Raw genomic sequence first — 72,089 nt, 5'->3', positions numbered from 1 at the left:
AATTAATAAAAGAAGTAAGAATGGATTGAGTAGATTTAAAGAATTTGAATGCAAGGCTTTAACCACTAGGCCAAATGTAACACCTCAGAAATTCCTGTCCAATAAAATAAAGACACATGTCATGAGAGACAAATGTGTCAGGAAAATCAGATCAAATAAAAAGATGTATGGTAGGATTTTAAAAGAAAGGGCGTCATGTTATTTAAAAATACATCTGAACGGCCCAAGGGCGACATGTTATTAAAATACCTCTGAACGACCCAAATTTATAAATCCCAAGATCCTCAAATCGTTTGATACACATCTTATATATTAACCGGTTGCTTCTAAATAAATAAAGTTCCATATTTTATATGGAATTTGGATTGTTAGGATTGTTACTACTAAAATACTGAATAGAATCCTTGTATAAAGGGAATTGAAAGTAGTTAATTAGTTTGTTTAACCTTTAAGAGAATTCAAGATAAATTCTTGGTATTTCCGTCAAATTAAAGCCTTCACAAGATGCCAAAGTTTCAAGAGCATGCTAGGCATGCAAAGGCTGAGCAAAATGGTCCCTACATTGCAGAATGTCATAAGAATTCGGACTTATAAAGATTGCATGGTCAATGCATGGAAGTTCACAAAATTTTTGGTTCTGGTCATCGGTTACGGACCGTATGGCCCTAGGCTTATGGTCCGTAAGGAGGGTACCTGGGCGATTTCAGCAAAGGTCGGTTATGGACCGTAACTGATCAGCATACGGTCCGCAAGAAGAGCTTACGGACCGCAAGGCCTTAAGCTTACGGTCCGTAAGGCTGTCGCTGGCAGCAAGTTTTGGACAGCTGCCTGTTCAGCCTGTTGCACCGACTTAGAATGGTGGTTTTCGAAACAAGGGTCTTGCTAGGCAGTATTAAGCCATATAGGGACATCTGGGATGATCTTGTAACTATCCTAGACTACCTTGGCATGATCTTGAGCCTCTTGGTTCACTATAAAAGGGACTTGAGCTGTGACTATTTTCCTTGCTCACTCACATTACACTCAAGGCATTCTCTGGAGCATTTCTGGACAGCAAGCAAGTTCTCACTAAGTCCCTAATCCTATTTAGGATCTTTGTAAGTGATCCTAATCATCCTTAATCACTTTTAGCTTAGTTAATTAGCTAAAAGTCAAACCATCGTAATTAAGGTTTGACTTCGAGATTAGTCCATAATTACTCAGTAATATTTCGAATTAAAAATACCTTTAAGAAGGTAATTACGTGGGTAACAAACGCTTAAAAGGATATTTCCAGATTCCCACTCTAACCATGTTAATTGTCGAGTCAAAGTATACTTTAAAAAGTCAACAGAATGTTTAAATCCAACTAAATGCATAATTAGCAATGTAGGATACATGCAACCTGTTTGATCATTAATATAACATGGTAACCAATGTAAGAACATGTCCCAACATGTTCAACTCGGAAATTTTCTGATTAGACCCGGTTTGGAACCGAAAGTCACATAGTTTGACTTTCGTTTTGACTTTCAGTTCTGGCCCGTTTTAGCCTAGAATAGGAATGCCTTAGAGCTTCTTTTGGACCTAGTAACATGTTGGTATAACTTCATGTGATTATACGGCTTAGTTCACTAGTTGTCTAATTATTATGCAAGTTTCCGTTAAATGCCATATGTTGACTATTATGCCCAAATATCCATAAAATGTGATTTTTGAAAATGTAAAAGAGTAAACATCTTAGTTACTGAATTATAAACTTGTACCCAAAATTTGACATCAGTTTAAGGTCTAAAATTTAAGTTATGCTCGTTAGCGTAATTAGAAGCTTTTTAGTAATTAATTAGCGTAATTATCATATAGCCTAACTAAACCAAAATTTTATATCAAAACTTTATACCCACTAATATATAATAATATTTTGGGATTTTTAAAGATTTTTATTTATTTTTAGGCTGAATATAACTTAGAATTCTAAACTTGTTTCGGTAATTGCCGGTTATGCCCTTTTTGGCTATAAAATGAGTTTTATAAATCCTTTTAACCTCAAACCTTTTTCTACTGATTCATTATGATAAATGTATTATTTTGAGCCTTCTGGAATTATAAAAATATCAGCTTTTCTTTTAAAACCCGGAAATGGCTTCAAATCGCCTTTTTAGGCATTTTTACGACATAGTCTATGTCAAAACTAGTTTATATGTATAAGGGCAATACCTACTGATATATTTAGTAGAATTCTATATTATAACAGTAAACTAAAGATTGAAACTTAGACTTCCAGTTTTGACCTTTAGGGCTTATGTGAAATTACCAAAAATGCCCTTTTGGTGCATAAGATGGTTATAATTAATAAAATTCACATATATTTGATACTATACTGGTATAACAAAGTTAACTAAGTATATTTACTGATTTATTCAGATATATAACTCAGAATGTTAGTTTAACTCTTTTATACCCTTTTAAATGACCAAAACGCCCTTATGAGGCGTAATTTGAGTTTAAAATCATTCGGGGCATAATAGGACATATCTTACTGATATCACAACATATTTAGTGCATATAATCTCAGGAAACTTGTATATGAATTTTATGGTTACCCGTTACGCATTTTCGCGTTCGGATCGGCTTATGTAACTAGTTTACACATATTAGCCGAAACGGGTCAAACTGTATCATCTTTGTCTCAAAATCCGGAATGTATTTAGTTTACCCATAAAATACAAGTCTCCAAACTTGTTGGGTCTGAATCACGTTCCATTTCCGGTTTTCGCCTTTCATGCGATTAAACCGTATTTATCCTTTGAAACTAACCGGTCTAAGCTTAGGCTAAATTAAAGACCCGTTAGGATTCTAATAGGTTATTATAAACCTTCGTTCCAGAGTAGGAGACCAGTAAAAGACACTTGCATTTGCCCATTGTGGTTTTATACTTGCTCAGGTAAATACTTTTAACTTATTTTCCCTTATACGGGCTTGGGGTACGGTATATAGAATACCGCTTGGTCGGGCAATTGACCCCAACTCATTAGTAGTTGGGTATTATCAATATGACCCGTTTGAAAACTGGTTTTGTTTGTTTTACGCCTTTGGGAGCTTAATGACCATGTCCCGGATATCCTTGGCATCATTTTACGAAATGGCCACGACCTTGACACGCGGGTGTAGGCGTACACCCGACAATGTGTCCATATTTATTAAGGTATAACCGTTGGTTTCCCGCCGTGGTTTTTATACTATGTGGTGTGTCAATTAACCTTAAACCCGGCACGAACCGGGCGACTGAACGCATAACGAACATGTAATTCTTTTACAAGATTAAACTTGATTAATTATCCCCAAGTTACAAAAAGTTTGGTGCCACGTGCATTTAAATCAAATTTTTCAATATTTTCAAAATGAGTCAGTTAAATTGTATTTACCAGTGTAAACTGACGTATTTTCCCCAAAAAGATTAAGTGCAGGTTCTACACGTAATAGGCTGGTTACTCCTTAGCACCGTTAGAGTCTCGCAAGCTTGGGATGCCATTCATCTGTTGAACAATTTCCCTTTTTATATTGATCCGCCTGTGGATCTATTTCACCTACTATGTGATATTTGGATATTACAATATGTTTGGTTGAAATAAATCTATTTTATTGCTTCCGCTGTGCATTATAATTTGTGTTATTTGACTATGATGATATCAACTACGTCACGTTACTCCCCCACCGGGCCCACCGGTGACACGTGGAAATTAGGGGTGTGACAGGTTGGTATCAGAGCCAACACTGAGTGAATTAAACACTAGCCTTTTGTGTTTAATCTCAGTACATGAATTGCACATTCTTCGAGTTCCGAGTCTAGACATCGAACATAAGACAAACTCTGTTTTGTTTTTGTTCTATTTGGTATTTTATTTTATATATTTTGGTCGTTGTCTTAACCTTAATTGCAGGTCAAAATGCCGCCAAGATTTCTTCGAGGACGAGGCAAAGGCCCAGTCACGGGTCACGATAACGAAGCCGGACCATCGCACCGGTGAACACCCTCTATTACTATGATTACGAGCCCACAAGAGCCGTGGAGACTCTATGTTGAGCCTAGGAGGCGATCAGTCTCTCTCAGTTCTTCGCCCTCATACTTGCATTCTTTCGGGCCCAATTCAGAAAATGAGCCCAATGACCAACCACCTTCATTCATACCTTTACAAAGATCAAATTCCCATCATTCGTATGGCGACCCAACCCAGTCTTCCAGAGCCGGTTCAACCCGGCTAACATCTTTCCAGAACCCATGGGATTCAACCCACTAGGACCTGAGGATCATTTCTCAGGAAACCACGATGATGATATGGATGAAGACACGGACCCCGTGGAGCCAGCGTCAGGAACACCAAACCACCCGATCGAAATCTCCGACGGATCATCCTTTCACGGATCACCTTATCGTGGTCCCGACAGTTATCAGGAGAGATTCAAACAATGGGACTGGTATTTCACACCGTCCGAGCACTCGTCGCCGTACCAGCAGCAGTAGCAGCAACAGCAACAGGATCTCTCTGAGGATTCTCGATTCAGGCAGTCACGCCGCCACCACCACCGCCAGTAGAGCAGCAGCCGCCTCCGGAGCCACCGAGGCAGAGAAGGTCAAACGCACGGATGTCCGTGCGAGGAGGAGTCCGTATCAGTACTCCTCAGCCCTCAAGTGGCAGCCAGTATCCTCCACTCCAGGAAGAAGAAGAACCACAGATGGGAGGTCCATCAAACCCCATTCCTGAGGTCAACTCTGCGCCTATGGCGCCACCAGTGGGTTTTGATAACCCAATCCCTGCCTACGCCGGGTCAGCGGCGTATAACCCCTTTGAGCTGCCGGCACATACCCATTACAACTATGCTGATGTAGACCCATACCAGGAGGCATGGGACTATAATGCTAGTCACCCAGAGGGACCTTATGGTGGTCTTTGGACCACTGGTTACCCAACTTATGGGTATCAGCGTCCGCCACCTCCACAACCTCTGTATCAGCCATCGCAGCCACCGCTGATCCCGCCTGAGCGCCAGCAAGAGGTCCTTGAAAGATTGGACCGTTGTGAACGGGAGATCCGGACTGAGCGCAGTAACACTCGTGGCTTCTTCAAGGGATTATCAGATTTGATCAAAGGAAAGTCCAAGAGAAGGGGGCATTGAAGACTTTGTGTTGTTTATTTATTTTAGATGTAATCAAGTCCCTGCGTGGACTTTTTGCTTCAGTACTCAGCCCCTGCGTGGGCTTGTCATTTTGTATTCTACCCCTGCGTGGGCATGTCTTTTAGTTGACCCCTGCGTGGGTTTGTTTTATTTGCTTTTCGCCCCTGCGTGGGCATGTTGTTTTCATAGAAGTCCCGTTTGGGCAAATGATGTATTTGTTAAGACAATTGATGAGATGTTCTAGTTTAAATTTTCATTTTATTTATGATTGTTGATTATAGGCATAAAACATAAAATAAATGAAAATAATAAAAGATCTGCCATTATATTAAATGGTAAAATCTAAAAAGGGACAGAGACCTAGCCATTTGTCTCTATAAAACAAGGCCAAGATGGTAGTTCTATAATTAGATTAAGATCCATATTAACATCTCAAATTAGGACTATTTTGCGTTAATTGTTAAAGGAATCTTGGAAGTAAACCTAGCCTATACATTGTTGTAGTCATGGCCAAGATGGAAGAACCCACATAATAGATTCCAATTATTGTTAACATCTGCTCGTATGTTAACATTTTTGGCAAACTATGAATCGGTAAAGTCACACAGGCCGTCCTTTAAAAAGGGATTAATTTTAAATTCCCTTAATTATTTAACTGCTTCTTTGAGGCGAAGTGCCTATGGGCAATAATTAAATGTCCTCTGGGACTAAGAACAGTGATAGCTTATGACTCCCTGTAAAGTTATGGTGATGAACTATGATTCAAACCTAAACACCGGATATCGTGAAATCCTAGTTGTTATTAAATTAAATTGTCCTTGTGACTAAGTCTTATGCGCTATTATTAAAATATTTAGGGTAATGATAAAGATCCTAAAATTTTAACAAATTAACCTAAAATGGCAATTTAAAACCTTGGTTAATAAAATATAGAAATACTGTAAAAGCCTCTTAATAAAAACCTTGCCCATTATTTTATATGTAGCATTTAAAGCTACATGGCTGGGTCGGATGAAGCCAATAGTCATCCGGTGGAAAACCGCGATAATGCTAAAATACAATTGACTGGTGCGGAGCTGAAAGCAATTGTTGATGATGCGGTTACAAAGGCCTTAGAACGGCAGTACAGTGAGTACAGTGGGACCCATAGTAGAACCCTATCTACACCACATGCTAAGCCAAAGACTCATTCTGAGGCTCACAGCAAACCACCACCTACCCCACCAAAACCTAAGAAGGATGATGACCAACTTTCTTCAAATGAAAACAGTATTCATCCCAAGAAGATTGTGTTTGATGATGCCCCACGTGTTAAGGGTTGCACGTATAAATACTTTGTGTCTTGTAAACCCCGGGATTTTACTGGGGAGAAAGGGGCAGTGGATTGCATGACTTGGCTAGATGAAATAGAGACAGTGGTGGATATTAGTGGTTGCGCTGAGAAGGATATGGTTAAGTTTGCAACCCAGTCATTTAAAGGTGAAGCCCTAGCATGGTGGAGGGCGTTGATCCAAGCCTCTGGAAAGGTTGCCTTCTACAATATGTCATGGGAGCAATTTGTTGCTCTTATCAAGGATAACTACTGCCCTCAGCATGAGGTTGAAAAGATAGAGTCTGATTTCCTATCGCTAGTTATGAAGAACCTGGACTGCCAGGCATACCTTACCAGTTTCAACACCTTGTCCAGATTGGTTCCATACCTAGTAACCCCGGAACCAAAGAGGATCGCGCGCTTCATTGGGGGGTTTGGCCCCAGAAATCAAGGCTAGCGTGAAAGCCTCTCGGCCTACCACATTTAGATCTGTAGCTGACATATCTCTGTCTCTCACTCTGGATGCAGTGAGACAAAGATCATTAAGAAATGCGGACTCTGAAAAGAGAAAACGTGAGGATGATAGTTCACGTCAGTCAGGCAAGAAACATAGGGGGAACCGTGACCACAAGAAGGGGTCGGAAACCAAGAAAAATGATCAACAGTCGGGCGATAGGCCCAAGTGCAAGGTTTGCAAGAAGCACCATTTCAGGAGGTGCAGGTATGAACAGAAATCCCAGCCTAAGGCGTGTGGGATATGCAAGTCCACTGAGCACAGGACTCTTGAGTGCAAAAAGCTGAAGGATGCAACTTGTTATAGTTGCAATGAAAAAGGGCACATCAAGACTAACTGCCCAAAGCTGGTGAAGAAGACTGAAAATGGAAAGAAGACCAACGCCAGGGTCTTTCAGATGAATGTTCAGGAGGCCATCCAGAACGATAATGTGATAACCGGTACGTTCCTCATTAATGATGTTTTCGCAAGAGTGTTATTTGATTCTGGAGTAGATAAATCCTTTGTGGATAATAAGTTTTGTGAATTGTTAAAATTACCTATTAAAGCCTTAAGTGCGAATTATGAGGTAGAATTAGCCGATGGAACAATGGAAACAGTTTCGACTGTATTAGATGGATGTGTCAAATCCATTAGGAACCACTCTTTTCCTCTGTACTTATTATCCTTTAAGCTAGCCGGTTTCGATATAGTACTGGGTATGGATTGGTTATCGCATAACCAAGCCCAGATCGTGTGCAACAAAAAGCAAGTGGTGATCAAGACCCCATCTGGTGAACCACTTACCATTCAGGGAGATACTCAGCATGGATTGCCTGAGCAAGTGTCTATGCTAAAGGCGTCCAGATGTCTGAAGAAGGGTTGTGTCATTTATATGGCACAGGTGACCATAGGTGAGGAAAGACCCAAGATCGAAGATATTCCGGTCATCTCTGACTACCCTAAAGTTTTCCCAGAAGAACTACCTGGTTTGCCACCAGATAGGCAAGTGGAGTTTAGAATCGAAATCATTCCAGGAGCTGCGCCTGTTGCAAGAGCACCGTATAGGCTGGCGCCAACAGAAATGAAGGAATTAAGAACACAGCTAGATGATCTGCTAGCCAAAGGTTTTATTAGACCTAGCTCGTCTCCATGGGGAGCGCCAATACTATTCGTCAAAAAGAAAGATGGTTCGATGCGTTTATGCATCGATTACCGTGAGCTTAACAAGGTCACTATAAAGAATAGGTATCCTCTACCCAGGATCGACGATCTGTTCGATCAGCTTCAAGGAGCGAGCTACTTTTCCAAGATAGATCTCAGGTCAGGCTATCATCAATTGAAGGTCAAGGAAGAAGATGTGCATAAAACTGCGTTTAGGACTCGTTATGGTCATTACGAGTTCCTAGTGATGCCTTTTGGGCTCACTAACGCACCTGCCGCATTCATGGATCTCATGAATCGCGTCTGCAAGCCCTATCTAGATAAATTTGTCATCATATTTATCGACGACATTCTCATCTACTCGAAGAGCCAAGCTGACCATGAAAAGCATCTCCGATGTATTCTGAAGTTGCTACACCAAGAAAAGCTCTATGCCAAGTTTTCTAAATGCAAGTTTTGGCTTCGAGAAATCCAATTTCTTGGACACATTGTGAGTGAGCGTGGTATCCAAGTGGATCCCGCTAAAGTTGAAGTTGTCATGAATTGGTAGGAACCAAAGACGCCTACGGAGATTCGCAGTTTCCTAGGACTAGCAGGATACTACTGACACTTTATAGAAAATTTCTCAAGAATTGCAGCACCCCTGACTCTTCTCACTCGCAAGAATTGCAAGTTCAATTGGGGGCCTAAGCAGCAAGAGTCATTCGATATTTTGAAACAGAAGTTGAGCAAAGCCCCTGTGTTGACATTGCCAGATGGAATTGAGGAGTTTGTAGTTTATTGTGATGCATCACACACAGGCATGGGTTGTGTGTTAATGCAGAAAGGCAAAGTCATTTCCTATGCTTCACGACAGCTAAAGGTGCACGAGAAGAATTACACCACCCATGACTTGGAGTTGGGTGTCGTTGTATTTGCACTTAAGCTTTCGAGGCATTACCTGTATGGGACTAAATGTGTGATCTATTCTGATCACAAAAGCCTTCAACACCTGTTCAATCAGAAAGATTTGAACATGAGGCAGCGACGCTGGATGGAAACTCTGAACGATTATGATTGTGAAATAAGATACCATCCAGGCAAGGCCAATGTAGTCGCAGATGCCCTGAGCAGAAAAGAAAGAGTGAAGCCAATCAGAATCAATGCCAAGAGCATTGTAATCAAGAATAGTCTGAATGAAAGGTTGTTAGCTGCACAAAAGGAAGCTGTGTCAGAAGCTAATTATCCTAATGAAAAGCTAGGAGTGACTGAAGAACAGTTATCCTATGGCAAAGATGGAATTCTGAGATTAAACGGAAGGATATGGGTTCCTGTTTATGGAGGTCTTCGTGACATTATCCTTCAGGAAACCCACAGTTCCAGTGATGTGTGTCGGTGTGTATATAATTTAGATATATAATTAAGCCCTTTTTACACCTTTAGCCAAGTTTTAAATTTATAAAACACGATATTTACTAACACTAAACACACATATGGGCAAGTGCACCTATCGTGGACGTAGTATAGTGTTGGTAAGATACCGAGGTCGTCCAATGACACAAGAGCTTTTAGTACCGGTTTATCCTCAACGTCTAATCAAATCAAAAAGTTAGAAAAATGTTTTAAAACTAAGAAAATAAAAACTAACTAAATGCTGAAAAATAAAAATAAAATAAAAACAGATAGACAAGATGAATCACTTGGATCCGACTCGTGTATTAGTATAACCTTTGATTATTTTCGCACTTTTGCACTTGTTTAAGAGATTATCTTAGTTATTGTAGTAGGCCCCTCTTTTGAAGGCGACGTTACCCTCAACCCAGTAGTTTGAGTCAGCAAGGATACAATCCTAAAGGGTTGGATTACTGGAAGATAATGAATTAAGTTATTAATGCAAATTGTGGTAGGCCCCGCTTTTGGCGGTGACGTTACCCTCGGCTAAGTAGTCTGAGTCAGCAGGGATACAGTCATAAATAGCCGGGTTATAGTATTAATAGTAGTTAACTTATGAGGGGGTCAAAGAGTTTGGATCCCCGCCATCCAATACCTATGGGCATTGAAGGAGATCCTACTAAATTTGACCCAGGTCCCTTGCAGGACCTCTAAACGCTGAACAAGGGCAAGACCCTTACCAAACCGTTCCCTTAACCCCCGACCAGGTAGCCAACATACCTCCTTATAGACCGTGGAGATATGAATGGTGAAAATCTTTTATTTTATATAGACAGTAAAATAATGCCAAGACACCACGGACAAACGATAAGGAAAGATCACCTTCAACATAAGCAACTAGTTATTAAAGTCATTAATACAAAACCAAATAAAAAGTGCAAAAGATTAAAAATAAAAAGTATTATACTAAACACTTGTCTTCACCAAGTGATGTAAGAGACTTAGGCAAACATGGCCTTGATTGTCAAGAACTCTTACTATCAATCTTGGATCCCGAGACGACTCACACACTCTACGATGGACAATGGATGATGGTGGTGGATGATGGTGTTATGGTGGTGGTGGGTGGTGGATGAAGTGTGAGAGAGGTGGTGTGCCAAGGGATGCGTTGGAATGAAACCAAGCACTCCTATTTATAGGCTGAACAGAAGGCTGGGCACGGCCCCGTGTCCGCTGGACACGCCCCCGTGCCCGTCTGACACTCTCTCTCTTCATTAATTGTAATTCGTAATTACAATTAATGCGCCTGCTGTACTTTCGCCACGCCCCCGTGCTCACTGGACACGGCCCCGTGGTGGGCAATAGAAGCTTCTACAGGTTTGTCTTTTCTGCTGCTTCTTGGGCACGGCCCCGTGCTGGCTGAGCACGGGGCGTGTTCAGGCTTCTGTTTTCTCTTCTTTGCTTGGGAGGATGCCGTTGAGGGTTTGGGCAGTCTACTTTTATTCCTTTTCTTGTATTTATGTTAGAATTAGCTGTCTTTTTGCTTCTTTTGTGAATTTGAGCTCATTTCATCCTGAAAATACAAAAGGAAGACAAAAACACTCTTTTTCCAACATTAGTACTTAAAAAGGGTTAGTTTTATGCCTTATTTGATGTAATTTATATGTTGCATTTTACACACATCATCCAGATATTCCGTTCATCCTGGAGCTGATAAGATGTACCAGGATGTGAAGGCAAATTATTGGTGGATAGGCTTAAAGAAGTCTATAGCTGCCCATGTAGCCAAATGTCTGACATGTGCTCAAGTCAAGGCTGAGCATCAGAAGCCGTCAGGTTTGCTACAACAGCCTGGAATCCCCAAGTGGAAATGGGAAATGCTAACGATGGACTTCATCACCAAGTTGCCTAAAACGCAGAAGGGAAATGACACTATTTGGGTAATAGTTGATAGACTGACTAAGTCAGCACATTTCCTACCCATTAAGGAGACATACAGTTCGGACATGTTGGCCCAGCTGTACGTCGATAAAATCGTATCTCTGCATGGGGTACCAGTGTCTATCATCTCTGATCGGGATACTAGATACACTTCGCATTTTTGGAAAAGTTTCCAACAGTCTCTGGGAACGCAATTGAACTTTAGCACAGCTTACCATCCTCAGACGGATGGGCAAAGTGAGCGTACCATCCAGACTTTGGACGACATGTTGCGTGCATGTGTGATTGACCTAGGAGGTAGCTGGGATAGGCACCTACCTCTGGTCGAATTCTCCTACAACAATAGCTACCATACTAGTATTCAGGCTGCGCCTTTTGAAGCACTATATGGTAGAAAGTGCAGAACGCCCATATGTTGGGCAGAAGTAGGAGATACTCAATTGTCAGGTCCTGATTTAGTCTTTGAGACAACGGATAAAATTGTCCAAATTCGAGACCGCTTGAAAGCTGCCCGAGATAGGCAGAAGAGCTATGCGGATAAAAGACGAAAACCCCTCAAGTTCGAGGTTGATGACAAAGTTCTGCTCAAAGTATCACCCTGGAAAGGGGTGATGCGATTTGGTAAGAAAGGTAAGTTAAGCCCGAGGTATATAGGACCATTCGAGATCATCGAATGTGTTGGGTCAGTGGCTTATAAGTTAAACTTACCTGAAGATCTCAGTGGTATTCACAATGTGTTCCACATCTGCAATCTGAAGAAATGTCTAGCTGACGAATCACTAGTCATACCACACACAGATGTGCATATTGATGAGAGCTTAAAATTCGTGGAAAAACCTGTGTCGATTGAGGATCGACAGGTAAAGAAGCTTCGAAGGAAGTATGTTCCCATTGTCAAGGTCAAATGGGATGGATGTAGAGGTTCCGATTATACGTGGGAGTTAGAGTCCACAATGAAGGAAAAATACCCTCAATTGTTTTAATAAATCTCGAGGTCGAGATTTCTTTTAAGAGGGTGAGGATGTAACACCTCGGAAATTCCTGTCCAATAAAATAAAGACACGTGTCATGAGAGACAAACGTGTCAGGAAAACCGGATCAAATAAAAAGATGTATGGTAGGATTTTAAAAGAAAGGGCGTCATGTTATTTAAAAATACCTCTGAACGGCCCAAGGGCGACATGTTATTAAAATACCTCTGAGCGACCCAAATTTATAAATCCCAAGATCCTCAAATCGTTTGATACACATCTTATATATTAACCGGTTGCTTCTAAATAAATAAAGTTCCATCTTTTATATGGAATTTGGATTGTTAGGATTGTTACTACTAAAATACTGAATGGAATCCTTGTATAAAGGGAATTGAAAGTAGTTAATTAGTTTGTTCAACCTTTAAGAGAATCCAAGATAAATTCTTGGTATTTCCGTCAAATTAAAGCCTTCACAAGATGCCAAAGTTTCAAGAGCATGCTAGGCATGCAAAGGCTGAGCAAAATGGTCCCTACATTGCAGAATGTCATAAGAATTCGGACTTGTAAAGATTGCATGGTCAATGCATGGAAGTTCACAAAATTTTTGGTTCTGGTCATCGGTTACGGACCGTATGGCCCTAGGCTTACGGTCCGTAAGGAGGGTACCTGGGCGATTTCAGCAAAGGTCGGTTACGGACCGTAACTGATCAGCATACGGTCCGCAAGAGGAGCTTACGGACCGCAAGGCCTTAAGCTTACGGTCCGTAAGGCTGTCGCTGGCAGCAAGTTTTGGACAGCTGCCTGTTCAGCCAGTTGCACCGACTTAGAATAGTGGTTTTCGAAACAAGGGTCTTGCTAGGCAGTATTTAGCCACATTGGGACATCTGGGATGATCTTGTAACTATCCTAGACTACCTTGGCATGATCTTGAGCCTCTTGGTTCACTATAAAAGGGACTTGAGTTGTGACTATTTTCCTTGCTCACTCACATTACACTCAAGGCATTCTCTGGAGCATTTCTGGACAGCAAGCAAGTTCTCACTAAGTCCCTAATCCTATTTAGGATCTTTGTAAGTGATCCTAATCATCCTTAATCACTTTTAGCTTAGTTAATTAGCTAAAAGTCAAACCATCATAATTAAGGTTTGACTTCGAGATTAGTCCATAATTACTCAGTAATATCTCGAATTAAAAATACCCTTAAGAAGGTAATTACGTGGGTAACAAACCCTTAAAAGGATATTTCCAGATTCCCACTCTAACCATGTTAATTGTCGAGTCAAAGTATACTTTAAAAAGTCAACAGAATGTTTAAATCCAAATAAATGCATAATAGCAATGTAGGATACATGCAACCTGTTTGATCATTAATATAACATGGTAACCAATGTAAGAACATGTCCCAACATGTTCAACTTGGCAATTTTCTGATTAGACCCGGTTTGGAACCGAAAGTCACATAGTTTGACTTTCGCTTTGACTTTCAGTTCTGACCCGTTTTAGCCTAGAATTGTCACACCCCAACCAATGGCGGAAACATCGGGATGAGACGAAGTGTGAAGATTGCTCGAGACATCATAACGCTATTTGTGACAATAATTTAATAATCCAAATTTCATTTCCATAGTAAATTGTCAACAATACAAGAAATACAAATAACAACATGTTCGAAGAAATACATAACAACATAATAAAAATGATACAACATTTAAACCTAAACGTCTATATGTGTATCTAGGCATCAAGCCTACTTCATTTCATGGTCTCATCATCCTCAACCTGTAACATGTTTAAAATACAATTCAATGCAAAAGCAAAGGCGAGTATACAAGTTTGGTACATACATAGCATAAGATAAAAGTGTGAACAATTCCTCATAGCAAGCATGCGATTCAAGATAAACATTAAATATGGCATGTGTCTAACATATCAAACCAAGAAAACGCAACTTGCTCATGACATAACCAAAGTTTCAGTAGAGGCGGGTCGTTAATCCTATAGCGCTACATATGTCAAGGTTTGGCTCGTACGAAGTTAATGATAAGTTCAACACATAAGAATCACCCAAATTTAAAGTATCAAGTCATCACATATACAAGCATGTTTATAGGAATGTTCATGTGTTTAGACAAAAGTTCATGTGTAAGTTTCAATAGGTAAACATGTTACGCCCCAAAAGTGGTAAAAGTAAAAAGGGGAAAAGTACGAGTATACTCACGGTTTACAAGTCGTGACTTGAAGTTCCGAGAGCAAGTTGGGGGATGGATTAGTTTGGAGCACCTTGTCCTCCTACACAAGGGAACGTAGGTGTGTGAGTTGGCGTATACGGAAGCTTTATAGATTCGGAGTTTTTAAAATATAAAGAAAGTAACATAGGTGAAAATAATCATCTTGTACACATAACTCTTGTTCTTGACACTATTGAAACTCAAAAGAGTTGGTATGATTTCATGGATTCTAAGATCCATTAGAGTCGTAACAAGGGCATGGTCATAGATGATGTAACGTCCACTTAACAAATAACTATTAAGTCATCATCAAGTCTTAGTTACTTAGATGTATACATATAGAATAACTTAGATATTATATAGTTCTACAAGTCTTAAGATTCAAGCATGAGGTAGGAGATTAATGTCTCCATTTAGGTACCTCTTTGTGTCATAGAATACATACATGAGGTAGGAAGAACAAGCTTCCATTTAGGCACCTCTAGTGTTCACCACTACACTTGTTGTTATAAACAACAAGGAGGGTCATGAACATACAAGTATTAAGGTAGTAATTACAACTAATCTATAGAAAAACATCAAGTAATGAGTGGATTCTTATGTAGGATAGCCTAGGCTAAACCAACCATCACACATACATCAAGTTTCACACTTGAACACTACTTGTGGGTAAAACCCTAATTAAAACAGAAAGTTTGTGAGGTTTTAACCTCTGATTTAGATGTCTCAACCATGTTTTTAAGCTTAACCAACCATAAGAGGGGTTGTAAGCATTAGGACATTGGTTTGAGATGTGTTAGACACAAGTTGGATAAGAAATAACATGTTGTTGATTAATAGTAAACAAAACAGAAAGTTTTAGTCCATTTTAGGGCAAATCCAAGCATGATTCTTCCAAGGAAAAACCAAGGATTCAAACCCAAGGACATAACAAAGCAATAGGAAGAAGAACCAAGTGATTTGGTTAAGAAATAAGCAAGTTACACTCACTTTAGTGAAGTTACAAGAATCTGTCCAAAAACTCAGATTTACTGCAGATTGAGAGTGAATTTGTGAAGATTAGAGAGTTGTGAAAGTGTCAAATGGGTTGGAGAAGGTGGGTGTTTATAATGAATGAGTTAGAAGGTGATTGGAGGTGATTAGAGGTGGATTAAAGGTGATTGGGTGGGTTGGATTATTGGGATTTCGTGCAAAAATTGAAAGGAAACACACATTCTGCCGAAACAAGGGGCTCGCGTGACGTCTAGGACCCTCGCGTCACGCGGCGCCCTAGTGCCGGCAAGTTCCAAAATTTTGCATTTCACCCCCTGAAGTTTATGCTTGAGTCTATTAGGTGCATTTTTGATAGATTAGGGACTTGTTTTGATATAAAAGCATAGTATAAGGTGTAGTTAAGCATGATGATCATAACCAAAGTATGTTTAAGCGTATACATGCCATAACCAAGTATCGTTCTCGTTCAAAAGACGTTCAATGCATAAGTTTAGATCAATTACAAGTTTCGCACATAGTTTCCAAGAATAACGATTAAACATTGATTGATTCACGAAGTCGAACGTACGAGCATACATAGAGTGTGTTTAACATAAATGTAACAAAATACAAGCTTCATTAATGATCCAAGTCTCGGTTTGATAATGATTACAAAGAAAGGAACAAATACAAGAATACAAGGTTTCCAAAAATAGAAATACGAACAAAGCTTTCTATAAATGGAAAGTACAAAAGAGCCGGGCGTTACAAGAATAGGAATGCCTTAGAGCTTCTTTTGGACCTAGTAACATGTTGGTATAACCTCCTGTGATTATACGGCTTAGTTCACTAGTTGTCTAATTATTATGCAAGTTTCCGTTAAATGCCATATGTTGACTATTATGCCCAAATATCCATAAAATGTGATTTTTGAAAATGTAAAAGAGTAAACATCTTAGTTACTAAATTATAAACTTGTACCCAAAATTTGACATCAGTTTAAGGTCTAAAATTTAAGTTATGCTCGTTAGCGTAATTAGAAGCTTTTTAGTAATTAATTAGCGTAATTAGCATATAGCCTAACTAAACCCAAATTTATATAAAAACCTTATACCCACTAATATATAATAATATTTTGGGATTTTTAAAGATTTTTATTTATTTTTAGGCTGAATATAACTTAGAATTCTAAACTTGTTTCGGTAATTGTCGGTTATGCCCTTTTTGGCTATAAAATGAGTTTTATAAATCCTTTTAACCTCAAACCTTTTTCTACTGATTCATTATTAAAATGTATTATTTTGAGCCTTCTGGAATTATAAAAATATCAGCTTTTCTTTTAAAACCCGGAAATGGCTTCAAATCGCCTTTTTAGGCATTTTTACGACATTGTCTATGTCAAAACTAGTTTATATGTATAAGGGTCAATACCTACTGATATATTTAGTAGAATTCTATATTATAACAGTAAACTAAAGATTGAAACTCAGACTTCCAGTTTTGACCTTTAGGACTTATGTGAAATTACCAAAAATGCCCTTTTGGTGCATAAGATGGTTATAATTATTAAAATTCACATATATTTGATACTATACTGGTATAACAAAGTTAACTAAGTATATTTACTGATTTATTCAGATATATAACTCAGAATGTTAGTTTAACTCTTTTATACCCTTTTAAATGACCAAAACGCCCTTATGAGGCGTAATTTGAGTTTAAAATCATTCGGGGCATAATAGGACATATCTTACTGATATCACAACATATTTAGTGCATATGATCTCATGAAACTTGTATATGAATTTTATGGTTACCCGTTACGCATTTTCGCGTTCGGATCGGCTTATGTAACTAGTTTACACATATTAGCCAAAACGGCTCAAACTGTATCATCTTTGTCTCAAAATCCGGAATGTTTTTAGTTTACCCATAAAATACAAGTCTCCAAACTTGTTGGGTCTAAATCACGTTCCATTTCCGGTTTTCGCCTTTCATGCGATTAAACCGTATTTATCCTTTGAAACTAACCGATCTAAGCTTAGGCTAAATTAAAGACCCGTTAGGATTCTAATAGGTTATTATAAACCTTCGTTCCAGAGTAGGAGACCAGTAAAAGACACTTGCATTTGCTTATTGTGGTTTTATACTTGCTCAGGTAAATACTTTTAACTTATTTTCCCTTATACGGGCTTGGGGTACGGTATATAGAATACCGCTTGGTCGGGCAATTGACCCCAACTCATTAGTAGTTGGGTATTATCAATATGACCCGTTTGAAAACTGGTTTTGTTTGTTTTACGCCTTTGGGAGCTTAATGACCATGTCCCGGATATCCTTGGCATCATTTTACGAAATGGCCACGACCTTGACACGCGGGTGTAGGCGTACACCCGACAATGTGTCCATATTTATTAAGGTATAACCGTTGGTTTCCCGCCGATGTTTTTATACTATGTGGTGTGTCAATTAACCTTAAACCCGGCACGAACCAGGCGACTGAACGCATAACTAACATGTAATTCTTTTACAAGATTAAACTTGATTAATTATCCCCAAGTTACAAAAAGTTTGGTGCCACGTGCATTTAAATCAAATTTTTCAATATTTTCAAAATGAGTCAGTTAAATTGTATTTACCAGTGTAAACTGACGTATTTTCCCCAAAAAGATTAAGTGCAGGTTCTACACATAATAGGCTGGTTACTCCTTAGCACCGTTAGAGTCTCGCAAGCTTGGGATGCCATTCATCTGTTGAACAATTTTCCTTTTTATATTGATCCGCCTGTGGATCTATTTCAGCTACTATGTGATATTTGGATATTACAATATGTTTGGTTGAAATAAATCTATTTTATTGCTTCCGCTGTGCATTATAATTTGTGTTGTTTGATTATGATGATATCAACTACGTCACGTTACTCCCCCACCGAGCCCACCGGTGACACGTGGAAATTAGGGGTGTGACACCAAATACATTGAATGGAGGGGAATTAAAAGAAATAAAACTGATTAAGATGATAGGGGGGGACTCGAACCTGCCCCATGAAAGTAAAAATGCAAGGCTCTAACCACTAGGTCAAATCACACATTATGTTGTGTTTATGGATATATAAATATATATATATATATATATATATATATATATATATATTTATAGGTTAAAATTTATTTACTAATTTGACTTGATTAGGGGTAATAGTGTCTTTTTCTATGATTTAAATAAAGAAACCACCTCACAAAACACAAACTGCTATCATTAAAACTTCAAAAAAATCTGCAAGATAGTTGTTATAAAATAAACAAAACAAAAGTTGTGTAACAAAGTGATCGAACTTACTTACTTGAGCGAATTGTGAGTCTCTCCTAGCGCCCCCACCAACTCCAATAGATTATATTTTTTTAATATGGGTTTAAATTTTGGGCTTTTTAAATCGAGATATGGGTAAATATATAGGTAAATAGGTTTTTTAGGCTTAATTGTCAAATCATTATAATTTATTATTTTGAAACTTAATTTATTAATTGCTTATAAAATTCATGTAGATCCCACAAAGATCGAGACAATTACTAATTGGAAAGTCCCTAAGTCATCTACTGAATTCCTAGGGTTGGCAGGATACTATCGAAGCTTTATTCAAGACTACTCAAGAATAACCATTCCGTTAACCAAGTTAACGTGTAAGTCGGTTAAGTTTGAATGGGTACCCAAGCAAGAAGAAGCCTTCACAACCTTGAAGCAAAAGTTAACAAATGCACTGATACTTGCGTTACCAAAAGGAACTGAGGATTTTGTAGTCTTTTGTGATGCCTCTAGATTAGGATTAGGATGCGTTTTAATACAACGCGAGAAGGTGATTGCTTACGCATCTAGGCAACTGAAGAAGCACGAAGAAAATTATACAACTCATGATTTAGAGCTAGGAGGGATAATTTTTGCCCTTAAAATTTGGAGACATTATTTGTATGGTAGTAAGTTTACCATCTTTACAGATCATAAAAGCTTAAGATATATTTTTGGGCAAAAAGAATTGAATATGAGGCAAAGACGATGGATAGAAATTTTAAGTGACTACGACTGTGATATTCAATATCACGAGGGTAAAACTAATGTAGTAGCTGATGCTTTAAGTTGTAAGTATCATGAGAAGCCGAAGCGGGTACGTGCTCTCAGATTAAATCTACAGATAAATTTAATGGAACAATTAAAAAAGTATCCAAGAAACAACAATCAAGGATGATGCTGAAGGATTAAAAGGAATAATGAAGGAATTAGAAAAAGGAACCGATAGAATTTGGAGATTCCATAAGAAAAGAATTTGGTTACCTATCCAAGGAAACCTACGAGAAATAATTTTAGAGCAAGCTTATAAGTCTAGGTATACGATACACCCTGGTAGTGACAAGATGTATCAAGATCTGAGGAATAATTTTTGGTGGTAAGAATGAAGAAGGATATAGCTAGTTATGTTTCTAAGTGTCTAACTTGTTCACAACTTAAAGATGAACATCAGAAACCTTCAGGTTTACTTCAACAATTAGAAATGCCAGTATGGAAATGGGAATTAATAACAATAGATTTTGTTACTAAATTACCTAAAATAAGGAAAGGTAACGACACAATCTGGGTGATTGTGGATCGACTAACCAAGTCAGCTCATTTCCTACCCATGAAGGAAACTTTTAGTATAGAAAGATTAGTTAAGTTATATGTAAATAAAATAGTTTCATTACATGGAATTCCATTATCCATTGTGTCTGATAAAGATAGTCGTTTCACTTCTCACTTTTGGAAAAATTTCCAAAAAGCTATGGGAACACAATTAAATTTAAGTACAACTTATCACCCTTAAACAAACATTAGAATACATGCTAAGGTTATGTGTAATAGATTTTGGAGGAAATTGGGACGATCATTTACCATTAATAGAATTCTCCTGTAACAATTGTTATCATACAAGCATTAATATTGCTCCATTTGAAACACTTTATGGACGAAAGTGTCGTATGTTGGGCAGAAATAAGAGAAAAGCAATTATCAGATCCTGAGATTGTGCAAGAAACAACCGACAAGATAATTCAAATTAAGGAAAGATTGGAAACAGCACGAGATCGTCGAAAGAGTTATACCGATAATAGATGTAAGCCATTAGAATTTCAAGTTGGAGACAAAGTACTATTAAAAGTTTCTCCTTGGAAAGGAGTAGTTCGATTCGGTAAAAAAGGAAAGTTAAGCCCGACGTATGTGAGACCATTTAAAGTTATCAAGCGAATTGGATGTTGGGAAAATTAGTGAATGGATATTTAGTTAATTTATAATTGAATGAAATTATAATTACTAATTAACCTCCATATGTGAAACTCTTGAGTAGTAGAGTTTTATGTCACTTGATTAGCTTTTATTAGAGTTTTATGTCTCTAATTAAATCACTAATTAAGTGAAACTTTTATTAGAGTTTTATGTCTCTAATAAAATCACCAAGAAACTCTTCACTATAGATAATTTTTGTAGTAAATGGTAGGGTATGTGACTCATTGGAATGATGAGAAAACTACAAGAGAAAAATAATATGTATGAAGAATTTTTGGAGAAGTGGTGAAGACTTGAACATCCATATGTTGGGAATTATAGAGAGATGAATTTTCTCTACTCGATTCCATCACCTTCGTATCATTATTTTCCACAAGTTCAAACACTATAACTCTATTCAATGTAACCTCGGGCGCGTGGCCATTTCCGGCAGTACAGACTGCTTCGGCTGTTGTACCCTGGGAGACAGACGTGTCGTCTTTAGTAGAGGCGCGAAATCTGTTTTAAGGGAAGCGTGTTGAACACGTGCCTCAACCAAAATCGTCAACGTTTTAGTGTGCTCTTTGTTGCAGTCAAGGAGTATTTTTCAAGACTCAAGATGATGAATACTCGAGTCTAGGATGCTATCAAGTGCGCGTGAAGGACCCACCAGAGATGCGGCTTGAATCAAGATTGGTATATATAATTATATTTTATATTCTTTTTATTTAGTTATTGCAATCGGTATTGTACTATGATATTTCCTACGAATAACGAGAGTCTCGTTATTATATATTTTGTAATTATATTTTATAAATGGTGAACCTAATTCCTACATTGGACCAGTAGCTTATCAGCTACAATCACCCGAAGAAATGGCAGGTGTACATGTCGTATTTCATGTATGTAACCTAAAGAAATGTTTAGCTGATGAATCACTGATAATACATCTTCAAGACATAGAGGTAAATGAGAAACTGAAGTTTGTTGAGAAGCCTCTGCAAATTGAAAATAGAAAGATTAAGAATCTCAAGCACAAAAGGTTAGTTCTGGTAAAAGTGAAGTGAGATTCGAAAAGAGGACTGGAGTACACATGGGAACTAGAGTCAGAAATGAAACGAAAGTATCCTTACTTATTCCAATGAATCTCGAGGACGAGGTTTAAAACAAGGTGGGGAGGATGTAACAACCCTCAAAAAGGCCCCACAACAATTCATAATCGAAACCCCAAACGCGAACTACGAGAACCAGGACGAAAAATCAAAAAGAAAAGGTTTTTGTGGTTGTCGCAGGCCGCGACAGACTCATAAGACCCTTCGCGGGCCACGAGAGACATAAAATGTGCCAGAGACAGGTGTTGTCCACGTATCAAACCTACCCCACTGACTCATGACACCTATGCCCTAGATAGACCTTCTCGCGGGCCGCGAAAGGTCAGCCTTAATGTATCGCGAGGCGCGAGACTCCTTTAAATCAGCTATAATTGAGCATGAAGCAGACATTCCAACCTACTCAATTCTTTTCTTTCTCTCTGAATTGCTGTTATTATACCCGCGTTCTAAACCTCTAGCCGTAATCAGCGTGCTAACTCGAATCATTGGTATGGTACCCTGTCCGATCGATTGAAACCAATCCAACAAATGTTTAAGTGCTGCCTGAATAAGGCTATACTTTGCCATCCCGTTGTGGGTTTTGATCTCGTGATTATCGTTAAAGTTGAATTCAGTTAATACACTAATATGTGTGCATTGTGTGCTTAATTAAGAAACCAAGCATTAAACCAGAAGGCTAGTAATAAAACCCTAAATCTACAATGTGAGTCATTCTCTTTTTATCAAATGCTTTCAAAGCCCTAACCCTAAATCTAGTTGTACTTACAATGATTAAGTTTTTGTATTCTGAAATTACTGCCGGTATGTGGGGTTTTGTATATACTACTTGATAAGCTTTGCTATTGGACAATTGAGGGCCAATAATGATATGACCATAGTCACAGGAACTGCCACCGAGTGACAAATACTGATTGAGTAATTGAAAGATATAAACAAATGCAAAAAACCTTTAATGCTGTAATTATAACAACATGTTTTTGTACAACTGAATGAACTCACCAGTATTTTCCGCTGATCAAATGTTTTTAAAACGCGTTTTAGGTGATTTACTATGAAGAAAAGAAAAAGTGCTATGAAGCACTCAAGCTTAAATAAGTGGCTATGTAAACTTGAATAAAACGTGTTATGTAATCAAGGGTTTATCCCCGTGAAAATCCTTTATGTAAATACGGGTTTTATCCCACAATTTATGAAATGAAAATTCGGTGTTTTGAAAACTCTGATATTTTTCCTGACACCCGGTCCTGATAAGTTTCCCGTTGCGACAGTTTTAATAAACACCGGTACCACTCGAATCTGCTCACGGCTCCCGCCCAGGGTAGGTCGGGGGTTGTGACAGATACTGAGCTCATCCTTAATGCAAGGCTCTAACCACTAGGTCAAATCACATTTTATGTTATGTTTTTCGTATATATATAGGGTGGGGTTATTATAAAAAAAATGTATTATGTAAGAAGCATAAGAAGTGTTTTAGACTATTAGATCAAGATTCTAATGTTTGAGATCAAAAATGTCAAATTTGTAATTTTTTATGACTAATTTGACTTGATTAGGGTAATGGTGACCTTTTCCATGATTTAAGTAAAGAAACCACCTCACAAAACACAAACTGCTATCACTAAAATTCCAAAAAAAAAAATCCTTAAGTTTCCTTTTTCATCGAAGATAATGAATCAAGATTTAAAATTCAGAATGTCTTATAAGATAATTGATCAACCCTTTTCTTCATTGTGTTTTAATGGAGGTTCCAGGAAGTTTGTCTGATTCAAGTCATGGTATTTTAAATCATCTGGAAACATTGTCTTGTAATATAAATCACGGTCTTTAACATTTAGAACGAATGTATTTTACAATTCAAGTCATAGTGTTTTAACATCTGGAATAACAATACAATTATTCCCAGATGTTGTTAAAACATCATGACTTGAATAGCAAATACAGTCATTCCAGATGTTAAAACACCATCACTGTATTACGATTCAAATCGTGGTGTTTTTATGATTCAAGTCATGTTTTAACATCTAGAATAACAATACAATCATTCCCATATGGTGTTAAAATACCATGACTTGAATAGCAAAATACAATCATTCCAGATGTTAAAATACCATAACTATATTATGAGTAAAGTCGTGGTATTTTTGGAATATGTATGGTGTTTTATACCTGCAAACATAACAAAAAAGTTGATATAACTGATTAATTATAAAATGATGCAATGAATTGTTATATGGATATCGAATACGACTTGAATAACCGAAGATATACAAAACGTAAAAAAACAAAATATTTGATTTCCTAAAATTCCTCAGAAACGGTTTTGAGAAAATCTAGTTTCTTAATTTGACTTTTATTTAAAATTACCCTACTACCCTTATTATATAAATTTAAGCAATGCCACATTTCATCACCACATTTCTCACATAAAACACCATTTTTACTGGAACGTTAACATATATATATATATATATATATATACATACACACACACATATTTAAAGAATTTTGGGCACTTTGAAGATTTGGGCCTTCGCTCTACTTGGTCGGCTCAATGGCCAGCCCCGCTGCTTAGGCTGTTGTATCCTAGAAACAAACGAGTTCTTCTGGATGACTCGAAATTTGTTTTAAGGGACCTGTTCTTAACACAATCCTCAACTAAGAACCTTTTGTGTTTTGTATTTTGTTCTTATTATTGTGTTTATTTCAATTGTAAAAGTTTTAGTTACTATTTTTTTTCTGTATTGTGATTATTAATAAAAGCGTTTATTTATTTTTATACATGAACGGTCAATGGTTAGAGGCAAAGCCTCTTTATCTTTGAAAAAGACCTAGATTCAAATCTTGATAATGTATAGTTTTGGAGTAACGTAGGTAAAGAAAAGTTATAAGTTTTGACAAACTTATTATGAAGTAAAAATGATTATCCATATAATGTTATCTCAAATTTAGAGAAGAAGCTCTACAGCCTACACTCCAATGAATTATTTATAATATTTTATTTCTTATTACATTGTTTGGTCACATTTTTAGCAACATAAAGAGTATGCAAATAATTTGGTCTGGTATTTCTATCTGTCTTAAGGAACATCTTGAAATGTACTAAAAATGATGAGTGATATAATGTTAATGTAAACACATTATGTGAAGTTAAAGCTGTTTATTCACTATTTCTATGAACAAAGAAACATGCATCAATATGTTACTAGATTTGGAAGAAGAGGACTCGGTTCACATTTTGTTTTCGTGTATGTGGTCGAAAGCAATCTGGTGAAATGTTTGGAATTGGTTAAAATTAAATGGGCCCGACCCGTCGTCTATAGGAGCTGAAGCTATTCATGCGGTTAAATCTCTTAATGGCTCAAATCAGTGGAAACGATTGGTTGAAGCTGTGCTATATTTTCTACGATGTGGAAAATTTGGAAATATAGAAATTCTAAGATTTTTGAAGGGAGATGAGAGGCGGTCCCCAAAATGTTAGATGAAATTAAAGAAGATTCTTTTGTGTGGATTAAACATAGGTCGAATGTCGGGAATTTAAACTGGGATCGTTGGTGTGATTTCAATATTAGGGATTTGATTAGGTAATGTTTTTCTTTTCTCTATTTTTAGGGACTTCCAGTGTTAGCTGGCCCTTCTTTTGGCAATAAAATGTTAACGTTGGTTGTTAAAAAAAAATATGTTACTAGCTTTATTAAATATTTAGATTGTTTTCTTGAAACAAATGTTAGTATTTTCATCTAGCAGTAAGTAGTAGTTAATGCAATCATCGTTTCAGCCATAAATTATTCATTTTTATTTCTTTGAATTCTTAATTATATTGTGCAGTATTACATTACATAACATATGATGTAACAACATATTACATATCCATTAAATATTACATTTAAATCATCCGCCTTTAAAAACAAAAGATAGTCCTATTTATTGTTTTTAAAAGTGGGTGCTTTATATCATTGATTTATATATTTAAAGTATCCGTGTCTTATACGGGTGGCTTCACAAAAAAAATATATTATTTAGCACTATTGACATAAATATTTTAGTGAAAAAAACATTTCAGTACTAACATAAATATTAAATTACACTTAAATGAAATATATGAATACGAAATGTGACTTGGACGTAATAGAATTGGCTTGATTTTTGGTCCAGATTAATGCACTTTGGTCGTTTTTTTCATGTGATACGCAATGTGACTTGGGCGTTATGGCTTCGGCTCATCGAATTTGGTTTTTCTTTTGACCCGTTACGCGACTAAGCACGTTTGCCACAGATCCCTCTATAGAACGCCATGGTTAACAACCAACAAACTAATAGAATACATTAGAGCACTAATTTATATAAATAGACAATTATAAGTTTTTTTTCCTTAAATAGCAAAGTCATTATGATGGACATGAATTTTATTTTTATCTCGAGACACTACAGAATAAACAGTTATAAGTTTTTTTCTTAAATAACAAAGTCATTATAATGGACATTATTTTATTTTTATCTCGAGAAACTACAAATATCCAACTATAATTATTTATTTTAATGGACAACGTAATCGTATTACAAAAGGAACGTGCAAATGGGATTATAGACCCATGTATTATACGAGTTTGTATAATAAAAACCATATAATTATATAATTTGTAAAAAACAACTTCATATAATTGTCTTATTATTGTAACCATATTACAATTCACACAACTACCTTGAATTTATCATAAAACCGGCCTATGTTAATCAGCAACATACTGAGATATCATAATAGCCCGTGTGTTATCCTCGTTGAATACTGAAAAATGTGTTTGATATGAATTAGAATTATGAGTTTATGACTAAGTTATCAATCATTTATATAACACACTGAATTAAATTATAACCAATAAGTTTTTTGTTGGTTTAATACAGTGGAACTTATGTCCATCATCGACCAAATATTGTAGTTCTTGTATATCTGGTACTAAATCGTTATCGTTTTGTGCGAAGCCAACAACATGTCCAAGTTAGATTTAAAAGTGATTATGTCATACTAACTAATCAAAATCATATGATTCGTATTAATAAAAAATGTTTGAATAAAAGAAAACCAGGAAGTACAAAATTATGATGACTTACAACAGTTAACCAAAAGTCAGTAATGACTTAATGATATCACTGTATTAATCGTACAAAAGCTTCCGAACCTTGTTATATCTATGCTGGACTTCTAATACTTTATCGTTTGCCTCACCATTGATTGATCTTGAAGCCAAATAAAAGATATAAATTAGGATATTAACACATTATCATATTTAGATATTCAAATGCTTAAACTTAAAAATGGTGAAGTATATTTTAAAAATATACTTGGATTCTATATATTTCTGATCTAGTTATAGATATTTTGGATCTAATTATAATTTGTTGTTCAAGCCTTTAAGGTTCTACTCGAATAACTCCAAATTTTATAAACTCCACAAGTCGTGGTTCACTTTCGAGCTGGTTCATTATACTGTCATTTTGACAGTATAAGATGATGGCACAAAAAATATGGTTGGAAAGGATCATAGTATATTACAAAACAATCTTTTCCGAGTTGTGATTCTAGAAATTTGAATACTTACACATACACCTCCAATAGACAAAATCTCTTGTCAAATGTTGACGTGTATGTTATATGACACAAAATATAAATTCACCTAGTTAGTTTGTATAATTTATGGAATATAGTATTATTTAATAGCTGAACTTGGTAAAACAAACATCCACACCATATAACTTACTGATTTCATCCCTGGAAGACAACGATATTTGAGCTAAAGCCTTTGTTTCATTTACTAAATTATATAACCCTGTAAAAGCTCAAACATAACTAAATAAACATTTATGTATACCAAAAGGTTAAATATAAAAAAAAGCATGCATTAGTGATGACTAAAGACAACGGACCTGACTTGGTATGAAGTCATACGTCTTGAATGCTTTTAACTTTCAGAGGTATTCTCAAGTAGAATTCTCCTCTGCAGATTTAGTGAAGTATATGCATGATATAAATTATCTAAATTAAATATGAATAACAAAATATTGCAACTTTTTTTTACCAGAATCCAGTCCAATCATAGTATGATTCAGTTCTGATTTGTCCATTGCCAAGTGTGCTTCTAAGATTATTTAAGCATTTTCCTTGATTATTTGTGGTACAATATGGTGACTGCGGTAGCAACAACCTCAACAATTTAAATATTTATTTATTTTCTCACATAGTCTCATGGAATAAATAAGTATGTAATTAACGTTATCATTTTATATAGACACATACGCACTTATTGCAACTCAAGTAGCTTCCTTTCTACTTATTTTACTGCATTATGACGTTCTTAGATCTGTGCAAAGGTGTCAAGTGCCTACAACAAAGTCACGCCCTCGAAGCGGGTGTTATCCGCAGGTGGATTTTGGGAAAGTAATACTTACTAACCATAAGATTAGCAAACAATAAAGAAAATATAAATACGAAAAAATCCCATTAAAAATCTACCATGTTCTTGGATTGCTTTGAACGTAGCAAAAAGGGAATAACAATCTAGTTTGGGTGTTTATCAACAGAAATTTGGACATAGCAAAAAAGGAATAACAATCCATTTTGGATAAAGCTTGGAGAACACACCAATATCAAACGATGAAAGATTCAAAAATCAACGTACCTTCGTGGCTAATCGATTTTGACTCGGACATCAACGTTAAATCCTTCTACTGTACATAGAATCAATTAAAAAGTTTAAAGAAATCAAAAGTAGAGTTTAAAACAACTTAAAGAAATTTATGATCATTCGTAAACAAATGAACATGAAAATTGCAAAACAAATACTAAGAAAGACAACCAGATACAAAACTGAACTTCGTTTTACTTAAGACTGTAGTAACCTGGAAGATGTAGAGTAGAATTCATAATCATTGTGGATGAGGGTTAGAAAAATCTTGCGATCAACAGAGATGACCAAAAGATTTGAAGTCAAAACATCCTAATTTGATCCACCAACAAATATTTTAATTCAGAATTCAAATTTTGAATGGAAGTATAAACATCCTAAGTTAATTCCCTTAAACATACTAACATGAAAGAAGAAAACTACCAACGAATTAAGAGCACATTTTAAGATATACGTGGCGAACATAAGAAAAAAAGGCTTGTGAGTGATGTCACTTGTCAAGAAAATAAGGAGGGCTCTTGTATAAATGACACATAATCTGATAGATTAGAAAAACAAAGGTTTATTATACCAGCTATAAAAAGTAAATATGAATTAATTCCTTGTAATACACTCTATTTGTATTTAAATTAAATTGACGTAAAAAGAGTTATTTAAATTAAATTCACCTAAAAAGAGTTATGTAATACTTTTTATTTGTATGTTAGGCTATTTGGTATGGGTGATGCTCATCTTTGGAGGATGACCCTTTACGTCAGCCTCATGTAGATTGGGTGTGAGGATGAGACAAAGAGGATGGAGCTAAGGAAATGAAGGATGAACCTAAAATATATATGTATGGGCGGCTAAGCTTTTTGAAACAACTTATTGACTTTTTGAAAAGTCATAAGCTCTAAAATGATGTTTGACAATGAGGGTGTATGTGAGGGGAAAAAGCCAATAAGTCGATAAGTCACTCCATACTGACTTTTCCAGAAAACCAACAAGTTGTTTCAGAAAGCTTAGCCAAACATGCCCTATATGTTGTATGTATATGTGTGTGTGAGAAGAAGATGCAACAACTTTTGTCTTTATGCGAGCGTCCCCAATGTCTGCTCCTTGACGATTTAGACGACGACGGGGCGGGGGAAATGGTGTGTAGTGCGGCGACGTGCCTTGACGGGGCGAAGACGGTCCTCATACTGTCTAGCACGATGTATAATCTTGTGAGATTTAAGTTAGAATGAAACTAATATAATTTAAATATTTCAAGCATTTTAGGTTGGTGATGATATCTATGTAATTTAATTATATTTTAAATTATAATTATACAAAATTGATCATATTTTGAATTATAATTATAAAACATAGAATGGTAAAATAAAAATGTATATCGAAAAATCAATTTTTTTTAATAAACTAACTAAGACTACATGTACTGGGGCGCGGTGAAGGCCATAGCGCCGGTATGGAGCCCCCCACACCGCCCCCAGGGGCGCCATGATCAAAAAAAAGAAAACCGGCGTGAAAAAATTCGCGGCGCGAGAAGGTGGGCATTTTCCACTTTGGTCCCTGCATTTTACAATTTGGTCCCTGCATTAAAACACTTTGGTCCCTGCATTTTACACTTTGGTCCCTGCATTTTACACTTTGGTTATGATGAGGTAGGGCTTTATGACTACGGCCTCAAGCCCCATAAAGCCCCGGGGTGACGTGGCATGCCACATGGCGCATAACGCCCCTTTGGGGGCTTTATGACTACACATGGCCTAAGGCCATCCGTAGTCATAAAGCCCTTTATGGGGCGTTATGTGACACGTGTCGTGCCACGTCACACAGGGGCGTTATATCACTAGAGCCCGTAGTCATAAAGCCCCTACCATCAATACCTAATTATTAATTTTCGTTTTTATTAATTAATCATAAAAACCTTGCTTTATTTTGATTGGTCCAAACTTTGAAAACAACCCCCTCACCGGCGTTATATATATGGCGCCACCCAACTTTTTTTGTCTCATAAAGCCCCTCGTAGTGGTGTTTGGGGCTTTATAGGGGCTTTATGAGGGAATATAACGCCCCACTACACATGCTCTAACAAGCATATTGGATATACACTTGACACAAAACAAATAATTTTCTAATAATTCTCACCAAATAACTTTCTAATAAATACCCGGGGTGTAATGGGCTGAATAATAAACATGGTTTTAGGTAGGGATAAGCCCGGTACCGGTACATAAAATACCGTACTGAAATTCGCAAATATGAGTATCGGTATAAAAAAACGTTCGGTACGGTATAATATCAGTATTTATGTGTAAATTTTGGTAAAATACCAATATTGAAAACATAAAAAAAAATAAGTACCAAATCGACATCCGGAAAAATTCAATACCGATACTAACACTATGTTCCCGAGTCATTTAACAGGGGGAGGTGAGAGAGGGGAGGAGAAGAAAAATTTTCTCTCCTAATCTCTCTAATTTGGGAGGATGAATATATGGTTATATTTGGTCATATTTTCTTCTCTTTTCTCTCCCCCCCTGTTAAATGAAACTCGGGAACATGGTTTTTCATATTTTTCATCTCTTTTCCTCCCCTCCCCCTGTTAAATGAGTCTCGGGAACAGAGTGTAAATCTCAAATGCTACTCCTTAATTTTAATTTAGGAGGGGATATTAAACTTAAGTTACGGAACCTATTTTGTTAGAGCATTCACATTCTATCCACCAAATCTTGAGAGATGAGTTTTTAAATTATAAAAAGTGGTTTAAGTGGTTGTGAGTGGAGGAGAAAGAAAATGTTACTGTTCATCTGTATATTTGGGGGGACACTGTTCATCCTGTATAATTTTTTAATATATTTTGAAAGTGGTTGTGAGTAGAGGAGAGAGAAAATCTATCTACTATAATAAAAGAAACCACTTTAGGGACACTTGTCATCGTATTAAGCCATCTCTTATAGATAAGTATAATTTTAGTTTAATCTCTTTTAGTTTTTTATTGATAACTCTCCTACTAAATATTATTTAGTTTAATATCTTATATTATAGATAATCCTCCTATTAAATATTATTAGTTTAATATCTTATGAATAATTATTATTTAGTTTAATTTATTTGAATTAACTATATTTGAAAGTTTTGTTTAGTTTGGTAACAAATAGATTTTACAAAATTTAAAATAAAATTAACTAATATTATTTATCATTTATACATTTACGGAGTTTTAAATAAAAGGGTTAAATTTATTCAGACTTCGCTAAAAAAATTTTACAACAACAGAATAATCCATTTCTATCACGAAAACCAAACTTTGTATTAATATATTAAATATTTTTATTTTCACTATACAAAATTACATTTACTCGACCCATGTAATACATGGAATACATGAGGTTTTTTAAGATTTAACTTTTTATTATTTGATATAAAATTAGATTAATTCAATTTGTATAATACACGAGGTTTCTTAACGATATATATTTTTTATTATTTAGTACAGAAAATTACATTTATTCAAACCGTGTAATGCGCATACTTTTAAAGATGTAATTTTTTTATTATTTGGTATATAAAATTACATTTATTCAACCCGTTTTATAAAAGAGGTTTTTTAAAGATGCATTATTTTATTATTTGGTAAACAATATTACATTTATTCAACCCGTGTAATACACATGGTTTTAAACATATGACTTTTTTATTTGGTATATAAAATTACATTTATTCAACCCGTACGATATGGTTCTTTTAGATATAACTTTTTATTATTTAATATATAAAATTATATTTATTCAACGGATACAATAAATGAGGTTTTTAAAGATATATTATTTTATTATTTAGTATATAAAATTTATTTATTCAAACTCGTGTAATACACGGGGTTATAACCTAGTGTAATATATATTGAAAATGAGAGAGAAAAAGTATTTGTTTTTAGTGGAAATATATTGATATAAGAGTTGTTTTTTAGTGGAATATATATATATTTTTAGTGGATTGAATGTGAATGCTGTTTAGGGGGGGCCCGGGGGTCGATCCCGGGGGGCGGAGGTACTTCGTCTAGGTGTGTTCCGCTGAGCCATTCAAAAAAAAAAGAATGTGAATGCTGTTATCATCTCTACCTTTGAAAATAACAAGTGGGACCAATGGATCATTAATTTCATTTGAATCTTTTGCCCATTAAGATTCCTTTTTATCATCACATTATGAGTTTACGACTAATAAGTCTTAAAAAATAAAAATAAAAATAAATAAAAGACTAAATAAGTCAAACCATCCTTTTGAAAGCATTTGCTTACTTTCACTCTTTAGCGGCTCTATCCAACTAAATACCCATTATTCCAGGTACTCCATCTCCCCCATGAATATTCACTCTAAATTTCTTATTTTTCTTGTTTAATTTTTTGTTCTTGAAAAGGGTTGTTGATTTTAAAACTCTGGGTGTTCATGAAAACCAATACTTTTCAGCAATTTCAAAAAATTTCTGGGTATGATTCTGTTTCTTTTAACGTTTGTATAATAATAATTATCTGGTTTTCTCAATCCTCAATTCTAATATGATTATCAATTTATCATCAACGTTCAGATTTACAGAAAACGTTGTTGCTTTTTAATAATTTTATTGCAAAACTGCAACACTTTTCAAGTTTCTTTAACAAGAATTGCAGGTAAGAATTATTAATATTTTTATTTATTTATCTCGGTTTCATTAAAGCTGACTGGGATCAACTATGATTACAAGATTCGTTTTTTTTTTATTATTTTAAGGGCTAATTTAGTGGGTTGTTGGAACGAATATTCATCTGGAAAGTGATTATTTGGGATTAGTCAAATGTTTTACACAAAACTATAAATCAAAATTCAAGATTTGTAATTTTGTTGTTTTTATATCAGATATGTTCTTTGTAATTTAGTTGCTAATGCTTGTAATAATTCTCCATAAATGTTAAATGTGCAGCATTTATTAATTTTTATTTTTATTAATTAATTAATTAAATTTTTTTGCAGCAATTGATGGTATAATGGCAGAAATTGTAAATACCACAACTAAGGTTGATACAGAAGAAGATACATACACTAAAGATGGAACTGTTGATTACAAAAACAACCCTGCTAACAGGAACACTACAGGAACCTGGAAGGCCTGCCCTTTTATTCTTGGTAAATTCTGAATTTTTGACTTTTTGAAAGTCAAACATGTTAATTCTCATATCTCAGTTTGATGCACATAGAGTAGTTTTGTCATCTTTTAAATTAGTTATTATATCCTAACAGTTTTGTTACAGTGATTACTAATAATCAATTTTTTGTGTGATGAGTTATTTAATGTCAATTTGAAGTTAAAAAGCAACTCATTTGACTCTTAAAAGTCAAAAACTGAGTTATTGATTTTTTTTTAACAGGAAACGAGTGTTGTGAACGATTGGCATACTATGGAATGAGTACAAATCTGGTACTTTATTTCAAAAACAACCTCCATGAGCATAGTGCTACTGCCTCAAGAAACGTCTCAAATTGGCAGGGAACGTGTTATTTCACACCGTTAATTGGGGCGTTTCTTGCTGATGCTTATCTAGGCAGATACTGGACCATTGCTATGTTCTCAATCATCTATGTAATGGTACGTTTATAGATATATTTATATACATACATGATACATACACATTTCATTATATTATATTTTTTAAGCATATAGTTGTTTGATACTTGAATGCTTGTTTTTTACTTGTCAGTGGGTCAAAAATCAAACGGTTAACATGTTAAAACTTTGCTAAAAAATGGTCAAACGGGTTAAAGTTGCCCAAAGCGTTTTCAAAAGCTTAGGGTGTGTTTGGTTGCGGAAAAGCGTCCATTTTTCTTGAAAATGATTCTATGTTCAAGATAAAAGTGTTAAATGGGCTGCCTAATGTGACCCATCACATGTTAGGCCCGAATGAAAAATTAACCTGTCTTTTAGTGGATTTTCTAATTACACCCCCTGTTCTTTACTATATTTACTGTACAACCCCTCAACTTTAACTTTCATAATATACATGTTTAGTCCCTCCACTTTTATTCATTTTCATATTTTGCTCTTTAGTGTTTTTCCTTTGCTAACGTGACGAGCCAAATCGACAATATCGTTATCCGCATCCGTATTATCGGAACCTGCATTTTTTCCTTTTACCGTTTTGTCTTTTAGTGATTTTTCCGAATATGTACGTTGACGTTTCGATGTTCTTTTCCTCGTTGTTTTACATTATCACTTTCGGTTGCTAGGTATCGTACTGATAATCAAACTCCCGACGAAACGTGGGGTTAAATTTCTAGTTCCTAACATTTATGATTTTGACTTTGTTATGTAGGGTATGACTTTATTGACAATAGCCGCAGCTGTTCCTGGATTAAAGCCAACTTGCGTGTCAAAAGAGGATTGCCATCCGACCGGTACAGGCGTTGCAGTCACATTTTTAGCGCTTTATCTAGTGGCCCTCGGAACCGGTGGGATCAAACCATGTGTCTCATCCTACGGTGCAGATCAGTTTGACGACGCCGATGAGGAGGAGAAGAAGCACAAGAGTTCTTTCTTCAATTGGTTTTATTTCTCAATCAATATTGGTGCATTGATTGCTGCATCTCTTCTCGTTTGGATCCAAGATAATGTGGGTTGGGGTTGGGGGTTTGGTATCCCGGCTGTAGCCATGGCTGTAGCGGTGGTATCGTTCTTTTCAGGAACCCGGTTGTACCGGAATCAGAAACCGGGAGGGAGCCCGTTGACCCGTATTTTCCAGGTTGTTGTTGCTTCATGGAGAAAACGTAGGGTTCGCGTGCCTGATGATAAGTCTCTTTTGTATGAGACTGCGGATACTAAGTCTACGATTGAGGGAAGCCGCAAGCTTGATCACACCAAGGATTTTAGGTAAACAAACTAAAATGATTTTGGTAATTTGATCTTTTTATATAAAAATGGGTCAATTCATGTTATATTTGTTTGATAACGGGTCAAATGGGTTAAACAACGTTTTATAAATGTTTTTATTGAGTAAAATGCCATTTTCGTCCCTGAGGTTTGGTTAGTTTTGCGACTGTCATCCAAAGGTCCGTTTTTCCGCATCTGGATCCAAAGAGTTTAAAATCTTGCCATTTTCATCCGGCTCGTTAACTCCATCCAGTTTTCTCCGTTCAGTCAGGGATATCTCCGTCTTTTTTGTTAACTTAAAGGGCAATTCGGTCAGGGGTATTCTATATGCTTGTACGTAAAGTGAAAAAGACTGCATTGCCCTTTAAGTTAACAAAAAAAACAAAAATACCCCTGACTTAACAGAGAAAAATGAATGGAGTTAACGAGCCAGGTGAAAATGGAAAGATTTCAAACCTTTTGGATCCAATGCGGAAAACAAACCTTTGGACGAAATTCGAAAACTGTCGAAACCTCAGGTACGAAAATGGAATTTTACTCTGCTTTTATTTAAAATAAGTTATATTAGTACAAAGTCTAAAGAAATGAACAAACATGTTTAACATGCACATAAAAATTACTCATTTCATTCAGAACCCGTTTTTACCAACACATAAAAGTACTCGGATCAGAACCCGTTTTAACGTCTTTTCTTGTAGTTTCTTGGACAAAGCAGCTATGGAGTTACAATCGGATCGTGCGAAAGGATCCATCAACCCATGGCGGCTTTGCACGGTAACCCAGGTGGAGGAACTCAAATCCATCATCAAACTACTTCCGATATGGGCCACCGGTATCATCTTCAGTGCCGTCTACAGTCAAATGAGCTCCCTATTCGTTCTTCAAGGAAATACCATGGACTTAACAATCAACAAGTTTGAAATCCCGGCAGCATCACTCAGCATTTTCGACACACTTAGCGTAATCTTCTGGGTCCCAGTCTACGACCGGGCCATTGTCCCCTTGGCCCGGAAATACACGGGCCACAAATCGGGTCTCACCCAGCTCCAACGAATGGGTGTAGGTTTAGTCATCTCAATATTTGCAATGCTATCAGCCGGGATTCTAGAAGTCGTCAGGCTCGGGATTGTTAAAAGAAACAATTATTATGATGTGAAGCACATTCCAATGTCGGTTTTATGGCAGGTCCCGCAGTATTTCTTGATTGGTTGTGCCGAAGTCTTTACATTTATTGGACAACTGGAGTTCTTTTATGATCAAGCACCGGATTCTATGAGGAGTTTGTGTTCGGCTTTATCGCTTACAACCAATGCTTTCGGGAATTACTTGAGTTCGTTGTTGGTGACAGTCGTGACGGCGACTAGTACTAAAGGAGGCAAACCCGGGTGGATACCGGATAATTTGAACCGCGGGGAATTGCAGAACTTTTTCTGGCTTTTGAGTGGTTTGAGTGTTGTTAATTTCGGGGTTTATCTTGTTGTGGCTAAGTGGTACACTTATAAGCGCGCTGTCGGGACTCTTCGTTAGGAGGCGTAACGTGCAAAGATTGTTCGAGTTCATAGAAATGGTTTGATGTTTGTTTTAAGTTTATGAAAATTCTGTTTGTGTCAGTTGGTAAATTTAAAGTTATAATTATGAAAGATGGATGAAACCAAGTGTTTTAAGTTTAAACACTCTTTCCAAAAGTACTTCTACTCTTTTACATATCGTGGGTGAATTACACATAATATATAACTAAACACATACCAAGTGTCAGCTCAATAAATATAAAAAGTTTTCGGTAAAATTTACATTTACAAGCGAAAAAACAAGAGGGAGGGGGCAACTAAGATCCTCCCCCGGTGTTTTTAATAAAGAACTACAACATGTCATGTAATGTTAGTCAAGTGTTACATTTATGCCCTTTAAAGGGAATTGATCTGTTGTGGCTAGAAAAGTAGTTGAGACATGCCTAAAGACGATATTTACCAAGTATTATCAAATTTCAAAACATGTGTATGATAACGTTTGATCACGAGGGTAGACGATCATCTTAGAAAGGTTAACTTTGGTGAACCAACCTCATATGTGTGTCACACTCACCGCCACATTAACCCTTTTAGTTATGTCATTCATGGGTCTTGGATTTAGATACGAGTGTGTAATGCACCTCCTGTAACCACTCTTATTATAGTATGATTGAAATTCCTGTAGTCTCGCTAGTAAATTCCACCCTTGGTAAAACTAACACTAAATTCAACAACATATATGTCTAATTTTAATTATAATCTTCAACACCATCCATTGATATAAATGTCTTGTTACAAAACTAAGTATTAATCATAGTTATTTACTTTATAATGAACACATCAAAAGCAAATACATGACAAAATTTCATATGACATGTTACCATATCAACTTCCTTCCATCATAGAATCATTATACTTATTCTAAATGTGGGTAAGATGAAAGACACCTAACGAAGCAATCCTAGGGCCAACACCCCCAACAACCGCCCCAGTTAATAGTAGAGCTCTCAGGATATTCTGTCCTTTGTGAATCCACAACTGCACACATACAACAATTATCATTTGTCCATCAAACTTATTGTTTGCATATAAATCAACATACCAGATATTATTGATGGTTGAACTCAATTACAATCACTAGGGCTAACATTTTATGACATGATATGACTCGACACGTGGTTAAATAGCTCTGGGACATAAATGGGTCGATACATTAATGGCATGAATAAAATGTGTTTAAGTGTATGGGTTTAACCTGCCTAACATGTTTATGACATGAATAACAATGTCAAACTAATCGTGTTAATGGGTTAATAGTTGATATGACACGTTTTAGACCCGCTAGTCAAAACGATGTAGATGTATGAGTTTATAGAAAAAAAAATATATCATGTATAGATTCCCTCCCCTAACCCGTTACCGTAGTTCGTTAAGGATTGTGTGAATTGTAGTATATGGTAACTTTACATATATTGTGTTAGTTATGCCTTATTAATTTTTTAAGTGAGTTGTGTCAATAATTGTTTTAGATTTGTCGTGTCATTCATGTTATTGAAGCAGTTATATTTGATAGTGTTAAAGTGTCATGTGACACTCTTAATAAATATAATTTCATGAGTGTTTAAGTAACAACACGTTAAATAGTCATGCTAAACACAATAGTCATGCTAAACACAATGTTATTGAAGCAATTATATTTGATAGTGTTAAAGTGTCATGTAACACTCTTAATAAACATAATTTTGTGAGTGTTTAAGTAAACAACGTTAAATAGTCATACATAATTTTGTGAGTGTTTAAGTAAACAATACGTTAAATAATCATGCTAAACACATGATATTGAAGACGAGCCATTTAACGCAACATGGCAAAGTTTTGTGTCTCTAACAACAACTTAAGTTTGAAACCACATCTTTTTACCGAAGAAGTAAATTCAAATTTGACAGTAATAAAAATATCGAATAAATTGTTTTTCAAATTAAAACGAATGGAAATAAAATCGATAAAATTCGTCAAAATGGGCTTTTTTTTTTTCTTCCTAAAAGAGAAACATAAATACACTAGCAATGATGAAAACAGATTTGGCCCAATAATAAAAAAAAAATAGTTTTTTCTCAATAAAATCTTGTGTCACTTTATTAGTTAGCCTCTTGTTTCAGAGTTTTAATTACAAAAAATATATAATTTGATATGATTTAATATAACTGCTTTTAGGTGACCCGGCCATTTTTACATGATTTACTTTCGATCTCCACAATTTTTTTTTTCACAAAACTGGGCCAATTGCTAAGTTTGTGACGGCAAATAATTCATAAAAATTATAGCTAAGCACAACTAGCAAATAATCTTATTTGAAAACAAAATAAAATTAAATCGAATGTATTTAAATTTTAATTTTTTATTTTGATATTTCTCACTTTGTAATGATCATCCGTAAAAGTAGAATCACTTAAAATGTTTTTTTAATATTACAAACTTACATGCATACATACGTTCACTACTATAAATTTTTTTTACCTACGAATAATTAACCATCAAAAGTGTTTGTCGGCGACGAATTACCAACGGTTGATCATCGATGGATCTTACCATCAATAAAAGATATATAGTGATTACGTACGTACATACATATATGTATGGATATGCTTGTATCAACCTGTATTGTATATATAATCATGTATTATACCTTTTGAATTCTGAGTTTGAAAGAAAGAAGTTCTTCCCGCGTAAGAAATGAGAATAAACACAAAAAGAAGGATGACGAAGAAAGTAAACGCATAGGACCTCATTTTCTGATAACTACAAACTAATATTCTTCTATTTATATAGAAAAAAAAAAACATATGATAATTCAATGGATCTACGTATGATGTGGAAATTTTAGTCACGGACGATACGTAAAAGGTTATAATGTACGTGGCCTAGCAGACAGATCGACACCACGAGTCCAATATGAAAAAGGCAGTTATAGTTTACAAGAAAGTGTGATTTTTATTAGAAAATGAACTATAATTATTATAATAGATTTTTATACGACTTCTTTTCTTGAATGGAGACGATTTATACACGACTAAAATTTGTATCTCCACTATTGTTGATACTATATTATATTAGTAATAGATTTTAAAGTAGAGTTTATTTTTATATGAAATTTTATTTCTATCTTATAAACCAAGTTAAATCAATACTATATAATAAAAGAAACCATTTGAGGGACACATGTCGCTCTATGAGATGGTCTCAATTTTATTTTCCCATCTAAATAAGTATTATTATGGAAATTCGATTATTAATAATATTGAATTTAAAATTTAAAATTTATAAAAGAGATTGGGATGATTTTTTAAACTAAATCGGTGATATAATCTTATTGATTATATCATGTTATATTCATGTTCAATTACAAATTAAGTTTACCTATACTTATTTTATTAATTTCAACATTAAGAAGACTTAATAATTTTTTTCTTTAACATTCGAAACTTAATCAATTTTAAATGTATTAAGGCATAATAAACATACGTATATATGTGATGAAACATTATACACTATATAAATTATCAACTTTTGTGTGCATTAAGAGTTGTAAATTATGTTTGAGGAGTTTTCCAAAAAAAAAGAAGTTGATTTTATACTTTTAGTCCAAAAGCATTTGATGTGTTATTGTTAACCCAAAACTATTTAGGTTACAACTTTTAGCTCTAAACTTTTTATCTTTTCAGTTTAAACTTATAACTTTTTTACTTTCAACTTTGGTTTCCTGTACTTTTCATATTCCGCAAATTTTTTCGTTTTACGCTTCGTTCTAAATTTTGCAAGTTAACACGACGCAACGTGCGTGTGTGGTTCAACATTTTTACGTTCCGTTTAAGCTTCGTCATAAGTTTTGCGAGTTAATAAGATGCAATGTACGTGTGTAGTTCAACGTTTTTATGTCGTCTATTTTTTTTCCTGTTTGACAAGTTCGTCATAACGTGCGGGTCCTAAATCGACTTAGTTATTATTTTCTATGTTTTACGTTTCAGTCTCATTTTTTCGCCGCAAATTCAGTGTTGGTGGTCGCTTGCGATGGTATGACATTGATGCTATTTGACATGGTTTTATGCCCCCCGTCGCAACGCGGGGGTTTTTTTCAAAGAAAAAATGGTTATGCATATGGTTGTTGTAACCTTATCTTTGAGGGTCCTTAAAAAAATGATTTTTTTACTTTTCACTCAAAAGTATTTCATAAATTACTTTTAACCCAAAACTATTTGTTTTTTTACTTTTCCAAAACTTTTTATCTCTTTTGCAATTTATCCTCACAACTTTTTTTACATACAACTTTAGTCCTTTATAGTTTTCATTTTCTGCAAATTTTTCGCTTTATGCTTCGTTCTAAATTTTGTGACTGAACACATCGCAACGTGCGTCTTTGGTTTAACTTTTTTACTTTTCGTTCTAAATTTTGCGAGTTAACACGACGCAACATGCGTGTTTGGGTGAACGTTTTTACAGCGTCTATTTTTCCCGTTTGACAGGTTCAACATAACGTGCGGGTCCTAAATCAACTTAGTTATAACTAAAGAATCCCCGCCGCATTGCGGCGGGTCGTAATTCTAGTTATATATTATAAAAGAACTTAAACATTAACCTAATATAAACATTTATTTGAGTAAATTATGTTTTTGGCCCTTGTGGTTATATCACTTTTACTATATTAGCCCAAAATAAGAATTTTTAACATATCTGCCCTCATAATCTCTATAACTAACCATTTTAACCCCTAAGTCTAACCATTTTGGCCCCCATGTTCTCTATAACTAATCATTTTGGCTCCCATGATCTCTAGACTTATGGGCCAAAATGGTTAGTTATAGAAACCATGGGGGTAGATATGTTAAAAATTCTTATTTTGGGCTAATATAGTAAAAGTGATATAATCACATGGGCCAAAAACGTAATTTACTCCATTTATTTTTATTATTGCTTAGTATCTAGAATCATATTTATTCAACCCGTGTATTACACGGGGTTCTAACCTAGTCATTACTATTAAAAAAAACCAAGTTTTGGACACGTGTCATTTATTAAAGCCATCTATTTTTATAGATAATTAATACCAATTAAAAGATAATTAAACAATTAAATTTAATATAAATTTAAACAATTCATATAGGAGATAATATATATAATATTTTAAAATAGAGTAAATTACAAAAATCGTCCTTTATGTATGTCACTTATTGCAAACTGTGTCCTTTGTCTTCAATAATTACAGAAATGTTTGCAAACTCTTGCAAGTTATGTCCTTTAGCCCTAACTCACTTAATTTAAATGATTTATTTATTTTATTAAACTAAAATAGTTAATGGTAGAACCTATTTCAAAAATGTTTAAAAGGTGTTTATTGGTTCTATACTTATATTTTCGTGTTCAATTCTCAACTTAAATACGGTAATCACTATGTTTACGTGACATTTATAAGAACAATTACCGCAATCACCCCATCCGTCGTATATCGAATATATCCGTTAGTTTTTTTTAAATATAAATTTTTATTAGATTCATTCAACCCCCTTGTAATAAACGAGGTTTTTTAAAGATATAACATTTTTATTTTTTACTATACAAAATTACATTTATGCAACTCGTGTAATCCTTGGTGTTTTAAAAAATATAACTTTTTTTTATTATGTAGTATATAAAATTAGATTTATTCAATACATATAATACATAAGATTTATAAAGATATAACTTTTTATTGTTTGTTATATAAAATTACATGTGTTCAACCCCAATAACACAGCCTCCCGCTTTAGTCTCCCTAACGATCGAACTTAGTCTCGCTCCTCAACTCGACGAGGTTCTTAAAAATGTAACTTTTTTATTATTTAATATATAAAATTAAATTTACTCAACCCATACAATACACGGGGTTTTTAAAGATATAACTTTTTTTATTATTTAATACATAAAATTACATTTATTCAACCAATGTAATAAACGAGACTTTTAAATATATATTGTTTTATTATTTGGTATATAAAATTGCATTTATTCAACCCGTGTAATAAACGAGATTTTTAATGATATATATTTTTTTATTATTTGGTATATAAAATTGCATTTATTCAACCCGTGTAATACACGGGGTTCTAACCTAGTTTAAAATAAAAGAAAAGAAAGTGAAAATAGTGATAATAGAGCACTCATATCCCACTCAATAAAAACCCTCTGTTGAGTTAAAAACTAGCTGGATTTTCGTGCGTTTTGTTGCGGGCCTTTGATCATTATCGGTCTGGTTCATTACAGTACCAGTATTAGTACGATATCGACACTTGGCATAGTAATCGTTGTCAATTGACACGTTTTTTACATTGATTGAAAACTAAAAAACGAATACCCGTACATGTCATATACCCCAACCGATGACGGAAACATCGGAGTGAGACGAAAACGAGATTGCAAGAGACTTCATAACACTACTTGTGACAATATTTAATAAATCAATATTTCATTTCATTACTAAATCAAGTACATGGTTCGAAATCAAATTACAACAATTTCAACAAAACAAAATACAACATACGGACTAAATTTAAAATGGGTTTCTAGTTCATCCTACTAGATTCCGTTCATCATCATCATCATCAAATTCCTGCAACACGTATTAAGGTATAGATCAATACAAAAGTATTGGCGAGTATACAAGTTTGATTACTAGCATAAGTATAAGAGTTTAAACGAATCCACATGACATAATTGTTATCTAGAATTAACGTACAATACTAGCATCCAACTATAAATGTCAACCCAAAAATTTCCGCTATCGTAATCTTATCGTAGCAACGATAAGACCGTTTTGTTTAACTTAACATGACCTCTAGAATACGGGCGGTGCGTTACTCCTACAGCGCTATAGGTGTTAAGGGAGGCTTGTACAAAGTTAATGACAAGTATAAAGCATAAGAATAGTCTAGCATATACGAATTCAAGCATAACGTATTAAGTATGTATATTGGATTGTTTGTTTGTGTTTTAAGCATAAAGTATGTGATTGATCGGAGTGTCGCGCTTCGGCCAAAGATAATATTTATAAACCCGATTTACCCTTAACTATGAGTTAGTGGTAGTACGGGGTTGATCCATGAAGAGTTTATGGTTTGTGCACGGACAAGATTGATTTTAAAGAATGTCACACTGATGAAGCTTGCTATGGTTTAATTTGAATTTTTGTTTGATTGAAAGAGATGTCGGATTACACCGACGAATTTGTTTTAACTAATTAACTATGAAAAACTAGAATGATTGCCCGGAAACTTGATTAAAAGATTTTAAACAATAATGGAGAACAAGGTTCACACCCGGTTCGACAATTGTAAGACCTACTACACGTTTTAACTTGGTTTAGATGAATTAGTTCATTAACGGTTTTAGAATCACAAGGCTTAGGTGCCAATTGCTATCAACGTTCAAGACGGACCACAATGCACTTCGTTACCTCGGACAAGTATATCCTATCAGAAGACAATGCATAATTACGCATATTCATTTCACGAATTCAAATTTCATAACACACTCGACAATTCGTAAATTCAATACAAACATAAGACAATTATCTAATGATTCAAATGCAATTCAATTGTCACAAACCAAATGTTAAACCAGTAGCAAACCCTACAAAATCCTTACAAAAGTCTACACCGGGGTGAAACCCTAAGAGACTAGCCGCTCATGGTGAACAGAACTTGAGCACCGGATGATGAGAGCTTGGACATTGACATCTCGAAGTTTGATGATGAAGATGGATAATAGTTATGATTTGGGGTTTATGGTGATGGTGAATGAATCAGTTAAATGATGGTGATGATGGTGGATTAGGTTTAGGATGGATGATGGAATTATTGAGATTCCAGGATTCGGCAGGTTTGATAGAGTTTTGGCCCCGAGATAACCGGTTCGGTAGAATATTATTGAGAAGAAAGGAGTAGAAGCAAAATATACACCGAACAAGTTAATTTAAACTGGTTTCTATTCAATGATTTGAAGTTACATACCCGCAAAACCAATTGGACAGAGTTTCCCCTCTGGAACCAAAACTTTTCCAAATGAGGAGACCTAATCCCTATTTATAGGCATAGTCCATCCGCATGTATCAATGATCACGGGTGGACTTTATCTGCGGATGAGCACCTGGAACGGATCAACTCATCCGTGCGAATGAGCCACGAACACTTTGATATCCATTCGTACGAACCTGCGCATTCATACGAATGTACATTTACATTACAAAAACCGGTCCGTTTTCACACTAATCTATACAATATTCAACACACGCTCTATCTAGCCTATTCGCACAGTGGCAGACATACAAAATATGCACCAACGGATTCTCCCTTGGCCGTCACTGTCGAATCGTGGACTTTGAAAATAAAAGTCGTGTTTTGAATATTCTGCAACTTCAATCAGGCATCTTGAAATCTTCAATCGATTCCCCCTTGATTGATAATCCGGGTTGCATTATCTTCATTATGCACAAATTCCCCCTGAAATGAATCTTCAGGTCTTTGTTTGCATAGTTCACGACTCCTCCTCTGATTTGTTGTACTGCAATCTTCATGAATAATCACCAACTTGAAATTAATCGATGCAGCATCTCTATTTCAACTTTAACTACATCCGCGTTCGGTTTTTGATTTAACATTTCAGCTCAATCTTGCATTCCCCCTGCTCGATCATCTTATCTTCAAAAATCCAACCGACAATTGATAGAAACTTCGAACACGACGCCGATCAACCTCAAGTCTATGAATATCCACGAAGATCTGAAATCCTGTTTTTCGTGATCAACTTTAAGCACCTTCCTGAATGATAGATCCGTATAAATGGTATTCTCCACAATCAGCAAATCTTCATCGGATAACAAATCATCTGGTAACACATTCAGATCTCAGAAACTCTCATCCATGATCAGACTCACATTCTTCCTCTTCAGTCATGATAACAGATGTATAGTCTTCTCCGCTAGTTCCAACAGTAACTTAATCAATAAACATCATCATTCCCTGGCGGTTAATCCGAAAAACAATTCCTCTGCTCAAAGATTAACCATTCTGACACTTTAGACTATCACAATGTTGTGATATCTTATAAGTATCCACTATACAGCTGCATCTCTTGACACTAATCCTTCTGACCGGCTTGACGAAGACCCGGGACTCAAACCCTAAGACGTCAATCTGACCCTGATCTATAGAGTCTGAACTTCCTATGATCACGAATCTACGAATCCAAATCCAATGCATCCCCAGGAATTCTGAAGTCGGAACCACCCGAATACAGTTGCATCGTCACGAATTTCAAAAATGTTGGAATTTCAATATGAAATTTTTATTCCCCCTCATTTTTGCAAATTCTAACGTCTTATCACTGAATCTCCCCCCCTCAAATTGAGCAATTCAGTCTTCTCTTATCTCTGAAAAACTTGACTATACCGAAAATATGACATTTTGACCTCCAGAAGTCAATTTTTTATCATTGTGGATTTTACGTTAAGGGCCATTAATAGTCAGATTACCCGGATGATAAAAATTTTGTAACAGTATCATGACTACCCCACTAATTTCCACAATCTGTGATCGCATCATCATATCTGTTCTCTGAAGCACCAGACGGTGTCCTCGAACAACCCAGCCTGGTCGTTAAAAACTCGAAAAAATTTTCAATCACCAATTTTTTTCTGGAGACTCATCACGTCATTGCGATCAAAAAATGCCTTTTTTAGGAATTTGCTCATTCGTGCGAACGGAGTAGGTTCATCCGTGCTAATGAACTGATTTTGAATCAAATGACATTTTAACCCAAATGTCCGATTCGTGTGAATCGAGAGGTCGATCCGTGCGAATGTACACATCCACATTTATTCTACTTGACATACCCAATCCGTGTGAACCTGCACATCCGATCGAAAATGTCTGTGTTGTGATTGAACCCTATCAGAGGAACAAATAATTAAAGCCAAAACTGGATCAGGGCAGTGGATCCAAAATAAGCAGATGTTATGTCATCAAGTCTCTCCCCTTGAGAGTGATTTCAACATCTGCTAACCTCCAATTCACTGATCGGTACAACTGCTGACCTACAACTGCTGATCAAGTCAAAGACTAATGAAGACTAAAGCCCTGCTGTTCAATCTGCTGCCTTGAGCCAAGCACTGCTGAATTATGTCAAGTACTGCTGGGTTTACATCAGTGGAAAGATTCAGCAGTAGTTTAGTTTGTCTTTGTGAAATGTAATGTATAACAGTTGTTAGCATAGCAGTGGTTGCATAGATCAGAGGTTAGTGTTAGTGCATGCATCTGTCGACTTCGTCTTGTATCGAGTCTTAGTCTAGATAGGATAGATCAGGGTACGTAGATCGAGAAAATAGGAAGATTATATGTTTTAGAAGCTGATTTCGCTTGAGAGTGAGATTCCACTTGAAATGGTTTCAAGCGGAATCACATGTTTGCTATTCCGCTCCAACTGTTTCTTGTACCTTTCGAGCGGATCATGTAGCCTATAAATAGGTGAAGTCCGAGCGAAATCAAAGTAGTTGTGTACTTGGCTGAAAATCATACCGAGGTGCTGCTGGTGTGTTTCCTGATTGTAATTGTTATAATATCAATCAGAAGAGTGTTTTAAGTGAAGAACAAGCTGTGTCTAAGTCTATTTCTTGTTTTCCGGACCTGAAATAGATCAGAATTTCTCTGAACGACTCGTTCGGGTCACATACACGATCCTACAACTGGTATCAGAGCACAGGAGGAGGAGTTCTGCAGATTACAGCTGGAATTGATTGCATTTTCTATCTTCTACATCTTCTTTCTTCAGTAAAACAAGTTTTATCGGTCAAAATTGGATTAATTTTTCACAGAATGTGTAAAACTATATGTTAACAAATCCTTAAAAGTTTCATGCTAAAATTCGGACTAAAAATGGGTAAAATTGACCTTCGAAGTGATTCCGTTTGAACGGACCATCTTGTGATTCCGCTTGAGATTGGATTATATCTTTTGAGTTTTCAAGCGAAATCTGATATTTCGCTTCAATTGCTGGTGATTCCGCTTCAATTGGTCTATTCCGCTTGAAAGTATTTCAAGCAAAATCAGTGATTTCGCTCGAAAGCTGATTCCGCTCCAAGTTATTCTTATTCCGCTTGAATTTCAAGCGGAATCAGGATTATTGTTGTTGTTTTGCTATTTCGCTTGAAACTGTAATTTTTGATTTCGCTTGAAGCTTGTTGTTTCAGGTATTCCGCTTGAACAGAAAGTGTGATTGAAATTGTGATTTCGCTTGAACTACAAGAACCATGGATAATGATTTCTACAACGCGTTTGCTACTCCGACTACTCCAGCATCTATTGCTCAGAACATGAACTTAGAAAACGAAACCGGAATGTTACAAAAGCCCCCGAAGCTAATGAGCATTGAGGAGTATTATGGATGGAAAGATAGGTTCGAAAACTGGGTTCAGGCAAACCATCTGAGATCATGGGAATGTATTTTGAAAAAATATGTATTGCCATGTACTGATTTGCAAGTTGAGAAAATAATTTCTGAGTTTAGTGACCAAGAACGTGATATGTACAAAGCCGAAAAGATGATGATCAGTCTTCTTCAGCAAGCCATCAAAGAAGACATCTTTGTGTTACTTCAATATGACAAAACATCAAAGTCAATTTGGGATGCTCTTCGAGTCAAGTTTGAGGGTAGTGAAAATATGATCAAGAGTAAAAAGGCATTGCTCAAGAAAGAGTTTGATCTATTCAGCAGTCTACCAGGTGAAGATACAAAGAAGTTGATCGAAAGATACTACCACTTAGTTCGATCCATGTCGATGCTAAGCATAACAAAAGATCGTGAAGAGTGGGTCGACAAGTTAGCTGACGCTTTACCGCAAAAAGAGTGGGGTACATACTTGATGATTCTGAAAAACACTGGGGTTTATGATGGATTAACAATTTCTCAGTTCATTGAGAAGATTGAGAGTCAAGACCTGGAACAACAAAAGATTGCTAGGATGTACAGTCCAAGTGGTCAACAAGATGTAAAGATGTACTACAAAGGCAGTGTTCCAGAGGCTGAGAGAAGCCCGAAAGTACAAACTGCGTTTAGTGCTGGAGATTCTTCGGGAAAAGCTGAACAAAGTTCCAAAAGCAGTGGTTTCTCTTCATACCCGAGTGTTAATCCAAAGAGCCCAACTTCAAGTTTCAGTTCTCAAAGTACGAAAAGTGGAAGTGGTTATGTGATACAATGCAACATTGCCTTGAATCTTCCAGATGGTCAAAGTTTCTCTGAGGAAGTTGCGAAAGATCACATGGCATTACTTGGTTCCGTGCTACTATCTTATGAAGGATTGGTTGCAGGAAGGATCAGGAATCCTATGCTTACAAAGGAGGATTACGATCAGATAGACTCCGAAGAAATGGAACTAATGGACATCAAATGGTGTCTAGCTAGTGTCCTTAGAAGAGCTGAAAAATTCAAGCTGATTACTGGAAGAAATGACTTTCTTGATGCACATGTTTCTACTTTAGGTTTTCAAAAATCTAAAGTTATTTGTTTTCGATGCAGGGAGAAAGGTCATTTCAAGAGGGAATGCAAGAATAGAGAAGCCAGTGAAGCAAAGAATCCATTCGGAAAAGATGACTACTACCGAAAAGCCATATACCAACAAGTTGGTCAACAACAACAACAAGAACCACAAGTGGCTCATGGTAGAAAAGTGATTGAGGATTCAAAGAGAGCATGTTTGGGGAATCAAGAAAGTTTTAACTGGAACAAATACATTTCATCCGACAGCAAAACATGCCTAATCAATCAAGATGATGAAAGGCTACCTGAAGGCTTTAGCTGGGATATGTTTGTTGATGAAAAAGGAGAGTTTAAAGCGTTCATTGCTAAGATTGTGAAAGAACCAGACATGTTTACCGAGTGGATGAAATCTATTGGAGTTAGTGTGAAGAATGATGATGAAAAGTCTGTTTCATCTGATGAAAACTCACAAAGTTCGAATGAAAGTTCAGAAAGAGAATTTTTTTTTGATCAAACACCATCTGGTTCTTCGGATGATAGTTCTGACAAATCAATAGAGTTTGATAAATCACCAACTGACGACAGTAGTGATGATGAAGAAGAAAGAAATATTAATATTGGAAAATCTCATCTCTCTCCTGAAAGTTTTCATTTTTATTTTGCAGATCGCTTGGAGAAGCTGAAGGAGAAACGAGCTGCAAAAGATCAAAAGCAAATGAAATCTGAAAGTGTTGCTCAAGAAGAAGAGACTGTTCAGGATGATGAAGTTAAAAGTGTTGCTGAGAAGGTTGGTGACGCAGAAAAGGTAACTGAAGCTAAGAAGGAGGTTGAAGTTGAGAAAATCATTGAAGTAGAAAAGATTGTGGAAGTTATCAGACCGTGTTCAAAGTGTCTAGAACCATGCAAAGAATGTGTAGCTAAAGATGAAAAGCTAGCTGAGTATGAGAAGATGAAAGAGCAGTTGTTGTTCAATATGAATTATGTAAAAGAAGCTGACGATGATGAATGCAACAATGATGACAAAGCAGAAAGCTATAAATTTCTACATCGAAGAAAGTGCTAAATGGAAGCAAGAGTTGGAAAAAGAAAAAATTGAGAATGAGAGAATCAGACGCTTGTTACAAAGCTATTCTAGTTCTGATTATCTTATTGATCGAATTTATCCGACTGTTGCAGGTTTTGAAGCATTCAAAGACGACAAGCCAAAGAAAAAGGATACTGGTAAGAAACCGACTGTTAGCTATAACAAGTGTCCGCCTCCGATCTGGGAAGGTTATTCTCCCAGAAAACCAAATGAGGAGCAAGTCGAAAAAGCAGTCAATATAAAGTTAAAAACCGACACAACTGATGAATTACCAGAAAACATTGACGTCACGTTCACCTCGTCTGACACTGATCATGAGTCTGAGTTAATAAAAAAGGTGGTTGATCAGGTGTTGGAGACTGATGAGGAGTCTGAGTCAAAGTCTGAGTCTGGAGGGTCAAGTTCGTCAGTCAACTGTTCAAAACCGATGGTTAAACAGGTTTACAGTAAAGAGTTTTTGTTATCAAAAGCAAATTTGGATGATGAAACATTTGAAGTAGCATATACTTTGAATGATTATGACAAATTATATTCTGACAAAGAGTTTCCAATAAGAAGTGTTAGAGTTAAAATGATCAAAAAGGTTTTCAAAATGACAGAAATTAATATTTATGAAATAAAAGATTTAAATCTTACTGGAAAACCTAAAAAATACACTTCAAGAGTACAACAACGGTTAAACAAGAAAAAGGGTTACAATTCTGGTTCTGGTTTTCAAAAGAAATCAAACCATAATGGTAGCTACAAAAAGAAAGGAGTAGGTTTTATTCCACCTGAAAATCACAAAAATGAAAAACATGTTCGTGATTTTAAATCAAAAATGACATTTGTTTCAGGAGGAAGTGCTGAGGAAGAACAGGAGAAACCGTTCTGGAAACAATCAAACCAGGAGTTTCTTGCTGAGAAGAAAAGAAAAGGAACTGGAGTATTTCTTCCAATAGAGACTCGAACCTGTTTCAAATGCAATGAAGTTGGTCACATTGCATCAACTTGTTCTCAAATGGCAAAACAAAACAGGGAGTTTCTAAAAAATTGAAAGAAAAAGTTGTCGATGTTGAACCACCAACTGAAGCTTTAAAATTTTTTGAAAATTCGACTTATGAAGTTGGTGAGAGTTCAAAGAAAAATTTTTACAAAAAGAAAGCTAAAGACAACCAAGTGTGGGTTGTCAAGAAGGGTGATGAGAAGGTCGGCGATGAATCTGGTTCCACAAAGCCAGATGAGCCACATGTTGAGGTTAAAGAGGTAAAATCTATATCTTTAGAAGATGATGTTGAAATTCCATCTTTGAAGTTTGAAAGTATTAAGGAAAAAGTTGGTAAAATTGAGATCTCAAATCAATTCTTTTCTGATCAGAAGAAATTTGATGTTGAGAAAGCATTCATTGGTAATGTTAAGAAAATTTTTGGGAAAATGATTGATGAGAAAGTAAAAGGGGTTATATGCTACCAAGAAAGCAACTTATAACCCGACTGAACAAGAGTTGAAAACACCCAAGGTTGGTAAGACTTGGGTGGAAATTCTCTTTCCTTAAAAATCTGGACTATGCCGGAGATCCCAAGTTTGTAATCGTGGATCAGGAATCGACATCAGTCTTGTTAAAATTGTGGTTTTGTGAAAAGATTTAAAATTGTTGAAATTTTACAGGTGATGGACTATGCCGGAGCTTCCAGGTTGGTAAGTGCGAAGCAGGAATCGGCATCCTGATTGGTAAAATGTCTTGTGTAAATGTTTATTCCTACATGTGGTTAAATGTTTTGGATATATTTACAAGTGGTAAGAGGTTGGATCGTACAAGTGATTCGTCAAGGTCATTAGTTTGAACTTGATGTAATCCTCATATATGTGATTGAATGAACAAGATGATGAACCAGTCCCTACAAGTGGTAAAAACAAACTTATTTTCCGGAAAAATCATTTTGGTTAAAACAAACTTAAGTGTTTTGAAATCAATTTGAGAAAATAGTTTGTTGAAAGGGGGAGTTCTGATTGTTTATGCCAAGTGGATGGCGAAATGAGGCAATTTGATATCAGTTGTCATTTTCTGTATAGTTTGTTTTCAAATTTCTTTAAATGTGTTTGCATTTTAGGGGGAGTAAGAAAATTTCAGAAAATCCAAAAACTTTAGAAAATTTGAAAAAGCCAAAAACATGATAAATTCAAAAAATGAGTTTTGTTGTATAAAAGAGGAAATGATAGTACATCAGTGGACTGTCACAACATGCTAAAGAATTGGAAAGTAAATTTGCGATAAACAATCTCACTGAGGATATACAAGTAGGTTTTTGCACATTTAGTAGATTGTGACGAGATATAAATCTAAATTCAAACTTGCTTATTTCGTGGGTAACATTTCTTGGATATATAGGTAACCCCTGAAATCTTGTTTGAAAGGTCTCTCTTTCTGAGATACTAGGTCTTTATACTCGGTGATATCTGGGGTATTATCCCGGGACTTTTGCTGAATGGAAATTCTGACCTAGTCCCCGCATAATACTTTCTGCAAATGCTTGAAATACAACGCCTCCCTCAGCAAATTGATGAAACAATAAAATTGATAGTCATTGTTGTTGTAAATAAGATCCTCTAAAGGGGACACACCAAAAGTCAAACCGTCATCTCTCTGCTGAACGGAAGTTCTGACCTGAGCTCTCACGGTTTCGCATCTAACCCCTTTACAGATATCATTTGTGGTATACTCACCTGTAAGACTGAATATTGGGATTTGGATACGGGAGTATATTCAAGTAGTGGGACACGCGAATAAGTTTAAGTTCTTAAGACATTAATATCGTATCTCGAAGCAATTGAACTTTGTGTGAAAATTTAAGTGGATCAATATACTGACAATATAGGTGAATTGTTTAGAACTTAAAATGAAATGAAGCTTAACGGTGTTGGTGATATGTCTCAAAAACTGATATGATCCTCTTACACAAACTCACAAAAATAGTGTCTGTAAATATTTCTTTACTGCATTTCATATTATCTAAAAAATTCAAAAAGATTTTTAGTGTATTTTAGCATAAACTTTTGAAAAATTCAAAAAGATTTTTGACAACTGGTGTTGAAAAGCTGATTTTCAAAATTCCGAGTGCTAAACATGATGATCAATTTGTGAGAGGGAGTTTGTTATTAAACAAATGAGTTCTAATCAAATTTACAAGTGGTTCATCAGAAATCTGTTTGATTTGAAGGAGAGTTTGAGTTAGTGCATGTGTTTTTGTAATTAAAGTGTAAAACTTACTTTGAGGTAGAGATTGTGCAGATAACCTGAGCAGGACGAGAAGCCAGGTTACGATCTTGGAACAACATCAAAGAGAGTTCGGATATGCAAATCCAGGTTGATTGATCCTGAGAGGCTTGTGTTTAAAGAGCCAGGTCCCGATACCTGAAGACTCGGTGGACGAAGCTTGAGCCAGGTAATGATCTTGAACCTGCAAAAGCCAGATTACGATCCTGAAGCAGATGGTGCTGATGAACTTAAGGAATGCCAGCACATTGTTAAGGGGAGTCCGTTGATGCTGATAGATAGAGTGAAGCCCAAAGACTGATAAAGACTGAAGTTGCAAAGACTCGACACGTGAGACTCGTCAACATCTGAGGGGGAGTCTGTTAGTGCATGCATCTGTCGACTTCGTCTTGTATTGAGTCTTAGTCTAGATAGGATAGATCAGGGTACGTAGATCGAGAAAATAGGAAGATTATATGTTTTAGAAGCTGATTTCGCTTGAGAGTGAGATTCCGCTTGAAATGGTTTCAAGCGGAATCACATCTTTGCTATTCCGCTCCAACTGTTTCTTGTACCTTTCGAGCGGAATTATGTAGCCTATAAATAGGTGAAGTCCGAGCGAAATCAAAGTAGTTGTGTACTTGGCTGAAAATCATACCGAGGTGCTGTTGGTCTGTTTCCTGATTGTAATTGTTATAATATCAATCAGAAGAGTGTTTTAAGTGAAGAACAAGCTGTGTCTAAGTCTATTTCTTGTTTTCCGCACTTGAAATAGATCAGAATTTCTCTGAACGACTCGTTCGGGTCACATACATGATCCTACAGTTAGAGTTTGTTAGGAGGTTAGATGTCACTTTCATGGTGACATCAGCTTAGATGCTTCAGTGGTTTGTCCATGCCTATAAATAGAACAGTACTCTGTACCGTTCTATCAGCTCTTCACCATCTTTTCTCTTGTACGAACAAATCACTGTGAGCTCAGGCTGAGGGGGAGTTTGTTACATACTTGCAATTGTAATTGTAATAAAATTCAAGCATTCGGTTCAATGTTAAACTTGTGTGTTGAAAGCAATTCTCCTGTTTGATTGTGTGCAAAGTTTGTTATCATTTATATTCCGCTGCATTTCTCATTCATCTTTCATCCTAATTCAAACGTAAAACACAATCAATCCAAACTCAGATCCTAACAGTCTGACCTTCTCAAGAACAATCTCAATTGAATTTTTCGATCCAAAATCTTTATTTCTACGAATTTCATGATGAAACTTCACAGGATTGTGCGAAAATCAATCGCGAACATAATTATGTCTTCAATTTCAAATTCCATCCATGAATTGACCTTCAATTTGTTGTTTATTCGATGTTTAACGTCAAAACCTCCAGAAATCCAAAATTTATGAGCGTAGGTGATTCAATCAACTGTTAGATCGATTGAATTGGTATCGTAGCTCTGATACCAATTGAGATTCCAGGATCCAACAGGTTTGACGGAGTTTTGGCCCCGAGATAACCGGTTCGGTAGAATATTATTAAGAAGAAAGGAGTAGAAGCAGAATATATACCGAACAAGTTAATCTAAACTAGTTTCTATTCAATGATTTGAAGCTACATACCCGCGAAACCAATTGGAGGGAGTTTCCCCTCTGGGAACCAAAACTTGCCCATATGAGGAGACCTCATCCCTATTTATAGGCATAGTCCGTCCGCACGTATCAGTAATCACGTATCAGTAATCACGGATGGACTTTATCTGCGGATGAGCACCTGGGACGGATCAGCTCATTCGTGCGAATGAGCCACGGACACTTTGATGTCCATTCGTGCGAACCTGCGCATTCGTATGAATGTACATTTACATTACAAAACTCGGTCTGTTTTCACACTAATCTACACAATATTCAAGACACGCTCTATCTAGCATATTCGCACAGTGGCGGACATACAAAATATGCACCAGCAATTGTGATTATGGATGATTCATACCGATGGCGGAATCATCGGGGCACGGCACTGAGCGAAACAGATTGTCTAGGAGAATCTATAACAACTATTAATTATAATATATTAAAGGTTCATGTCCCATACCATAAACATATAAAATAAAACAGTTATTACAAACGTTGTTCTCAAAGACCGATATCCATTCCGACAACTCAGATTTTATTTAGTTTGTTTCTAGACTCTCTGTAACATTCCTATTTTTATCATATAAGAATTTTAGGTTTGATTAAATTTATTAACCACTAGTAACTAATAACTAGTTTATTATTAATATAAATATTCAACCTAAATAGTTTTAAACACTATTTTATATAGTTGGTTGATATATTATATTAATTAATTGACCTATATATGGGTAACCTTTCTAATAAAATAAAAGTATATAAAAACTCATATTATTAGACAGGTAGTCTACGGGTAAGTTGACTATTAGAAATATGAAATTCCTAGACGGGTCTAGTAACCGTATACTAATTAAATTATAAAAATACATTGTACTTGAACCTACTCTATTTTTAATGAAACTTGGTTCAAAATGTAGACAAAAATATTCTCGTTCTAATGACATATTTATTATTTTATAAAACGTTATATTTTAAAAGTTATACGCGCCAAATAAGTGAAGCAGGTGAATTAATTATACGAATAAAATAATAATAAACTTAAAGAATTGAGAATTTGAGGTATGTGTCATCGAGAAAAATAGAAAAGAATAAAATAATAATAAAACTCAAATAGTTACATTAAAGGAAAAGGGGACAAGTGTGCATATATGTATAGATTAGAATGTATGCAAATTTATGTACGTGGAAGTAAATTGTGACTAAAAGATAAGAAGAAGAGATGACAAACTTAGGCAGGAAGCAAGCAACATACAGTATAAATAGAGAAGGAATCATAAACTTCTAACACTGCTTTTCTTTTTCTCTTGATCTCGCTTTCTACATTAAATATATATATATTCTTATTTTTTTACCTATAAATAATAATAAAACCCTTTTCCGTTTTAAGTATTGTAACTCCCGATCACCGCTACCCTTTCTGATTGATCTGAGTCCCATAATGCATGTCAGGGCTCTGCCCGACTAAGTTCGTTGGGATTTTATCTCGGGACATCGGGAAAGGTTGAATTAGGGGTACTATACTTACCGCGAGTGCATATATATTTTTTTAAATAGCTCAGAAGTTATACCCAAAATTTATACCAGGAGATTTTCTAGTTGAACCCTAAAGTTACAAAGTGGGTCCATTCTCTTTTCTCACTATTTTATTCCCTTTTTCTTTATAATATAATTATATTAAAAAATGTCCCAAATTGATCCATACGCAAAAACCCGGACCCCTGAAACCCTAATCCATATCAAAAATCAAGAAAACAAGATTTGTGGTCTTCAGGCGGGCCGCGTAAAGATAAGCCGAGGCTTACATGGGCCGCGACAGCAAGGCAAATCTCCGGATAAGCTTAAGGGACACGCAGCTTCCACCTGGTAAACCTACTGGTGACTCAGCAACCCTACGCGTAGACTAGGCGGCTACGCGGGCCGCGTAAGAGTCGAGCCAAGGCTCACCCGGGCCACGTGAAACCCAAATTCCAGTTATAAATAGAGCAGGCTACGAGCAGTTCTCTGGTGTCGAAAGTTTCTTTCAGAAACGAATTTATACTGCCCAAATTCGAATATTACTCTCAAATTAGCGAGGCACTGCTACGATACAGGGTATTAACTCGATCGCTGCTACGATTCGATGTCCGATCGATTGAAACTATCCAACAGATGTTTAAGTGCTGCCCACATTAGGGTTATACTTTGTCATTCGTCGTGATTTCGACTTGAATGTTTGAGTGCTGTCCAAACTCGGGGTATACTCTGTCATTCGTTGTGAATCTGCTGGATGTTTAAGTATCGCACTTTGTCATTTGTTGTGAGGGTATTAATCTCGTGAGTTCATCGTAAATGCTGTATTAGTTAATTACCTAGTTTCGTGTGCATTATTATTTAAATTAGGTTACCAGGCTTATCCGTAGGCTAAACTCTACCCCATACACTTACAATCAAAGTAGATGCTAATTCTCAGAAGAATTAAATCAGGAAGCTTGTTAAATCAATACTGCATGCTTATAATGTGAGTCATTCTCTTTTTATCAACTGTTTTACAAAACTCCAAATTATTTTCAAAGTTATAATTACAGGGATTAAGTCTTTGTAATCACCAAGTTACAGCCGGTATGTGGGGTTTTGTATACATTACTTGATAATCTTCACCATTGGGGCAGCCAATGGGTGATATGACCATAATCACAGACACCATTGGACAATGAGAGGGCCAATGGGTCGAGTGACAAAGTACCGTGGGTAGTTGGTTTGATATCAGAAACATTGTAATCGCTCTTAATACGGTGAATTATAGCAAATGTGTCGTTTTCAGTAAAATGAATGAACTCACTCAGTATTTCCCGCTGACAAAACATTTTTAAAACGCGTTTCAGGTAATTACAGTAGATTGGAGTAAGGATTGGATCCGGCATTGAAAGGACTTCAAGAAGTGGCTTATTTTATTAATTAAATCAAATTAAGAAATACTGTTTTAAAGCTACCATTGTAAAACATGGGTTTTACCCCATCTATTTAATAAATAAAATCCGGTGTTTTTAAACTCTGATATTTTTCCTAACTCACGGTCCTGATGAAATTTCCGCTGCAATGTTTTTCAAAATAATCACCGGTACCACTAGGCTGCTCACGGCTCTCGATTCCGGCCAGGATAGGGTCGGGGGTCGTGACAGTAAAAGGTGGTATCAGAGCCACTGCTTTAAGCCTATAAGTGTTGTGATAATAATACTTAAGCTTAAATAAAAGAGTTAGGAGATTGCTATTAACTGGTAGCACATCTGATAGCATTTAGACTTGAACATAAGAAAAGATGCCTAGTATAAGCTAAACCACTTGTTTAAGCGATTAGGTGTTGTAATAATACCTAAGTTTAAACAGAGAGTTAGGAACTTAATATTACCTGGTAACACTCAGGATAATATTTAGACTTGAACTTAAGAATTTTGCCTTAATATAAGCTTCAAGATAAATTACTTATATAAGTATAATGTAATGAATATTGGTATGCCATAAGAAGGGTAAGTAGAATATTGCAAGATATGATAAATAAGCAATAACATTTAAATTACTATTAATTCTTGCTTATTGATATTACTTGGTCTAGAATAAAGATATGATTATGGAAATACAAATTTCTTTGATTCTGGATAAAAGCCCTAATAAAAGAGGCACTTTTAAAAATCTTGAAAAGATACTATTTATGGGAAATAGAAAATTTTTCCGGCAAAACTGGGTATAGAGTAGCAGACTCTCCAGCTTGTCCGGATATACTGAAGTACCTCTCCGGCGCGAACCGGATAAGACGGGGTAAATAATATGTCAAATCAGTGACAAGATTTCCCTAAATAATATCATGACCTGATATATGACTTGTTTTTGGAAATATGAATCTGTTAAATACATTGACCTTATAGAAGGTATGTATATTACACCATGTAAAATATATGATTATATAGATATGTATATCTATAAGGAATTCCAAAAGTCAGTTAGGAATAAAGCACAAGCATATGTGTCTAGATTTCTTTATCAGGATTCTCTTTTCCAATATCAAACATTGTTTTGATCATTTGTCTCATAGCTCGTATGACAAAATAAACAATGGAAACCCTTTAAATTAAAACACCATCCAAAAATATAAAGAATTTCCAAAGCATTATCATAAACTATTAATGCAAGTAAAGAAGCATGTAAAATCGTGCTAGTACATAAGAAAACACAAGAAACTTAAATCATACACAGATGTCAAAGTTTATTACACAAACACTTCCAAGGCTAGACCTTTGAAAAATATAAATTAGGCACGATGACACCAATGCTAATTCCGTCAGTAGAAGAACTACTAATCAAAAAGCAGCACTTGGCCACGTGATCCTACAAACGATCTAAATCTCGCTGAGGTACGTTGGAACAATATTTCACAAACATCGGTGCATAGTCTAACCTGAGTCATAATTATTAGCACGGCAAAAGAAGTCATATACTTTTGCAAGTCCCCTATTTCATTTCATTTCATTTGACATTCCTTGATAATGTCACTTAACAACAGTTATCACACGAAATTCCAGATAAAGTTCTTATATTTCTTTCGTTAAAAATTCTGACCTCTGTGAATAGACTTTGGCATTGCTACTTCCCCTAATGGTCATCATACCATGAGGATTTCTTTCATAGTAGCAAATATTGATCTATTTCATTTCTTGGTAAATCCACACGTTACACCTGCACTGTTTGTTGTGCATGTGATTCATTTGAGTTATGAAGACCATAGGAGGGCATCATTCCAATTTGTTGTTTTATCAAAAGTTCAAATCTCATTTTGCTATACTTGATCTTCGCCTTGTAAACCGCGTTTTTACAAAGCGATGACTCCTTAATATCGAATCAATGAAGTTTCTTAAAAAAACTCGATTCTCTATTGAAGAGTATACATGGTTTCTATTGTAATCATGTCCGAACTTCCTTATTAAAACTAGTTTTATTCAAACCAAGTTAACTTGCTCGCAATACGTATTCAATTCAAAGTCCCATATGATATTTTTAGGCCATCCTATTTGAAATAATCCCAACAAGCACTTTGATTCTCTTGAACTATAACATGCTTGTTTGGTCTTCGACTTCATTGAATCATTTCTTTAATCACGATCACCTTGTGGTGATGTTTTCACAAAATCTGAAGTTTGCGCTAATTTCGGATTTAATTATTTATTTATTTATATTGAATCCGCTTGGATTTATTCTATAAAAGCAATCTTAACACAAATTTTGTGCTAAGATAATGATACACAAATTTATTTTATATTTCAATATATCTCTTAAATAGTTCTTACAACATCAATCGAGCCTTTCGTGATATTTATTTATCAGCGTTGATCGATAAACATTATAAATATAAATTTTATTGATTATATATGGAAACTTATACAAGTAATTACCTTATTTACAATATAGTATTTCTATATTTAAAATTCTTGTTAAACCATTAAGATAAAGAATTTATATTTTTACGTATAAAATTTTGTTTGAGGTATACTCTCATTTAAATTTATGTTTAGTTATTTATTATTGGTAATTAATATTAGTTTTATTATTAGTAATAATATATTAATAGTAATAATGTTAGTATTATTTTAAAGAACTAGGGTTATTGTCAGGGACAGATATTGGATAGCCTGGCCTTAGTTAGGCATGGACTGATCACCTATGCTTAAACAAGGCAGCACTAACCAATATCCAACCATGATAATGACTAGTTAAGATATATAAATTAAGTCATCATACTTACTTAATAAATTTTAATGTATATAAAAATATATATACTTTGTACTATAAGGAAAAAAATATATTTTCATAAAACAATACAAGAATTAGATGGACGATTATTTAAATAACTATCTAAGTAGTCATGGACAAGACATTTTATAAATAATTATTAATCTTGATTAATATTCCACAACTATTAAATACTTATAGAAATATTATTTTATAATAGATGTATTTTAATATCAAATGTTATTTACTCAAGCCAATATTTAAGTATGTTTGATCTTAAAATAAACATTATTATTTTACTTTTATGATTTAAAATATCTGTTATAAAATCTTATAGTTAAATATGCTTGATCTTAAAGAAAATAATAATAATCGTAAGTTCTAAGATATTTGGATAAACATATTTATAAAATATATATCATTATTTTGTTAAAATTACCACGAGTTTTGATATTTTAAAATTATCTATATTAATTATTATATTACTTTATGATAACATAAAAGGAAAAGGTATTTAATAAATTAAAATATCACCTATGTTTGATCGAACATTTTGATTAAAATATTTAATATATTGACGTGACCAAAATTTAAAAATATAATCTTAGGTATATTAGAAATAGAATATATTACTTTTATTATAATATATATTTACTAAATAAACATTATTTTATAATATTAATAGTAAAAGTAATCTACTATAGTAATCTATACAAAACAATTATTATATACTGTATTCAAACACAGTAATAATTTCACATTATATAAATACTATATATTTGGATCTAAGTTTCCTTTTACATAGATTACTATAATTGAATTGAATAATGTGAACTGGACTCCAAATATAAGTATTTCCTTTTTACAATACCTTTAATATAATAATAAATATTATATAATTTCAACTAAGCACTGGGCATATGTGTATAAAAATATATATTATTCAAGGAAAATAAAAATTTTTATGTATTAAAACAATAATACACTAACTCTATTGTCTTTTCGTGTATCCTTGCAATTCACTCATCTCAGCACATTGAATTTCTCATATCATAATTCAATATATGACAAATCATTTTTCATGCTTTTATTTCATTTGAAACCTAGTCACCTTGGAAATTATATCATTTCATCTCATTCGTTGTCGTTGATTTCTTGGACTAATTCAATTGAACCATTGAATCCTACTTATTATACAACTCGTATTCACAAAATTTGATATTTTGATTCTATGTCATCTACATTAATATTATTTTTGACTAAAATATAACACAAATCTAAAAGAAATATCATAACCCAAATCTCGAGGACGAGATTTAAAACAAGGTGGGGAGGATGTAACATTCCTATTTTTATCATATAAGAATTTTAGGTTTGATTAAATTTATTAACCACTAGTAACTAATAACTAGTTTATTATTAATATAAATATTCAACCTAAATAGTTTTAAACACTATTTTATATAGTTGGTTGATATATTATATTAATTAATTGACCTATATATGGGTAACCTTTCTAATAAAATAAAAAATATATAAAAACTCATATTATTAGACAGGTAGTCTACAGGTAAGTTGACTATTAGAAATATGAAATTCCTAGACGGGTCTAGTAACCGTATACTAATTAAATTATAAAAATACATTGTACTTGAACCTACTCTATTTTTAATGAAACTTGGTTCAAAATGTAGACAAAAATATATTCTCGTTCTAATGACATATTTATTATTTTATAAAACGTTATATTTTAAAAGTTGTACGCGCCAAATAAGTGAAGCAGGTGAATTAATTATACGAATAAAATAATAATAAACTTAAAGAATTGAGAATTTGAGGTATGTGTCATCGAGAAAAATAGAAAAGAATAAAATAATAATAAAACTCAAATAGTTACATTAAAGGAAAAGGGGACAGGTGTGCATATATGTGTAGATTAGAATGTATGCAAATTTATGTACGTGGAAGTAAATTGTGACTAAAAGATAAGAAGAAGAGATGCCAAACTTAGGCAAGAAGCAAGCAACATACAGTATAAATAGAGAAGGAATCATAAACTTCTAACACTGCTTTTCTTTTTCTCTTGATCTCTCCTTCTACATTAAATATATATATATATATATATATATATATTCTTATTTTTTTACCTATAAATAATAATAAAACCCTTTTCCGTTTTAAGTATTGTAATTCCCGATCACCGCTACCCTTTCCGATTGATCGGAGTCCCATAACGCATGTCAGGGCTCTGCCCGACTAAGTTCGTTGGGATTTTATCTCGGGACATCGGGACAAGGTTGAATTAGGGGTACTATACTTACCGCGAGTGCATATATATTTTTTTAAATAGCTCAGAAGTTATACCTAAAATTTATACCAGGAGATTTTCTAGTTGAACCCTAAAGTTACAAAGTGGGTCCATTCTCTTTTCTCACTATTTTATTCCCTTTTTCTTTATAATATAATTATATTAAAAAATGTACCAAATTGATCCATACGCAAAAACCCGGACCCCTGAAACCCCAATCCATATCAAAAATCAAGAAAACAAGATTTGTGGTCTTCAGGCAGGCCGCGTAAAGATAAGCCAAGGATAACACGGGCCGCGACAGAAAGGCAAATCTCCGGATAAGCTTAAGGGACACGCGGCTTCCACTTGGTAAACCTACTGGTGACTCAGCAACCCTACGCGTAAGAGTCGAGCCAAGGCTCACGCGGGCCGCGTGAAACCCAAATTCCAGCTATAAATAGAGCAGGCTACGAGCAGTCCTCTGGTGTCGAAAGTTTCTTTCAGAAAGGAAGTTATACTGCCCAAATTCGAATATTACTCTCAAATTAGCGAGGCACTGCTACGATATAGGGTATTAACTCGATCGCTGCTACGATTCGATGTCCGATCGATTGAAACTATCCAACAGATGTTTAAGTGCTGCCCCCATTTGGGTTATACTTTGTCATTCGTCGTGATTTCGACTTGAATGTTTGAGTGCTGTCCAAACTCGGGCTATACTCTGTCATTCGTTGTGAATCCGCTGGATGTTTAAGTATCGCACTTTGTCATTTGTTGTGAGGGTATTAATCTCGTGAGTTCATCATAAATGCTGTATTAGTTAATTACCTAGTTTCGTTTGCATTATTATTTAAATTAGGTTACCAGGCTTATCCGTAGGCTAAACTCTACCCCATACACTTACAATTAAAGTAGATGCTAATTCTCAGAAGAATTAAATCAGGAAGCTTGTTAAATCAATACTGCATGCTTATAATGTGAGTCATTCTCTTTTTATCAACTGTTTTACAAAACTCCAAATTATTTTCAAAGTTATAATTACAGGGATTAAGTCTTTGTAATCACCAAGTTAAAGCCGGTATGTGGGGTTTTGTATACATTACTTGATAATCTTCACCATTGGGGCAGCCAATGGGTGATATGACCATAATCACAGACACCATTGGACAATGAGAGGGCCAATGGGTCAAGTGACAAAGTACCGTGGGTAGTTGGTTTGATATCAGAAACATTGTTATCGCTCTTAATACTGTGAATTATAGCAAATGTGTCGTTTTCATTAAAATGAATGAACTCACTCAGTATTTCCCGCTGACATAACCTTTTTAAAAGGCGTTTCAGGTAATTACAGTAGATTGGAGTAAGGATTGGATCCGGCGCTGAAAGGACTTCAAGAAGTGGCTTATTTTATTAATTAAATCAAATTAAGAAATATTGTTTTAAAGCTACCATTGTAAAACATGGATTTTATCCCATCTATTTTTAAATAAAATCCGGTGTTTTTAAACTCTGATATTTTTCCTAACTCACGGTGCTGATGAAATTTCCGCTGCAATGTTTTTCAAAATAATCACCGGTACAACTTGGCTGCTCACGGCTCCCGATTCCGGCCAGGATAGAGTCGGGGGTCGTGACACTCTCCTAACTTGATTCTATAGTAGCTAGCAATCAAAAGCATCCTAAACGCCTGTCATATACGTTAAAATAAGGGTCAATACACATAGTGTAAAGGTGAGCATACAAGTTTAATAGTGTAATAGATAGCGAAATCATTTTACGCATAACCAGCATGTAACATGTAGCAAAGTGAAGCTAGTAGGTTATCGACAATGAAATATGCACAGACGTGACTGTGAGTTGTATAATGCGCAACACATATCACCACTGTGACACGTGAAGTAAAGCCCTTAACAACCCCTGTCCACGACAGGTGCTGAGTCTAAACTATAGTACTATCATTGCTAAGGTGTCAGGCAACAATCACTGTGTAAACATAACATACAAGCATTCATTGAGTAACACGTATATCATGCAATAACGGTCAGCGTATAAAAGTGTTTGCGTCGTGTGATGTTTGTGATTTGAATAAGTAACGCATGTAACACCCAAAAGTGCGTAAAGCAAAAAGGGTTCGAGTGTACTCACAGATAGCGTTTTATAAATAAACACCGTCTTGGATTAAAGGGAGCGCTGGAAAGTTAGCCTGATTACAGAACGATAGCATAAGCGATGAATGGTGCGTTAAACAGTGATGAGTGACTGAGTGACGAATGGTCATACGATCGGATGACAATCCGAACGGATGGTCATTCGATCGAATGACAATCTAGACGGATGATCATCCGGTCAGATGGCCATTCGGTCGGATTGGCGTTCGTTTGGGAAGGATGTGTTTGTGTATGATGGCTTTGAAGCTTTCGTTGTAGCATTTTAAAAACAGAGAAGTATCTCTACCTTTCAGGTCGTTCAATCGAACGGTCGTCTGATCGGATGGCCGTTCGTTCGGATGGTGATCCGTCCAGCGAGACATATCAGGGAGAACAAGTTCACAGCAGGATTGTCATTAGATCAGATGGTCGTCCGATCGGATGGCAATCTGATGTGCACAAAATGCAACATATAAATTACATCAATTGTGGCATAAAACTAACCCTTTTTTAGTACTAATGTTGGAAAAAGTATGTTTTTGTCTTCCTTTTGTATTTTCAGGATTAAATGAGCTCAAATAAACAAAAGAAGCAAAAAGGCAGCTAAATCTAACATAAATTAAAGAAAAGGAACAAATGTGGCATGCCCGACCTCCCCGACAGCATCTTCCCAAGCAAAACAAGAGAACAGAAGGCTGAACACGCCCCGTGCCCAGTGAGCACGGGGGCGTGCCCAAGTGTCAGCCGAAAAGACAAAGTTGTAGAAGCTTCTATCGCCCACCACGGGGCCGTGCTCAGCGGACACGGGGCCGTGGTCAACTATAAGATTCGCAGAATCCAGACAAATCTTGATAGTACAGATACGCTTCTGCACACGGGGTCGTGCCCAACGGACATGGGGGCGTGGTCAACTAATGCAGACAAACTGCATTTAATGAAGAAAGAGAGGACATGGGGTCGTGCCCAACGGACATGGGGCCGTGCCCGAGCTTCTGTTCAACTTATAAATAGGAGTGCTTGGATCACTTGCAACTCATCCCTTGGCACACCACCTCTCTCACACTTCACCCACCACCATCACAACACCATCATCCACCACCATCATCCATTGTCCATCATAGAGTGTGTGAGTCGTCTCGGGATCCAAGATTGATCGTAAGAGTTCTTGACAATCAAAGGCCATGTTTGCCTAAGTCTCTTACATCACTTGTTGAAGACAAGTGTTTAGTGTAATACTTTTTATTTTTAATCTTTTCGCACTTTTTATTTGGTTATGTATTAATGACTTTAATAACTAGTTTCTTATGTTGAAGGTGATTCTTCCTTATCGTTTGTCTGTGGTGTCTTGGCATTATTTTACTGTCTATATAAAATAAAAGATTTTCACCATTCATATCTCCATGGTCTATATGGAGATATATTGGCTACCTGGTCGGGGGTTAAGGGAACGGTTTGGTAAGAGTCTTGCCATTGTTCAGTGTATAGATCCTGCAAAGGACCTGGGTCAAATTTAGTAGGACCTCCTTCAATACCCACCGGTATTGGATGGCGGGGGTCCAAACTCTTTGATCCCCTCATAAGTTAAACTACTATTAAAACTTTAACCCGGCTACTTAGGACTGTATCCCTGCTGACTCAGACTACTTAGCCGAGGGTAACGTCACCTTCAAAAGAGGGGCCTACCACATTATGCATTAATAACTTAATTAATTATCTTTCAATAATCCGACCCTTTAGGATTGTATCCTTGCTGACTCAAACGACTGGGTTGAGGGTAACGTCACCTTCAAAAGAGGGGCCTACTACAATAACTAAGGTAATCTCTTAAAAAGTGCGGAAATAATCAAAGGTTACACTACACACGAGTCGGATCCAAGTGATTCATCTTGTCTATCTGTTTTTACTTTTATTTTATTTTTTTCAGCATTTTAGTTAGTTTTATTTTTCTAGTTTAAAACCTTTTTTCTAACCTTTTTTATTTGATTAGACGTTGAGGATAAACCGGTACTAAAAGCTCTTGTGTCCTTGGACGACCTTGGTATCTTACCAACACCATACTACGTCCACGATGGGTGCAGTTGCCCATATGTGTTTAGTGTTAGTAAATATCGTGTTTTATAAATTTAAAACTTGGCTAAAAAGTGTAAAAGGGCTTAAAATATACATAACAAATATAGCACACTACACGCACATCAAGTTTTTGGCGCCGCTTCCGGGGACACAAGGATTTTAAGAAAGCTTAAAATCGACGGCCTAATCAGTTTTTCAAAACGCGCGCACATTTTTCTGCATTTTAGTTTAGTTTGCATTTACAGTAAGTTGAACACGGGCCGTGCTCAATAAACACGGGGCCGCGCTGCATATTTTTTTCAAAACATCCAGTTACAGAGTCTGAACATGGGGTCGTGCTCACTGAACACGCCCCCGTGCTGCATAAAACCATTAACTTTTAATTAAAACGCCCAGATACAGACCCTGAACACGGGTCGTGTCCACTGAACACGGGGCCGTGTCCAGCCTCTGTTTCCGTTTTTTTTGTTTTCTGGTCTCGAGACTCTGTTGTGGTCTGTTGAGTGATCCTCATGGATCAATACTCAGGAGGCTACAACTACACCTATGATGGGGATGATTATAAGGAAGACTATTGCACTAATTGTGGTAACCCGCACTCGGTTCAATATTGTAACTTATTTCAACCATCCACTTCATACACCTACTATGAGGAGCCCAGGTACGAGCCATCGACTTCATACACATCCTATGAAGACCAAAGGTATGAACCTTCTCCCTCATACTCATATTTTGATGAACCAAGGTATGAACCCTCATACTCATACTTTGAGGAAGCAAGATATGAGCCACCACCTTCATATTCTTATTATGAGGAACCATGGCGTGAGCAACCCACCTCATATGAGTATTATGAAGAACAAAATTACGACCCTTATCCATCATATACTTACAGTGAAGAACAATGGTATGAACCATCTACTTCATATGAAGATTATGAGGAACCAAGGATCGAACAACTGGATTCAAGCTTTGAAAATCCCGATCCTTACTCTATGACCGAAGTGACCGATAGGATATTAGAACACCTTAAAACTATCGGGAAATACATAAAAGAATCTCGCGCAAGGGAAGAGGAGTCCCGCGCAAGAGAAGAATTAAATAAAAAAGAGGTAGTGGAAGAGGTAAAAATGGAAGAACAAATAAGTGAAAAACCGACACATGAGTTAAACAACGAAAAAGGTGAGTCCGTCAACGTTAAAATTCAAGAAGAGTCTAATTTTGAAGAAATTAATCTCTTGTCACCTTCTTTTGAAAATCATTGTTTAGTACCCACTCATGCTAAGTTTTTAAAAGAGTTAAACACTAACGCTAAAATTGACGAAACGGTAAGTATTAAGTTAACTAATGATCAAACTTCGCTAATAAAAGAAGACCCATTTGAAATCAACATTACACCGGTTCCATGTTTTTTTCAAAATTCCTTTATTAGTAATATCACAATTGATAAAGATCTTTGTGTTAACATAATGCCTAATTACATTTTCGAAAAATTAAGTATTAGTAATTTTTCTCCACTTCAAATACCCATTTTTCTATCCAATCGGAAAGTAATAAAATCAGTCGGTATAGTTGAGGATGTTTTGGTTCAAACAAATCAAATGGTAATCCCAACCGACTTTGTCATCCTTGATGACGCTCCTCTAGTGTTGGGACGACCGTTTGTAAAAACTCACGAAGCTTTGAAAAACCGGAAGTACTACAATCTACCTCTTCAATTAGGGGCATTCAAAAGGAGCATAGATCTTGAGCGTTCAATGAAATATCCTTTTGGCAATAATGACCCCCTAATTGAAGATGAAGATGAACCACCCGATACAAGGGAAAAGATTGACCACTTTGTTGAAGAAGAGGTCGCCATAGAACAAACTTTTAAAGTTCTTGATCAAAATGAGCAACCAAATAAGGAGTCTCCTAAAGACCCACCTCTTGAGCTCAAAGAACTTCCGAAGGCTTTGGAATATACTTTTCTAGACAAAGATGGTAAATCACCTGTAATTATTTCATCTAAGTTAAGTAGTTTAGAAAAAGAAAAATTAATTAAACTTTTGAAAAAACACAAAAATGCGATCGCTTGGAAGCTTGTAGATATTAAAGGAATAAGTCCTTCCATGTGCACGCACAAAATTTTAATGAATGATGACTACAAATCGGTAATACAACCACAACGTAGAGTAAATCCACTTGTATTGTTCACAGATTTTCCCGATTTCTCACAAAACCCCAAACCCTTATTTTTGAACCGAAAAAGATAAATCGAAGGGATAAACGGTTTGTTTTGGGAAAAACGGCACTTGGAGTTTCATTTTCGGGGAAAACCGCACCTACTGGACCAAAAATTTTCAACTTTTCGGGACCGGTTTGAAAAATGAAATTTTTGAGTAACAGACGCCTGGACACGGGGTCGTGCCCGCTGAACACGGGGTCGTGTCCAGCTAACTGTTTTCAGTTTTTTCGAAAAATCCACTATTTCGTGCTAATTGCTTGCTGTATTCTTTCAGATGTCAAAGAAATTCACAAGGTTCAACACCACCGAGTTGGATGCTAAGGCTAGATTCGATGTGCTACAAACAAGATCGGAGGAATACCCGCGACAAGCATGCATGGAGCTTTTAGCAACTGTGAATCAACTTAACCGGTTTAACAACCTCGTAACCGGCCCACTAAAAGTCGCCCTAACAACTCGCCATCGCTCGGTCCACGAGTACAACTTGGAGTTCTATAGCACCTTCGTGTTCAATTTAAGGTGCGACCCATTTGACAGTGATGGGGTACAATTCTGATGTGGGGGGACCAAGTACTCAATTTCAATGGCACAGTTCGGGTCAATAGTTGGGCTGTATACGAAGGAGGATGCGGGCAATGAAGAAAACACTGGAGGGTTATGAGAATTAGGAGAAAACGAACGCCAAGCTGCATGGGCACAAATAGGGGATGGCCACTTCAATCCGAGCAGCACTAAGAGCACTAAGCTAAGAGACCCCCTTTATCGCTACATTCATCGGGTCTTCACTTACTCTCTTAGTCAGAGGCATGATAGCAGCGGCGTCGTTGGGCTAAGAGATCTGATAGTTCTTCATTGCATTCATACCCGTAGACATCTCAATGTTCCTTTCCTCTTACTTCGAAACATGCACTGGAACAGGCTTGCCACTCCACCTACCCCTATCTTCTTCGGGGGTGGATATACCGTCTCTTCAAGCACTTCGTGAACATGCCCCGATCTTTTGAAAAGAGCCCGTGGTCGGGAAGAGTGGACATACACATCTGCTGCTCCATAAACTTGATTTACGAAGACGAAGACGGGTCGGTAAGCTTCCAAAGAGTCCAAGGGCATGCATGGAACCCGCAAGAGGCACTAGTCCTTCACGCTCCACAATTTCAACAACCTCCTCATTACCAGTACCAGCCTCAGGGTGATCCGGGCCAATCCTCCTCACAAGGAGGCGGTTTTCCTAACTTCCAAAGTTTACATGATTTGTTGTAGGAAACCCTCATGTGCACTAGGAACACCTACAACCTCGCCAACAACATGTACGCTCGGGTCGGAGCTATTGAAAGAAACATCTCTGATATTCAAGATGACATCGGGAACATCCGAGAGTACATGGCGGGGCACGGAGGAGGAGGTGATGATGATGATGAGGACAATATACAGAGCCTATAAATCAAGTTGTGAATGCGATTGCGATGCGATTAGAGATAAATAGATTAGCGATTAACATGCGATTGAACTCCGATTATTATAGATACTCCACATAATACAACTAAAGTTCATAAAATAAAGAAATAGATTACAAGTCAAGGTGTAAAATCAATAGTTAAGCAAGGAGTGACAAATCGCAATTAGCATTCTTTTCTTCCTTTGACTTTGACTTGTACTTTGACTTTCAAGATGCGGGTTGTTACAATTCAGATGAATTCTATGGATTGGTAGAGGTAAAAGATGATGTTGGGGATGGTTGTGGCTCATAGATGGTGTTTCAAACTTCAAAATTGCGTAACTCCTCGAAAATGGTCCAAAACTAAACATATAACCCGTCCCCAAACATTGAAAACCAAAAATTTGTGTACTGGTGTAGAAGAGGGCGTCGGCGACGGCATGTGGTTTTTCCATATTTCTTCGACGCTCTAAACCACTGCCTACGCTTGAATTTGGCAGACAAGAATATCAGTAAGGCGTCGCCGACGCCCCAAGAGGGCGTTGGCGACGATGCCGGCATTTGTTGATTTCTGTTTTGTCTATTT

General features: G+C 35.7%; 2 protein-coding genes across 4 annotated transcripts in view; one reads left to right on the top strand and one right to left on the bottom strand.

The window, feature by feature from the left end:
- The window catches only part of LOC118490362, a 7,689-nt gene extending 3,429 nt beyond the window's left edge, over positions 1-4,260 (bottom strand). Inside the window, exon 1 of the mRNA XM_035987951.1 lies at positions 4,168-4,260. Within this exon, the coding sequence (XP_035843844.1) occupies positions 4,168-4,260 (93 nt within the window). The remainder of the gene's footprint in view (positions 1-4,167) is intronic.
- Positions 4,261-32,885: 28,625 nt separating this feature from the next.
- LOC110868581 (protein NRT1/ PTR FAMILY 8.1) lies at positions 32,886-37,258 on the top strand. Of its 3 annotated transcripts, none has more exons than XM_022117784.2 (5): positions 32,886-33,016; positions 33,680-33,832; positions 34,075-34,292; positions 35,017-35,570; positions 36,269-37,258. In XM_022117784.2, the coding sequence occupies exons 2-5, from the start codon at positions 33,694-33,696 to the stop codon at positions 37,095-37,097; spliced, it is 1,740 nt and encodes a 579-aa protein (XP_021973476.1). In that variant the 5' UTR covers positions 32,886-33,016; positions 33,680-33,693; the 3' UTR covers positions 37,098-37,258. The 3 variants fall into 3 exon arrangements, with proteins under 3 accessions (XP_021973476.1, XP_021973484.1, XP_035832989.1); XM_022117792.2 differs by lacking the exon at positions 32,886-33,016 and adding an exon at positions 33,023-33,159; XM_035977096.1 differs by lacking the exon at positions 32,886-33,016 and adding an exon at positions 33,321-33,339.
- The last annotated feature ends 34,831 nt before the right edge of the window (positions 37,259-72,089 follow it).

The sequence above is a fragment of the Helianthus annuus genome, chromosome 1, assembly GCF_002127325.2.
Source record: "Helianthus annuus cultivar XRQ/B chromosome 1, HanXRQr2.0-SUNRISE, whole genome shotgun sequence".
Classification (NCBI taxonomy): Eukaryota; Viridiplantae; Streptophyta; class Magnoliopsida; order Asterales; family Asteraceae; genus Helianthus; species Helianthus annuus.
Note: the sequence above shows the minus strand (reverse complement) of the source record. Positions and strands in the feature narration are given on the sequence as shown.

What these genes read in the sequence shown, in the direction of transcription:
- LOC110868581 (XM_022117784.2), top strand. Translation starts at nt 33,694, where the DNA reads ATGGCAGAAATTGTAAATACCACAACTAAGGTTGATACAGAAGAAGAT. An exon ending in GGCCTGCCCTTTTATTCTTG is followed by an intron (nt 33,833 to 34,074) that starts GTAAATTCTGAA and finishes TTTTTTTAACAG; the next exon opens with GAAACGAGTGTTGTGAACGA. An exon ending in GATCACACCAAGGATTTTAG is followed by an intron (nt 35,571 to 36,268) that starts GTAAACAAACTA and finishes CTTTTCTTGTAG; the next exon opens with TTTCTTGGACAAAGCAGCTA.